Genomic DNA, 70775 nt, shown 5'->3' on the forward strand with positions numbered 1-70775 from the left:
GATATACCACGCATGGCTAGCTGATATCCCTGGAAGGTCTGCCCTTCTCTGAAAAGAAACAGAGGAGGAGTGGAGGGGAAGCTGCAGTCAGGATATAAAAAACAAAAGATTAAACAACAAAGAAACAAAAGTTGGAAAGCCATGCAAACAGGAGCAAGAACTCACCTGGAGGTTAGCTATAGCCAGATCACATGGAGCCTTGACGTCCTAAAGGGATTCTAGGTATGGAAAATAAGGTAACCGTGTATATGAAGGAACAATGAAGTGTATTGTATTCATTTAAATAATGAAGAACTGTCCATAAGTAGGTCATACTTGGAATCCACCCACGGAGGCAGGAGGAGCAGAGACTCAATGTATCTCAGCTACTTAGAAATAAGGGGAAAATATGTATGTACCTGTAATCTCAGCTCTCGGAAGGCTGAGGCAGGAGAATAACGAATTCCAGGTAGCTTAACATGACCCCATCTCAAAGAAAGCAGTAATGGGTAAAATTAATTCTTCTCAAAACTCAAGTGGACTTAAGCCCAAACCAAATGATGGTATCCATCTCCTGGACAGAACACACCTTGAGACAGTCTCACTCTGTAGTTCAGGCTGGTGTCGTTGCAGCTCCTGTGTAGAACCCTGGCTGGCCTCAAATTCATGGCAATTCTTCTGCCTCAGCCTCCTGAGTCCTGGGATTACATGCCTAAGCCCCCACACCTGGTTGTTTAGAAGGGGAACTAGAGTCAGAACATGAAAACCTTGGGCCAACTGCTGAAGGACAGACAGAAATGGATACCGATGGGCAAAGCCTATAGGGACAGAGAAACTTCTACAGCATGCAGTTTACTGGTAAGAAGCACACAACGCAAGGGTTTAGCTTATTTAGGGTTGTGCAACTATAGTAAATTTTAGAACACTTATCCTCCCATCCCCAACCCAAGAAGCCATCAGTCCCCATCTACTGTACTGGCTAGTTTTTTGTCACCTTGACCAACCAGCTGGAGTCTCTTTGGAAGAGGGAACCTCGATTGAGGAAATGCCCCCTCCAGATTACACAAGCTTGTGGTGCATTTTCTTGATTGATGTGGAAGGGACCAGGCTACTGCGGGCAGTGCCACCCTTGGGCTGTGGTCCTGGGTGCTATAAACACACATATACACACACAAAACCACAGGCTGAGCAAGACAATAAACAGCATCCCTCCATAGTCTCTGCTTCAGTTCCTGCCTCCAGGTTCCTGCCCTGACTTCTTTCGACGATGGGCTGTGATGTGGAAGTGTAAGCAAAATAAACCCCTTCTTCCTCAAGTTGCCTTTGGTCACGGTGTTTTATCACAGCAATAGAACTCCTAACCAAAACTTTGTTTATTCCGGATCCCTCCTTCTTGTCCTAAGCAACCATTAGTCTTTTTCGTCTGTTGTGTACAGGCTGCCTGTTCTGGGCATCCACATAAACTCCATGGAGCTTAGTAAGGATGAGGGCTGGCACCTTGGCTTCCCTGTCACACTGTGGGCTCATCCTACACATTCTTCAGAAGATGCTAGTGAAGGGAGCTCGACCAGCTGCCCACGAGCTGGAGGCATCTCGCTGTTCACCTGCAAAGCTTTCCTCCTTTCCCGGTACCACTTCTCCACTTCCTTCGCTTCCGGTACTTACCTCCACAGTGAGGAAATGAAGCGGAAGTCCTTGCTCGGAGTCTCAGGAGCCTGAGCTGGGGCATCCCGACAGGGGACTTCCCATTTTGACCTTTGCTTCTGAATGCATCTCATTAAGGCTTCTTTGCAGGATGCTGGATGTCCGTCCGTGTGGAGGTTACGGTCTGGCTTTATGAATCAGTCAGCCTCACCATCACTTTATGAATCAGTCAGCCTCACCATCACTTTATGAATCAGCCTCACCATCACTTTTCAGCACGTTATGAATGGAAACCCGCTATACAGCTGTCCTCTGTTTACTTTCAGGAAATTAGAAGGAAGTTGTTCTTCCCAAGAAGCCAATAGCCACATACGTCTGATTTTTTTTTTGGGGGGGGAGGTGGATAAACTAGAAAAATTGCCAACAAGCCAGAAATCTAAGGGACTTTAACAGGGTTTTCTCTTGTTTAGTTTGAAAGTGAGGAAAATCATTCAAAAATCTCACCAGTGTGCACTTGCCACATGGCGTGTTCAGCGTGTTGTCGTCAGCTGAGAGTGGAAGACACTAAGGGAAGAGTTTCCTTCCCTTGCTCCCTGTGCGAAGGGACGGCAGTGTGGCAGATGACAATACCCACAAAAAGTGTGGTTCATGGTAGACTGGATTTTTTAAATTTTTTTTGAGAGCTATCCTTATTTTATATATTTTATATTGTGAGTAATATGCCTTACAAATATGTCTTACACCATTTGTATGCCTGGTGCCCTGGAGGCCAGAAGAGGGCACTGAATCTCCTAGAACTGGATTCACAGAAGGGTGAGCTGCCAGGTAGGAGCTGAGGATTGAACCCCAGTCCTCTAGAAGAGCAGTGCTCTTAGCTTCAACCGTGCCTTCATGCCCTAAACTGGATTTTCATGGTTCTGCTGAAGTAATATTATATCTACAGAAAGTGCACAAGCCACAGTGTAGAGATAAACAGCACCCTAAATCATGGCGCCAAGCCTGACCCACACCCCAGAGTCCCTCCTTTCTTTTGCTTCTGCTTAGCTGTTCATTGCCAAGGCAACAGCCTTTCTGTTCTGACCACTCCTCTGCCTTTGTATTGTAGGGGAAACGAGTCTGCAGTAAGTACTCCTGGGAGTCTGAATCCTGTAATGCAACAATGTGGAGTCGTCCATAGTACACGTGATAACGAGGTGATTTATTCTCATCGTTCTACAGTATTGTGCATGTTCAGGCTCGGTTTCCCAATTGAAATAGAGCACCATCCACTTGACCCGCCTGCCATAAGGATATCCTGTGACCTGTGCTGACCAAGGTTGCTGTAGTCATGGTGACTATTCAGTACTGAGGGATGACCAGTATGGCTGAGGAACTGAATTTTTGTTTGTACATAAGTATCTTTGGTATAACTAGCCACCTATAGCATGGCTGCCCTATTGGCTAGTGTCTTAGCTACTTTTCTATCGCTGTGACAAAACAACATGGCCAAGGCAGCTTATAAGAGAAAGCATTTAATTAGGCTTATAGTTTCAGAGGGTTAGAGTCTATGACGGTGGAGCCAAGGCATGGCTGCAGGAACCGCTGAGAGCACACATCTTTATCCATACATAAGAGGTAGAGAGTAGCCGGGTGGTGGTGGCGCACGCCTTTAATCCCAACACTTGGGAGGCAGAGGCAGGTGGATCTCTGTGAGTTCGAGGCCAGCCTGGTCTGTAACAGCTAGTTCCAGGACAGGCTCCGAAGCTACAGAGAAACCCTGTCTCGAAAAACTAAAACAAACAAAGAGGTAGAGAGCACTCTGGGAATGACCTGGGTCTTTTGAAACCTCAAAGCACACCCCCACTGCCATCCTTTTCTGAGAAGGCAGTGCCTCCTGATCCTTCACAAACAGTTCCGCCAACTGGGCACCGAGTCCTCAAAGCTCTGAGCCACTGGAGGACATTTCCATTGAATCCACCACATCCCGCTAGTCCTCATATCTGACTGGAAGGAAACGCGGCCTCTTTGTGGGGTGTGCATCCAGAGACGGGACTGAAGTTGGGAAGTCGGCATCCATTCAGCAGTGGAAGATACCCCGGAATTTAACTTTCATTCCTTTCTCATCTGTGGGACTTGAGGAAATAAAAGTATGGCATTTACATCTCCCCAGTTTCATTATGTTTATGTGGCGGGAACTGGAGCTGTGTCATATAGACGAGCCTGCATATTCCAGACTCGCCCTCACAAGGAGGTCCAGTAAGGTAGGTGGGACTGTCGCCTCTCCAGGTGTCTCTGATGAGCGGGGTCTCCCCTTCCTGATACGCTTGGATCAGAACCGGCCCCTGATTCTGAGTGTGGCAAAATCCACCCAGGCATTTGTTTAATTGAGGGACCTGGGTGGGCCAGGGCATTAAACTGAAAATATTCCAGGCCTGCGTTTCTTTTTGCTGATGGAGTCCGCTGTTGCTGACTGGCCACTGGGTGCGCCTGTGAGCCAAGGTGCGGCCCTGGATGGCTCCTCTCTGACTGTCCCCCCCACCCCTACCCCGTGCCTGTGTGAGAAGCTAAGAGGTGCTCCATCGGTGCGGTGCGGTGCGGTGCATTAACCCCGTTCCCTCCCTGTACCAGCCCTGCAAGGGGAAACAGTGAGCAGATCTCTTTTGAGTCATTTCTTACTTTAACAGGACAACTCGAATTCGGAGGCACAGGACTTTATCCTCAGCCTTCTTTATTTCACTAATCTCACCCGGCCTCTTATCTTCACTGTGCTCCCTCCTTTAGATTCATTTTTACTTTTGTGAAGACAGGATCTGAGTATGTAGCCCAGCCTGGCCCCAACCACGTGATCCTCCCGCCTGGAGTGGAGTGCTGGGATTATAGGCTGCATCACCAGGTTGGCTCTTCTCTCATCTTTGTACACATTCCTAAATGTCAAATATGGATACCGGAACTCTATCCAGGGACACAGGTAGCTCTGCCGAACCCTTCTCCGAGAAAACCAACTCTAAATAACAGCTGGAATCACTGAGTGCTGTTGTCTTGGTTTGAAAGCTGCAGTTAACTGGAGGAAGAAATGTAGAGAATTATTTTTTAGAAAGTGTTCTTCAAAACACAAAACAAAACCAGAGCTTTTAACTTACTCTGAAAAGTTGCTGTCATCTGTCTGACTGAACTGGGGTGGCAATTTATATTTTCTTGGGTCCTGAGTGGTCATGGGATAAAAAAGTAGAATAGCTATTTCAGGGAGATAAAAGGAAGATCCCGTCCCAGCAGGTAAGATGGTTGCAGACTTCAGGCTTTACATGACACTTGACCACTATTTGTATTTTCTTGCTCTTTCTCTGCCCAACTGTCCCTATCGACTCAAATCCAGCACCATTTCAAGTAGGTTAGAACGAGAGAGCTGAGCAAATGTGGCACGGTTTTAACAACTGGCAATGTTAGCTGGCGTTCTTTTACCTTTCCTAAAGATCAGAAGGCCTGGTGTGGTGGCTGCACATCTGAAATCCCAGCACTTGGGAGGCTGAGGCAGGAAGCTCAAGTCCCTGACTCTAGAAAATGACGTCATGGAAAGAAGGATCGGAGCTATTGCTACGGAAGGCGTCTATCGGTGCCCGTGCCTCTCTAGCAGGGACGAGACCTACGGGTTGGCTGTGTGTGTGGAGGGGGTGTTTTGACCCTGCCTGGTCACAGAAGGCTGCTCGCAACCACCGCCCTTCTTCTTCAGGCTGCCCTTCTGTATGAGGTGGTCAGGAAACCCTGTGCCACGGCCCTGGGCCCTCACCGAAAGGAAAGCTGCTGCGGGAGGCCCAGGCTCTGCCCTTCCTTCTTCGCAGGACAATGCCTGCAGCTGCACCGCCACTGCCAGCAGGAAATGCCTGAGAGAAGCGAGGTGGCCCACTGCCCAGGAAGACAAGAGGTTCAGGCAGGCGCTTAGGTTTTCCTTTCAGCAGAGTCTGAACCGAGGCCCAAAAACAAGGTCTAAACTCGCGGGCAGCTGCGGGACTCCGAGTGGCCTGGTAAAGGAAACAGGAAGCGTGGGAGGAGCTTCCAGGGAGGGGTGAGGTTAGAATGGGTCTAAACAGCGGGAGGTGTTCCCCTCAGGCACAGACCCTCTCCTGGCTGTGGGCTGTCACTCTCTTGTCCCCCTGGAACCCCACGACCTCCACTGTTTGTCTTTCTCAGGAAGCCATTCTCTTCTTGTTTCTAAGGGGCCTTTATTGGGCTGGTGCTGGGACCCTGGGCCCAAAGCATGAGATGGCCGGCCTGTGTTCTTCCACTGTGGTGTTTTTACCTCAGTGGGCACCGAGTGCTGGAACTTCGGGAGGAAAAACCAAGACTTTGGCCATGACGGTTCAATTAGACCCAACTGGAAGTAGCGAGTAGAGAGCTGAGCCTGCAAATCTAAAGAATGAGAGAGAGGCCAATAACCCAGAGGAAAGAAACACACTACACAATCGCAACCTGCTAAGGTTGAGTGGGGAAGAAACAGAAAGCCTGTGCAGCAAAGAAATGAGTAAATTACAAAGCCACTCACAGAGAAAAGCACAGTGGAGTCCCAACACACGGAAGAGCCCAAAGTGGTGCCCACACCTACAATCCTAGTGGAGTTGCCGGCCAGCCTGGGCTACATAGTAAGACCTTGTCCCAAAAACAAGCGAAAAGTCAGTTTGGGCACATATCTTAAATTCTAGCACTGAGGAGGCAGAGACAGGTGCACATCTTAAATCCCAGCATTGAGGAGACAGAGCTCTGTGAGCTCAAGGCTAACCTGATCTATATAGCGAGTTCCAGGTTAGCCCGACCTACTTAGTGAGGCCCTGGCTCAAAAAACATAAATAAATAAAAATTGGGCTTGGTAGGAAGATTTGACAAGAGACAAGCTTGTAAGAGATGCAGGAACAAGGGTAATGGGGAAGAGAAAGGGCCCAAGAGCTGAGCCATTAGCAGACAGTCTTCTTCACTGTCTTTGAGCCCAGCATCCTTAGGATGACAATAAGGGATTCTTTTCCCCACTAGCATGTGTCACTGCTCGAACCTCAGCACTCTAGTGTGACGGGAACACTAAGGCAGGTGCCGCCGCCTCGCTTTTGGTTTTCTGATTTTTTTGTTTTTCAAGACAGGGTTTCTCGGTGTCACAGCCCTGGCTGTCCTGGAACTAGCTCTTGTAGATCAGGCTGGCCTCGAACTCAGAGATCCACCTGCCTCTGTCTCCCAAGTGCTGGGATTACACCTCACTTTTAAGTCGAAACCCATACGAGAGCATCCTCTGTTCCAAGTCCCCGCCGTAGGGGGCAGAGGGTAAATTCTAGTCTAAGATGTCAGGTCCACAACATGTGCTGACCGTGTGTGTGTGTGTGTGTGTGTGTGTGTGCATTCACATGCATGTGCATGTGAGCACATTCAAATGTGGAACTTAGAGGACAGCTTGCAGGGTCAGTGTCTTACTTCATTACAGTTTCTCCCGCTGTGAAGACACACCATGACCACAGCAGCTCTCATAAAAGAAAACATTTAATTGGCGCTGGCGCTGGCTTACAGCTCACAGGTTTGTTTAGTCCATCATCATCATGGCAGGAAGCATGACGACACGCAGGCAGACATGTTGGAGGAGGAGCTGAGAGTTCTACGTTTTGATCTACAGGCAGCAGAAGGAGACTGTGTGCCACACTGGGTGTAGCTTGAGCATATGAGACTCCAAAACCTGCCCCCACAGTGACACATTTCCTCCAACAAGGCCACACCTACTCCAGCAAGGTCACACACCCCCCATAGTGCCACTCTCTATGGACCATGAGTCTATGCGGGCCGTTCCTAGTAAACTCCCACAGCCAGTTCGCCCCTTTCATCGGATGGGTCGTGGGGATTGAACTCAAGTCTTCAGGCTTGGTAGCAAACTCTTTCACCCAGTGAGCTATCTCACTGGCCTGGTATACTTTTTTTTTTTTCTGACAGGCAGAATGATTCATAGTTCCCTCTCCTTTCCGCTCCCACCCCCCTCTGACAGAGTTTTGCTATATAGCCCACACTGACCGGAACTTTGTTCCTCCTGCCTCAGCCTTCTGAGTGCCAGGATCACAGCTCTGTGCAACCACACATATCAGGGTGACTCTCCTACTTTGATCTATGTACACACATATATACAATAACTAAATTAATTTTTTTTAAAGTTTGGTCCAGCCTTGGGAAGGCATGCTAAGCCTGAGGGGAAGCTGTAATAAGGAGAAAAACAGACGTGGAGCTAGATGTGATGTCGCAGGCAGGCTTGTAACCACAGCACTTGGGAGATGGAGACAGAGAGATCAAAAGTTCAAAGTTGTCTTCGACTGTTTAACAAGCGGAGGCTAACCTGTTCTGCATACGATCCTGACTCCATAGCAGAAACAGAAACGGTAGGGTGTGTAAGGATACGGCGCCATAGCATCAGGCGTCCCTACCTTGATGCTGATATGATGGCGACATGAGGACAGTTCCCACTTTAGAAAGACAGCGAATGGGGGTCTCTGGCTCCCCCAGAGAGTTAAGGGTGGAGCCCCCACCGGCCAGCACCAGACAAGGTAGAACTAGGTTGGCCTGGAATTCAGACATCCTCCTGCCTCTGCATCCCGAGTGCTGGGATTAAAGGTCTGTGCCACCACCACCACTCGTGTGCTTTGTGATTAAGTTTCAATATACGGAACTGGAGGAGACACGGAGACCCTAGCGACATCTCATTTCGGCTTAATAGTGGTCATCACTGTGGATATGCTGTAATTCCAGCATCCGGGGAGGCTGAAGCAGGAGGTCTTTGAGTTTGGTGGCCCACCTGGAGGCTACACAGTGAGCTCCAGGCTGGTCTGGGTCACGAGGCAAAATCCTGCCTCAAAAGGAACTAAAAAGTGAGGTGACAATCGTGCTTTCAGCGAACTTACCGAGGCCAGAAAAGACACTTTGAAAATATCCTAATAGTTTGCTTTAAGGAAAAATATTCGTTTACCTAATTGTGTGTGCACTGCGGCTGGATGGGAGCCGCACGTTCCCAAATTAACCCCTCCCTGGCTGGTCTAGGGAGGCTGGGTGGCGCAAGACTTGACCTTGACAGCTTCAGCAGAGAGAGGAGGAGGCGGAGGCGATCTGGGCCCCCTCGGTCCCCTACCCACCTTTCGGTATTGCACCTTTTAAACCAGTGACCTCGCGCCTCGGAGTTCCCTCTTCCCACCACCACCACCCCGAGCGCTTGGCAGCGCCAGGGTATTGTCGGGCTTGGCAACCGGGGTGACGGCGCTAAGGGACCGGTGCTGGCGGAGTTCTCCTTTGTGCGGCGGCTGCGCGCGGCTCCACCGCTAGGGGGCGACCTGCGCCCCGCAGACCCGACAATAGGCGAGGCTGGGGAGCCGCGCGGTCCCGGAACTTTCCCCGGGTCGGCGGGACGCTCGATCGGGCCATGGAGGAGGGGGCTGGCGCCGCGTCCCCGCTCTGGAACTGGGACTACCTGGACCGCTGCTTCGCCCACCGCCGTGTCTGCATCTCCTTTGGCCTGTGGATCTGCGCCGCCTGCTGCTGGATCGCCGCCCACGCGCTGTAATGGGGCTGGGACCCGCGCGAGGGGTGGCGGGCCACCCGCGGGGGAGATTGAGCGCCACTCGCCTCGGCTCCTCTAGGACTCCTAGGGGAAGGGACGCGAAGGGGGCAGTTCAGGAGGCAGCTCAAGTCCGGGGTCAGGTCTGACTTTGCTCTATGGACTCAAGTGCGGTGCCTTCTGAATTCCGAGCACGGGGAAGCTGGGCTGTGAGCCGGCGGCAGGAGGCTGGGTGGTGCAGTGGCTGCGGCTTGGATTGGCTTCTGTTGTCAGCCTTTCCCTGCTGTCCGGCGGGGAGCGAGGGCAAGGTGTGAGCCTTTAGACCTCCTGTGAATAATGAGGATATGCCTCATAGAATGGATGCGAGTATTAAATGAGGTACGGCAGGCGAAGGACTTAGTAAGTGGTCATTAAATTCCATTACCGCTCTGAATCTGCCGCCCACCCTTAGGGACTCTAGTAAGCCTCTCGATGTTTTCTAGTTTTAATTTACCCAAAGCTGGAAAGAGGTGTGGCAGTGGCGATCTGACTCCGGCCACAGTCTTTGCTTTTGTCTGCCTTGAAGTGGTTTGGCCAGGTAGTCCCTGTCCCCTGGGTTCTGAGAGTGAAGCCTCTTGGTCTTCAGCCACCCTGTCCCTTGCACGGAAATCCAGAGATAGTTTCCAGGGTGGTGCCACCCAAGTCTACCCAGGCAGAATGGAGAGGGTGTGTCATCCCTCTGTCCCCACTTCTGTCACCAGCTCACCTTAGCGCTCAGGTGACCACCACTCAGACTTTCCATGGTGGTTCACGGAATCTGCAGCGCCACCACCTAGTGGATGGAGTCCAGGAAAGACACTCTGGCCTGGGTGCATTTCTTCACCTTGCCTGCCCCAGCCCCTAAGGCAGGTTCTGTTAGCGCCCTTTCGGATGACGAGCCTGTTTACTGAGGGGGCAATAGTCCTGCCTGTCACACAGGCAGGCTTCAGGGATTGAGCTCTCTGAGTCGAGGGTGCAAAGGAAGAGGATGCAGCATGCACCATCTCCTTTGTCACACCACTATCTCCTTTGTTCCTCAGCCACCCTGTGCCACCGACACGGATAGGCACGCTTGCCTCTGGAACCAGGGCTTCTAGTAATAACACTCTGAGCTTCAGGATTGGGGCTGAAGACCCAGAAATGTTTAGGGTGTTGGGTAACAGCCTTCCTTCTGTAACTATGTTCCTTGGGACCAATGCTCAGACCCTAATCAGTTTAGTAAACACCAACCACCCTGTCTGAGTGAATGAAGCCAGAGCTGCTCTCAGCCCATTTCTCTATAAAAATAAATAAAATAAAATAAATAAAATAAAATAACCAGCAGGAAGACATCTGAACCTCCATGTGGTGGAGACGGTATTGATGATCTTGCCAGAGAAGTTTCGGCCTCTGCTAGTTTGCCCTGCCCTCTGTATGGCCCAGGTGTGAGGAAGGTGGGGAGAGGGCCAAAGGGAGAAAAGCCAGCGATTTGGAGAGCTAGGGTGAGGGGCCCAGAGCACCGTGCTGCCACTCCGATTTGTTTTCCCTGTCTTATGAATATGCACAAATTGCTCAGCTGGCAGAGCCTGCCATCCACTGCACAGATGGACTGGATAGATTTCACTCTAACTTCAAAGAAGCAAATTGCCTTTTAAATTTAGGCAATTATCGCTATAGTTAGCTGTGGCGTGTGTGTGTGTGTGTGTGTGTGTGTGTGTATGTGTGTATGTGTATTGTGGGGGTGACTTTTAGAACTTGTTTCCCTTTCAGGAAATAAAACCCAACAGCTAGCTTGTGGAGGAGGGGATCGGTCAGTTGACCCAGCCTGATTTGGAGGAGTCCCATATCTTTTCTTAAAGATAAGACCTACTATGTAGTGCAAGCTGGCCTAGAACTTGAAACCCCTTGCCTCTGCCTCCCAAGTGCCAGGACCATAGGTCCTGAGGCTTGGAAAAATCTGAGCTACATGCCCCTTGCCCAGCTGGTCTCCCACTTCTGTAGAAGAAGACATTATCTCTACAATGAGAGCTCCAGTTTCCCGGCATGGCCTTGTGGTTCTCCTTCTGGTCTTTTCTTCCCTACCTGTAGACTGAATCCAGAAACATGTGATACCCCCAGGGCATGGGGGGAACCGGTGCTTCATAGAACAGAGGTCATAGCTGCCTTTTCTAAGGTGTTGTCTCTGGCCTTGCCTCCAAATCACAACCCCTGTGTTCTGTTCACACCTCTCTCTCCCCAGGATTCTCTACCTGAGATGCACAAAAAAATGTGGCCGGGACCAGTCAACACTGTGTGCTGCCTTCTGCCTCCTGACCAGTCTGTGTGACACGGTGGGGGCCATTCTGGCCAGACAGCTCACGATCCAGGTATGTCCAGCACAAGCCTGGCTTCTGTTTCTCTGTGGCAACCACACAGGCCTTTGTCTTTCCCCTCAGCCTGCAGAGCAGTTTCCTCTCGGAACCCGTGACTTGTCTTTTCTGTTTTCTCAAGCCCCCACCCCGTGTGTGTGTCGGGGGGGAGTGGGTGCGCACACGCGTGTGTGTCCACACAGCTTATCATCACCTTCCTCAAGCACCTCAAGCATTTGTTCAAAATCACCTTCTAAAGCAAAGCTTCCTGGGGTTGCAGTGATGTCCCCGTGAGTAAGAGCACACAATGCTCTTCCAGAGGATTGGAGTTTGGTCCCCAGTACCTGTGCCAGGTAACCTATACCCGTGAGAGCTCCAGCTCCAGGGGATCCCATGGCTCCTAGTGTGCCTCTACACATGTGGCATGCACACATACACACACACACACATAAAAAATAAACTCAAAGAAGGCCTCCCCTGTTTAAAATTGTGGCACATCTCTCCCACGAGTGCTCCGAACTCCCTTCTCCTGCTGTGCTTTCTTAGTTGCATGTCTTAGCTTCCAATTGCTGCGACAAAAGGCCATGACCCAGGCCATATATGAAAGAAAGCACTTAATGGTGCTTATGGTTTTAGAGGGTGTAGGGTTCACGATAGCAGCGCAGAGGCATGGTGGCAGGAACAGCTGAGAGCTCACATCTTGATCTTCAAGTAGAAGACAGAGACAGTGGGAAGGGCATCATTCTTTTGAACTTCCCCTCCCCGTGACACACCTCCTCTAACAAGGCCACACCTCCTTAATCCTTCCCAAACAGTTCCACCAACTGGGGACCAGGGATTCAAAGATAGGAGTCTGTGGAGGTCACTCTCATTTCAGCCACCACAATGAGCTACTGTCACCAGAGCAGGGAGTGTACACAGCTCGTAGTGGATGCTCAACTAGTTCTCATTGTCACTACTGTGGGCAGGGCTGAGACCAGGCAATGGCAGCCGAGTCCTTCCCCAGGCAGTTATGTAGGATTTGGCACAGGGAAAAGCAGTTTCTGGTTTCCCCAAAGTGTAGGACCTCAGATAAAGGCTTCTAGCCCTAAACATACAACCCAAGGAATATTTTTTTTGAGCCCCACTGCAAGGAACTCAGGATTTGATCTTTGTGGCCACCCAGGCAGGGATAAAGAAGGGCCGCCTAGTGGTCAGGACACTGGCTTGGAGGTTTGAGCTGCTGAGGACAGTGCCCTGCAGGCTTTGGACCAGACTCCCTTTCCCATTGGCTTGTGGGATAGAATGAGGTTCTGCTTGTGCCCAAAAGGGATGGCTGGCTGGGGTTTGTTAAATATTTAACTGCATCTTGGTGCTAAGGTTCCCTTGTGTGTTAATTCATATAGTCCCGAAGCTGTCCAATGATATGGGTCCCGAAATCATTCATCTGCTACAGATGTGAAAACTGAGGCACAGAGAAGCTTCTGTAAGGCCACCCTTCAGTGCATACCAGGGCAGGATTCCAAAGCCACAACATACACTCTTTCCACTGGTGATGCTCTTGTCTCTGGTACTGCTGACTTTCTCTAAGTCCCGGTCCAAACACTTGCCATGAATTGTCTCCAGAAATCTACATGGCAGTCATTGAGGGAGGCCTGGTTGTATGCTGATTTTACAGATGGGGAAACTGAGGCTTAGAGAGTTTCCATGTCTGGTATATAGCTCCACAGCAAAAGCTACCCATGCCACAGACATGCCCAGTGTAACCCACGTGGTGGAGGGGATCCCAGGGTGGTCGTGCTGTGGTGTCTGCAGGATGACTCTGGATTGCCCAGACTCCATCTCCATCTGCTTCCAGGTGTTCACGGGAGCCTACCTAGCAGTTGTCGACTTTGGGAATTTTATGTCCATCCTCTTCCCAGTCTGTGGATCCAAATCCAAGTTGAAGTCTGGTGAGTGTGTGCACGCAGCCATCCCATCTGCCTACATTCTTCTTCTGTTCGTCCATTCGCTCAGTACCTGTTCCTTGCCACACCCTGAGCCAGACAGAGGAACAAGGTCCCTGACCTCGGCCAGGTGAGAAGGATGGGACCCTAAACAGTCACTGTAGCTGGCGCCTAGGGGACAGACCTATGGGAAAGCAGGTGACACCAGGACTGGTGGCAGGCACAGGCAAGCAGACCACAATGGGCCAAGGCCAGGAGCAGTGATGGCACATGGCTTCAGGGGACAATGTGCATGCCTGGCTGACCAAGCCAAGCCACACAGTTTCTGGAAATGGATGGATAACTTCGGCAAGAGCAGGGCTGGAGGGACCGAGATGGGGTGAACAGCCCTGAGTACGTAGGACTGGGGTTCCTGAGAAGAGAGAGGTGATCTTAGACTCTTGTCCAAGGGCAGGATGGTCACATCCATGGGTCAACCCAGTCCATGTAGCTCAGAAGAAAAATACTCTTGGGGGCTGGAGAGATGGCTCAGAGGTTAAGAGCATTGCCTGCTCTTCCAAAGGTCCTGAGTTCAATTCCCAGCAACCACATGGTGGCTCACAGCCATCTGTAAAGAGGTCTGGTGCCCTCTTCTGGCCTGCAGACATACGCACAGACAGAATATTGTATACATAATAAATAAATAAATATAAAAAAAAAGAAAAATACTCTTTAAAATGCCCAGAAGTGTGTGTCGCATGTTCCACGGATGTCCTCTCATTGGAGGAGGTGGCTTGACAGTCTCTTACTCACCTGAGCCAGTGACAGAGTGGTTGGGACATGGTCACTGGGATGCTGTGCTAGGAGAGGTGTGACTGTCGGGACAAGGAGAGGTGTGACTGTAGGGACATGGTCACTGGGATGCTGTTCTAGGAGGGGTGTAACTGTAGGGACCTTGTCACTGGGATGCTGTTCTAGGAGAGGTGCGATTGTAGGGACCTTGTCACTGGGATGCTGTTCTAGGAGAGGTGCGATTGTAGGGACTTTGTCACTGGGATGCTGTTCTAGGAGAGGTGTGACTGTTGGGACATGGTCACTGGGATGCTGTTCTAGAAGAGGTGCGACTCTAGGGACATGGTCACTGGGATGCTGTTCTAGGAGAGGTGTGACTGTTGGGACATGGTCACTGGGATGCTGTTCTAGGAGGGGTGTGACTGTCTGCATGGATACCAGCATTCAAAGCTTCCCTCCGAGGAAGACAAGCAGTAGGCACTCTGGGTAGAGGCAGTTTTTGAAAGAGAACTTGACTCCAGGGATTTGAAGGGGGTCATGATCTGTCATAGCAAGACACAGGAGCAGAGGTAGAGTCTACCCCAGCTCCTCCCACACCAGCCATCTGGTGAATTCAGTGGTCAGGAACATCATGGTGGGTGACAGGGTTCTGGTGTTTTCTGCAGGTCGGAGCAGCAGAGAGAGGAAAAGAAGAAGGCATCTGAGAGCCAGTGTGTTTGCCCTGGCTCTGCCTCTGTGCCTGGGTCCAGGCTGGGCGATCTGGGCTGCTGTGCCCAAGACTTCAGCCCCAGTCCGAGGGCCACAGCGGAGGCTGCTGGGAAGCCTGCTACAGGTAAGGCTGAGCATAGGAAGATGGGGGGGTACAGGTCACTTCCCTCCTTGTGCATCTACTTGGTGCCTGGGAGAGGGTAAGGGCTCTTGCCATTGGATATCATAATGGGTTTGTTGTCACTTAGGGCATAAGTATAGTCTCTACACATCCATTCTTGCAGGAAAACCCGGAAGTCTTCGGCTACCTGCTGGGTGGCATTGCTGCCTTTGGCTCCTGGGCATCCCGGATCCCACCATTCTCCAATATCGTGAGACTGGGGTGGGGCTGGGGTTATGGGTCATGTGACCAGTCTCGGGGCATCGGGAGATCCTGGGGATGTGATGTCCCTGTGTGGGGCACACTTGTGCTTATGTTTTTCTGAGGAGCTAGAGTGTGATGGCAGTGGGGTGTGTATGTGTGTGCACGTGCATGTATGTCTTTGTGTGTAGGTGTGTGTGTGTGTGCACGTGCATGTGTGTCTGTGTGTGTAGGTGTGTGTGTGCGTGCATTTGTGTCCGTGTGCGTAGGTGTGTGTGTGTGTGTGTATGCACGTGTGTCCATGTGCGTAGGTGTGCATCTGAAGGGCCATGGCTGAACAGTGGAGTCCTGGGACCCACAGAAACCTTCCAGGAAGTCTGAGTTGCTTCTCCCTACTTCTTGTAGCCCAGGAAAGTAGAGCAGGAAAAGGTCACGGGGACAGGGACAGATTAGAGTCTCAAAACAACACAAGGAAGGCACGGAAGTTCAACACAGCATTGGCAGAATTTCCAAACGTCTGGGCCATGGGAAGATTTACCGGCCAGGCCTGTGGAGGTCAAATGGGATTTGTCTTTGGGGAGCTAGCTTTCAGTCCTGTGGAGACTCAGATGGGACAGTGAGGGGTCTCCCTTATCTCCAAACAGTGGAAACAGTGTTTGGTTTGGGGAACAGACGAAGGTCCCTGTGCTGACTGAGTGCGGGTAGAAACCATTACAGTTTAGTGGTTCGCAAAGGCAAGGGCGGCCGGTGGAGGCAGACACTGAGAAACGGCTGTCTGTCCATGGCAGAGGGCATGGAAAAGCCGCCACACAGGACAGTGCCTGAGTGAGCTTTGGGACTGGTATAGAAACCACCCTGCCAGGTTTTCTCTGTGGAAGATCCTGCTGTCGTGTTCCTGCCTCTGTGGCAGGACCAGCGTGGAACCCGACACCCGAGAGTGAAATGGGCCTGTCGTTTGGCCTGACGAGAGCCACTTTGCTGGGAGCGCCATGCTTTAGTCCAGAAGAGCAGGGTGTGGGAGGCAGGCAGATTGGAACTGTGTGCCTAAAGAGTCCAGCTGTGCTTCGAGGCCTTGGAGTTCGGGAGTTCTGGCTCCAGAGCTTCCCAGACTGACTGCAGCCGCCTGTGGGAGAATCTCCAGGAAGGGGGTGGGCCATAACACGGTAGCGAGACCTTCCAGGGAACAAGGGCAGTATCATGACTACCTGTTCTAATTCCCTGGGAACTGCAGCAGGGTGGTCAGGCTGGGGACCTCACAGACCCTTAACTTTGAGAAACACCAGGGTGTTGTGGGAAGGAACCATACAAAAGGGCGTGATTACCCTTAGGCTGTGGGGCCAGTGACCCGGCCAACCCTCACACCCGGGGACTCCACAGACGCCTGCTTGGCTGGGCCTCTCTTTTCACTGGCCTTCCGCAGAGGGCAGCCAGAAGAGAGGCTGGGAAGAGAACTGGCTGAGATACAGCCTGTGTGCCCTCCTGGAAGTTTCTGTCTGTGCAGTGCTGAGCTTTTCACCCAGGACCTCACATGTTCTAGGCAATCACTGTACCACTGAGCTACCTTCCAGCTCATCTGAGCATTCTTTGGGGGATTTAAAACAAAAACGAGAGAAAAGTCAGCCAAAATACACCTTTCTCCTGAAATTTGTTCCATCCCTTAGCCGACACCTAAATAGTTCTAAATACTGCCACCTAACAAGGAAATCAGCATAGATATAAACTTTAATATATATTTGTGGTTTAATGTGTAGTCTTTTGTATGCATATATAAAATTATATGTAAAGTGACTTTTTAAGTGTTTATTTATCCTGGGGTTGGAGGTTTGGCACATGTGTACCCTGACTCAGGTGTTATGAGCACAGAACAGCTTGCCGGAGTTGCTTCTTTCTTCCTACGATGTGGGTTCCAGGGATCCAACCTAAGCTGTCAGCAGCAGGTGTCTTTACCTGCTGAGCCACTGGCTCTAAAGCGACTGTATACCTACAGAGGCTTCTTACATAAATGTCGCATATATCCCTGTTTGGTGAGCCAATATTTCCACTGTTCGTTCTCCCAGAGTGTCCCCTTGGCTTCACAACTTTCAGGATGTCATCTCTCATTCCCTTGATCCCCCTGTTTGGTGTGGTTCCCCAGGGGACAAGCTGGGCCGTGGCTCTGTTATAACTCGGGCTCCCTCATTTTCCTCAGCCGGCAGCATTCCCATGTTCCCTCACACTGGCAGGAGTTGAGCGGTGAAATGGGAGGGTCGCTGGTCTGCCCCCAGGAGCACTCTGAATGTGTAAAGTCTTGCATCCCTCCATGTTCGAGGGACTTGCCTGGTGTGACGCGGTTCAGAAGAGAACTGGTGCCCCATAGGGTAGAAACAGTAAGGAAGGTTTCCAGCGTTAGGATTAAGCCAGATTCTGAGGAAAGAGTAGGAGTTTGTCAGGCAAAGGCAGAAGCTTGGAGAGTGGCTAGATGCCAACGGGTGGAGCGCCCTTTGTGAGCGGCCGCTCGTAGAGGGCTCACCATCTGCCGTCGAGAGCGGGGGTTCTCAGGATCCAGTGTCCTCCTGCCCAGTCTCTCCTCTCTCTGCAGTGTCGGGGGAAGTCATTCTCCTATATTCACCTGTGGACTCGGTTCCTGTCAGCTCTGGCTGGCCTCCTCTATGCCTCGGCCATCGTGGCCCATGACCGGCACCCTGAGTACCTCCTCCAGGCCACACCCTGGTTCCTGATTTCCCTGGGCCGAGCTGCGCTGGACCTTGCTGTATCCACCCAGGCTCCATGGCTGTGAAGGATGGGTTGCCTACAGCCAGCGGCCTTGTCCCACCTCCCACCTTCCATGCCCTCTTTTGGTCTTGCTGGGTAGCATGCTGGCCCAGCAGTCAGGCGGACACCATTGCAGTGACCTTGACGTTCAAGAGCTCTCTCTCTCTCTCTCTCTCTCTCTCTCTCTCTCTCTCTCTCTCTCTCTCTCTCTGTTCAAAGATAATCCTCTCTTGCCCAGAGCCCTCCAAAATAGCACGGGAAGTGGGAAAGCTCTGAGTCTTGGGGTCAAAGGCCACAGCTCCAGGCTCAGTTCTGCTTTTCCCCAGCATCTCTCCAGGGATCCTGCCCTCCCAGAGAAGGAGCCTGTTTCTTCTCTCCTGTCAGGCCCTTCTGAGGGGTCCTGTGGGCTGGCCTGCTGCATGGGCTCATTCTGCTCTGTGCGCTGTTCTCTTCTGCGACTGCAGAAATCAGAGGTGACAAATGCCGCCTTCCGTCGGTGACCGCTGAGCCCACTCAGCTCCTGGGGCCCCATGAGTGCTGCGTGATGTGCTGTCACCCAGGTGACCTTGCGTGAGTGTTTTCAAGGGCAAGGGAAGCTGAGTTGGTGGCTGGAGGAGGCCATTGGAGGTGCTGACGGCTTCTGAACGGGACCCTGCCTTGGTGGCAGTGGGAGAGTGTAAATTACCCAGAAGTCCAAGATCAAAGCTGCCCTCGTCCCTTCTGACCTGTGACCTCCAGAATTCTTTAGCTGCAAATTTATATCGTTTTTCCTTTATGAGGCAAGTTCTTGGTATGTAGCTAAGGCTAGCTTTGAATTCAGATCCTCTGGCTTCAGCCTTGGAAGTGTTGCGACAGGCAGGTGTCACCACATCTGGCATTGCCTCCAGCGGCTGTCTGTCTTCAGTGGCTGTCTGTCTACGGCCTGCCTTCTTTCCCCTATCTCTGCATGTCTTCCCTTCTAAGGACTCCAGGTACCCTTGTAGGTCCACTTTGGTTCTCCTCTCAAATAAGCCTAGGTTTTTCATGTAGACCACATTGTCTTCCCCCACGGCGTGTGCTATCACTGTAAGGCAGGCCCTGAGGAAAGGTGTTCTCTGAATGTTTCTGTGTCACAAGCCTTTATCGGAGAACCGAAAGATAGAGAAAAACTAATCAGGCTCTGACTTCAAGATGTGCTCTGACTGCCTGGGACAGGATGGTTTCAGGGAGGGACCAGGGCAGGCTGCTGGGAGCAGCAGGCTGTGACAGTCTCCGCTTCTGCTTCAGTGTACCTTAACTTCCGCATCTCAGATCATCTTTCTGTCCTGTGTGATCAAGAGCAAGATGAGGCGCACCTTCGGGTTTGCTGCCGAAGCCAGAGAGGGCCCCGACACACAAGCCCTTTTGACGTGCGCAGAGAAAGAAGACAATCAGGAGGCCGGGATCGAAGACAAGGTCTCTCTGGGTAGAAATGGTTTGCTGGCTGGGTGCACAGAGGCGAGAAGTGCTGGGAACAGGGAACAGGGACCATCCATGCTAGGTTTTTGTTTTGGTTTGGTTTTTCAAGACAGGATTTCTCTGTGTTGCTTTGGAACCAGTCCTGGAACTAGCTCTTGTAGATCAGGCTGGCCTCAAACTCACAGAGATCTGCCTGCCTCTGCCTCCCAAGTCCTGGGATTAAAGGCATGTGCCACTACCACCTGGCTCTATGCTAGGTCCTTAAGAAAAGCTAGATTTTTTTTTTTTTGATTTTTCGAGACAGGGTTTCTCCGTAGCTTTTGGGAAAAGCTAGATTTTATGTTCAAAGCTCACACAATCCTGAATGCAATGGGATCCTCCATTTTCCCAGGTCCAAGAATTTTTTTGTTACACAAGGCATTCTCGCAGCTGCATAGCTGGATAATCAAAGAGTCCCTTGTGTTATTCAGTAATCCACATTCTGCCTACATCAGTGTCTTGATTTTATAACAGGGTGGGCTTTCCCACTCTTCGCCCATAAAATTACCTTCCCACTTTCCCATGTGTCTTTGACATCATCGCCACCTCCTGACAATCCTGGAGCATGGCGAATGTTCGTTCCCGCCTTTTCACATCTGTGTGGTGCTGAAAAACTGGCCCAGGGCACAAGGACTCATTTGTATTTGAGGCCACTGCAGTTTAACTGTCCCTGCTTGGAGGCTGGTTTTGCTAAATGCTCATCTGGGGAAGTGTTGCTTGTGATAATGCCCAACATTTATGCTATAATCTACCACAAGTGAGAATCGATATGTCTGAGGCACATGTTTGTCTCCTTAGTGTTGCGGTGTTAGGGCTGACCAGAGCCTTCTGCCCATTACACAGACTCTACACTGCACCCCGGCTTCCTGTCTCTTTCTACTTGATTCAGACTGGTGACTCTAACTGAGGCAATCTGCCCTCATCAAAAGACCCATTGTGGAAGCTTGTATGAAACTTAAGATAAGCAGCTCCCCTTTACTAATTTTGGGGGACTAAAGTGGTATCATGTAAATGGAGGTTTCTCTCCCACCCACCAATTCCTAAATAACCACTCAGAGGCTTACAAACTGGCCTTTTTTAGCTCAGGCTTATTACTAGATAGCTCTTACATTTAACCCATTTCTATTAATCTGTGTATCACCACATGCCCCGTGGCTTACCAGTAATGCTGTGGCATGTTGTTCCTTGGGTGACCCCAGGACTTTTCCCCAACCCCACCTTCTTTTTCCCTGTATCTCTGCTTGGATTTCCTGCCTGGCTCTATTCTGCCTGGCTGTTGGTCAAACCAGCTTCTTTATTAACCAATGGTAATAAGACATATTCACAGCATACAGAAGGGCATCCCACATCAGTCTCACCTGCTGCATGGCTCCTCAGCACTTCAGGTCCCTTTTACAGAGCACAGACATGAAGGAGGCTGGGATTCCTTTACCAAAAAGACTAGGAAATGGGGAAAGAGGGGGTGAGTGAAAAATTAAAAAGTAAAACTGCTCCCTGGAACATTCTAGGCTCAACAGTGTAGCATGAACTGACAAAATAGAAGGGACTGGTATGCGTATAACAAAGAGTGGGGGGGGGGGCTGGAGAGATGGCTTAGTGGTTAAGAGCATTGCTTGCTCTTCCAAAGGTCCTGAGTTCAATTCCCAGCCACCACATGGTGGCTCACAACCATCTGTAATGAGGTCTGGTGCCCTCTTATGGCCTTCAGGCATACATGCAGAAAGAATATTGTATACATAATAAATAAATAAATATTTAAAAACAAAAACAAAAACAAACAAACAAAAAAAAAACAAAGAGTGAGGGGGGTGTTTGGGCTCTGAGTTTGCAGGAGGGCCCAGGGGACACTTATTTCCTTCACTCTGGTAACTGTGCTAAAGTTGTTCCTCTGCAGGGAGCTCGCAGTACAGAGGTCTATGTGACTCCGAGCAGACAAGGAGAACCCTTTGGGTATCTGCCATGGTCTCTGTAGGTGTAGCCAATGTTTGTACATTGTCACCCACTGTTGTCGTCCACACAGTTCATGCCTGACAGCCGGGCGGTGGTGGCGCACGCCTTTAATCCCAGCAGCACTTGGGAGGCAGAGGCAGGCGGATCTCTGTGAGTTCGAGGCCAGCCTGGTCTACAAGAGCTAATTCCAGGACAGGCTCCAAAGCTACAGAGAAACCCTGTCTTGAAAAAACAAAAACAAACAAAAAACAAAACAAACAAACAAAAAAGCTCATGCCTGAGAATCACACAATCAAGTTACCAAAAAAAGCAAAAATAAATCTAGTAATGTTTAAAGTAAGGCCATGATCTTGGGTCAGACTACGTTCATTCATAGTTGTTGTGGCTGGCGAGCTGTGGCTTAGACACACCTGCTGCAGTAAAAGTTCTCAAAGTGTGAGCTCTGGACCAGATGTCCTTACTCTAAACCCCAGGTGGCCTCTAGCAAGCTTTCCCAAGGTCACATCAAGTCAGAACCACTGCTTTGAATCAGACTGTACTCAGTACCTGCTGTGGTGGCTCCCGGATTCTGAGCACACAAAGATCTTCAGGAAGCCGCTTTTTTCTGAGACAGGTTTTTACCTGACCTCGAACTCACAGACATTCACCTGCCCCTGCCTCCTGAGTTCAGAATCAAGGCCTTGCACCACCAAGTCTGGCCCTTTTGAATAAAATGGGACCATCATTTTAGTAAGTACCTCCTGGCTTTACAGTTTCTCTTTGTTACCCCTCTGTTTCTGTTTCCAAGAACTCAGATTGGGTGCCTCTCACCAGCCTGGGGCACCGCAAGCCACTGAGGACAATGATGGCCATCAGTCGCTACATGGAGCTGACCATTGAGCCCGTGCAGCAGGTGAGTGGTGCTGAGTATCCAGGTGGAGCGGAGAGAGCAGCCCTGGAGGGCTTCCTGGGCGAGGGGCACTTCAGCTGCTGGGATCCATCTAGAGTTCTCCAGAATGGCAGAGGAGGGGAGCCCATGGGAGAAAAAGTCCTTTTCCCTTTACTCTCTTGGGTACCATGGCTGAGGACTGGAAATCGAACAGATGAAAGAAAAAGAAACCTATTCGTTACCTCTACACGGGTGTTTACAAAGGAAAATGGGGCTCAAGGAAGTCTCCAGATGGTTGTGGTTTCTAACCCATGTCAAGCTCAGGAAAAAGGCCTAGGGTTGTAGGGTCAGCAGGTGGGTTAGGGAAGGAGAGGGAGAGGAGTGTGGAACTCAGTCTTGTCTTCTTGTGCGGTGAGAGTCTCAGGTGGCAGACGGCAGCTGTGCCTGGAAGTAGTTTACCTGGGGGTGGGGGTGGGAATGGGTGTTTCCTTTACAAACATGAATGGCTATACAGAAAGGAAAATGTACAGCTGGCCTCTCTTGAAGACTGCAGTTTTTATTTACTTAAGTGGTTTTTCATTGAATCTATCCATCACAGATGGCTCCTTATTACCCAAAGTTATTTTCACACCAGTGCACACTGTATGTGTGCTGATGCATGTTATATGTATGCATGTTCCCCACTCGTACATTAGTACTTGATACATTGCTGAGACAAAGACAAACAACTTCAGGGAGCTGGGGTGACTTGGGCTCACAGTCGTGGGGCGACTCAGGCGACTGGTCACATGGCATCCGTGGGCAGGAAGCAGGAAAAGATGGTTGCTGTGGGCAGCTTCAGGACCCGGTCCCGGGACTAGTGCTGTCCGCTCCCAGGATGGATGTGGGGCTGGTATCCAGGTCCTGTCAAGCTCACACTCAATATCAGCCATCATGCCATGCCCCTGCTTCCAGACTCTTCTTTCTGCCTCCTCCCCTCTCCCCCTTCCCTTTAGTTCTCTCTGTTTTCCTGGGCAGTGTCGTAGTTAGGGTTTCTGTTGCTGTGAAGAGACACCATGACCACGGCAACTCTTACAAATGAAAAGATTTAACTGGGTGGCTTATAGTTCCGAGGTTCATTCCATTATCACCATGGTGGGGCGTGGCTGTGTGCAGGCAGACATGCAGCTGGAGAAGGAGTTGAGAGTTCTACATCTTGGTCCAAAGGCAGCAAGAGTCTCTGTCCTACTGGCCAGACTTGACGTTATAAGATCTCAAAGCCCTCTTCCACAGTGGCACACTTCCTCCAACAACACTACCCCATTCCACAAGGCCACACCTCCTAATAGTGCCACTCCCTGTGGGCCAAGCATTCAAACACATGAGTCTCTGAGGACCATGCCTATCAAACCACCACAGTCAGCTTTACTTCTGTGCCCATGTCGGAGACACTTACATAACCATGTCTGATATAAAATAAGGAACCACCCATGAGAGAAAGCATGTAATAATTTACCTTCCTGAGACTGATTTAATTCTCTTAGTGTGACTCTCTGGAGTCAAATCTACTTTCTTGCAAATGACCTGGCAGTGTTTTTCATTAAGCCCACTCCACTGCGTATGTAAGCTACACTGTCTTTATTCTTCCGTTGGATACCTGGGTTGGTCCCATAGCTTAGGTACTGCACATAGTGTCACAGTAAGAACCAGTGCGTGGGTGTTTCTGTGACACCTTCACTAGGAGAAGTCCCTCAGGCTCGTACCCAGGAATGCTAGCTGGGCCCTGTGCTGGATCCGTGTTTAGATTTGTGAGACTTCGCCGTACTGACTTCCCAACGGCTCGGCTAGTTCGTATTGCCACCAGTAAATGTGGAAGGGTCCCTATGTCTGTGTCTTTGTCAGTGTTTGTTGTTTCTCTTTTCATTCTCTCTCTCTGTGTCTCTCTGTCTCTGTGTGTGTGTGTGTGTGTGCGTGCGCGCGCGCGCATGTGTATAGGCCAGAACAGGACATTGGAACTGGAGTTACAGGCAGTTGTGAGCCATGTAATGTGAGGAGGGGCTGGGATCTGAACTCGCGTCCTCCAGAAGGCAGCATGTGCTCTTAGCCCCTGATCATCTCCCCAGACTTGTTGTTTGTTTTCTTAATGACTGCCGTTCTGACTAGGGTGAGATACAATTTCAATGTATTTTTAAATTAAGAATTCTCTGGTGGTTAGTGAGCTTGAATACTTTTTTGTATGTTTGTGATCACTTATATTTCATCTTTTGTGGACTGTACATTTCATTAGAATATTTATTGACTGAGTTGATTGGTTTCGTATTGTTTAGTTTTTCCAGTCCTTTGTATACTCCGGATGTTAATGCCTGATGTATAGATTGTCAGCATTATTATTATGTAGTCCAGAAAGTAATGTCCATTGGCAAAGATTTTTCTCCCCTCCAGTAGGCTGTCTCTTTATTTGATGAACTATTTCCATTGCAGTTCAAAAGCTTTTTAATTTCATAAGGTTCCATTTATCACCTCCTCAGCGACTGGAATCCTATTCAGAATATCCGTGCTTATGCGTGGATCCTAAAGTCTTTGCCCACTTTTCCTCTAAGGATTTCAGAGCTTTAGGTCTTATGTTAAGGGCTTTGGCTCATTTGGAGCTGTTGGTCTTCATCTTGTTGTTTTGCTTTTGTGTTAGGTTTTTGTTGTCGTTGTTATTTTGATTCTTTCCTCCCCCTTGAGATGGGTTCTTAGCTTATGATGAAGCTACATAGACCAGACTGACCTTGAACTGACAGAGCTCTTGCAAATCCAGCACCATCCACATAAGGGACTTGAGCACCCCGAGTTTCAGTGTCCATGACAGTCCTGGAAGGAGTCACCATTTTGAGGGATGACTGTGTTTTCTAGGCAATTATGAGATGGCAAAGACTTTCTCCTGGTTTTTACTTGCCCTTAATTTAAAATAATCCATATGCCTAAGAGACAGGTTTTGGTCCCTCCCAGAATGCATTGTATATGAACGCCGGAGAGGAGATGGGAGTCAGATCACCAGGTATGGTGTCCAGATGTCATTCTAAGAGTAAGTGACACCTGGGAAGGCTGTGGGTCTAAGATCAAGGTCACCTGTGCCTCTGAACCATCTTTACGTGGCAGATAGGCAGAGGTGGCAACAGCGGCTGGTCCACTGTGGTCGCTGTGAGTCTCGAGAAGAGTGGTGAGACTTTGGCTAAGGCTGGAGTCCATGGAAAAGCAGAGGGTCGAAAGTACGGTTGGGGAAGGGGCTGCAGGGCTCTGGCCTGTCTTCTGGGTCTTCAAGAGGGAGAGGGCTGGGAAAGGGGTGACAGAAAGTTCACCCCCTCATCCCATTCTTCTCAGATTCCTTGGCCCTCTCAGACTTCTGAGCTGCTGAGACCTGTTTCTGTCTGAGACTCAGTTGCCTCTGCTGCTGACTCTCTGGCCCCAACCCCGTTTTCTGCTGCCTTCGCACCCACTCATGGTTAGCTTGCCCCTAGAGTGGGACTGTCTCAACCCTGTCGGGGAGTGCTCCCCCTGGCAGACCCCAGTTCCACTGCCCACTCCTATAGCTCATGTTGACTCCCAGGATGCATCTGTTCCTCTCCCCTTACTTCCGGTCCCAGATGCCTGTTCTGGTCACAGCCCCACACGGCATCTCACACTTACTACATCCACACGGGGCTCAGGCCTTCCCTGCCCAGATGGGCTCCTTCTGCATCACAGGAGGTAGTGTCCCCATCTGTGCGGTGGCTCAAGCCCCAGAGTCCCCTCTCTCTTCCCCTCGCTCCATCCCCTTCCTGCCCAGCTCATTTGACAGTCCTGCAAATGCTTCTTTTAGAATAGCTAATGACACCTGTAGTCCTGTAGTGGAGAGGTGAGGCAGGGGATTGCTCTGAGTTCAGAGTCAACCTGGGCACACAGCGAGTTCAACACCCAGGATATAATGAAAGTCTACAACAAACAAAACAAAACAATGCCTGGGCTGTGTGTCAGCAACCCGGGCCGCACACAGGGAGTGTCTCAGAAAAGGGAGGGGCTTCTTATGGCAAACAGCTGTCCACTGGCTCTCCTCTGTTGCCACGCCTGTCCCACCCTGCCATCTACACCAACAACCATAAGGTTGTTTTTGCTTTGCTTTTGGTTTGCTTGGGTTTTTGGTGGTTGTTGTTGGTTTGGTTTGATTGTTGTTTATTTATTTGTGACAGCTCTGTAGGGAAGCTGTCCCGAAAGTCAGCTTCTCCTACCTCAGGCACTGTGATTGTAGGTGTGTGCCCACATACCAGGCAGGAAAGTTCTTTTACAAATGTAACTTACATCTTTTAAGATGTATTCATTATTTTGTGTGTGTGTGTGTGTGTGTGTGCGCGTGCGTGCACGCATCTGAGGTACGTATGCGCATCACATGTGTGCAGGAGCCCATGAGGTCAGAAGAGAGTGTCAGATCCCCTGGAGCTGGAGTTATGGGGTAGTGGTGAGCCCCATGTAGGTGTTGGGATCCGAACTTGAGTCCCCTGCAAGGGCAACAAGTGGTCTAAACCACGGAGCCCTCTCTCCAGCCTTAACTGACATCTTAACCTGCCTTGCTTTAAAACACTTCTCTGGCTTTCTCTTTCACACAGAGTCCTTCCAGGGACTCCAGGCCTCCTAGGTCCTGGCGCGTTCCTTCCATGGCTATGCCCCCACTCAGCACCTGCTCAGTGCTCCCCGCCCTCCAGTCTCCCCCACCAACACCACCCCACCCCTCCCCCGCCCCCCATCCCCCGCTGTGCTGGCCTCTTCTCACACTCCTCGCCCCCACTGTTCTGCCCTCTCCCTGGATCATCTTAGCTCTAAGGCAAAAGCCCTGGTCACCTTTTTTACTTTTCTGCACTGGCCCTCTCCCGCCTGACTTTCTCCTGGAGCCTAGAACTTGCAGGTCATGGACCCTCACTCAGTACAGGTGCATTTTGACCACACAGCTCATGGTGTGGCTCCTGTGCCACTAGGTGGTGGACACTGGTGCCCGGAGGACAGCTAGGCTTGACCCTTTGCCGGGTTACTTATTGTGATTTCCTCTGCCCCGGCGAAGTTCAGAGAGAATCAAAGCAGGAATTTATAGAGAAGAGCCCGCTTCAGCCGAATCCACTTCAGCCATGAAAGCTTCTTTTAACCAGAGGGAAAGAAGAGTAGGTGGGGGAAGGACTCGGAAATGATTTATTTATTTGTTTGTTTGTTTGTTTGTTTAGGTTTTTCAAGACAGGGTTTCTCCGAAGCTTTGGAGCCTGTCCTGAAACTAGCTCTTGTAGGCCAAGCTGGCCTTGAACTCTGAGAGATCCACCCGCCTCTGCCTCCTGAGTACTGGGATTAAAGGCGTGCATCACCAGCTTGATTTTTAAATCACAGCACTTAGAAAAAAAAGCGTCAAAAGCTTTTCTGGGGTGGGACCTGGGCTGTGACTTGTACCTTGAAGCCCTGGGTTCCATCGCCAGCACTGTAGAAAAGAGAATAGTGTGAAATTGTGTTCCCCTTCAGCCACCTCACGCCTCGGTGTCCTATGGCCATGGCCGATACTAGGGAACTGCGCTGTGCGCCTCCCCCTTTCTCCCACACCAAAGCCCCATCATCAGGGCGCTTTACCCAGCCTCTTCCACCTATGTCCACCAGAGGGCGAGAAGGGCCGAGGCCATGCGGACCAACAGCTCCACAGTCAACAGGGAAGTTTGAAACCCTCGTTCATTTGTTGATTTGGGTGTACATCTGCCCACCCCCCGAAATTATAGAAATTATTCTGTTGCCTAGGAGCCAGCCGCTTCCCCGCCCCACCCACAGGTTTCTATTTCAGCTCCCGTCTTCCGAGGGCAGCAGGGTGGAGCCCTACCTGTGTTCAGAGAGGGGCCGCGCATAGCGCAGGGCCGTCGTTCCCGTGCCGACTCTCTCCACCTGGCGCACTGACTCACAGGCAGTGGTGCATGCAGTCCTCCTAGGACTGAGCCCTCATTATCGGGGCCAGAGCGTTTCCATCGGGCCCCTTTGTCATGGCTGAGATAACCACCCTCGTATACTGGCTGGCAAAAGAGACCCAAAGAGGACAGATTTCCTCTGGAGGTGACACAGCCTTCAGAAAGCTCTGGTGGAGGCTGCACGTGTTGTGCCATGTTCACGCACACAGCATACAGGAGTCAGTTCTGCCCTCTCCACCATGTGGGTTGTGGGGGGTCAAGCTCAGGTCACCAGGCTTGGTGGCTAGCACCTTTACCTGTTGAGTCACATGACCAGACCAATGTACAGCCCAAGCTAGCCTTGAATTTATAATCCTCCTGCCACTTCCTCTTCAGTAGATCCTACCAGCTGGGCCACCACACACCCTCTCCTTTTCGGTACTGTTGTTCGAAGAGACCATCGTAAGCCTGGAACTTGCCGTGCAACTGAGTATTGCCTGAAACTCCTGGGCTCTTGCCTCCCTCTTATGTGCCGGGATTAAGGACACACGCCGTACCCTGGCCGAAACCCGGAATGTTGCACGGCTCTGAACGTCCTGCAGGGGGAGCTTTTCTGCTCGCCTAGGAGACTGTCTTCCACGGGCCCTGTGCTCTGTAGAGAACAGAGGGGTTAGGGAGGTTGAAGATAGATGACAGATAGATCCCAACTCTCCCACCACACCTCACATGCTGCTCTGGTGTGAGCTGAGAAAGCCTCAGTGGAATGTGTTTTAGCTGTCCGGGTTACAAATGGACACCCCCTTTCATCCGGAAATTCCTAGCAATTCTCTGAGTCCCCGGAAATCTTAAATGTCTGCCTGTGTTCGTTATTTTTCTATTGCTTCGAGGAAACACCGTGACCAAGGCAACTTATAGAATGAAGGGTGTTATCTGAGCTCCCACTTCTAGAGAGAAGGCGTCCAGAATGGTGAGGGCAGCAGTCAGGGCAGCTGTAGCTGGCCACCGGAAACGGGGAGCTCAGCTCATCCCTGGAACTGCAGACACGAAGTAGAGAGAACTCAGTGGCGCGAATCTAAAGTATCAAACGTCACCCCACTGGTGTACTTCCTCCAACAATTCCACACCTCCTAAATTGCCCAAACTGTCACCAACTAGGGACCTAGTACTCAAAAGCCTGAGGCTACAAGGGCCACTGCCCTGGTGTTACTTACTGTATGTAGTCAGCGCGGACTGAAAAAGCAAGAGAATTCAAAGCCCTGAGTGCACATTAGTAAGGGACTGGTTCAGTGGACTCCAAAAATCTAAAATGCTGCTCTCTGTGGGATAAGGGTCCGGGGACCCTACGCCACACACATTCCCGCCTTGGGAACCCCGAAGTGTATGCTCGCTTTGAACGCTGAAAGGTGAAGTAAGTCAAGTGTCCCCACCCTCCCTTTCCTTCGCTTCTTGCAGGCTGGCTGTGGTGCCACCAGACTGCCTGGTGATGGACAGACGGTGACTGGAGATGCCACCTTGCAGGAGCCGCCCTCATACCCTCCCATTCAGGTCATCCAGGCCAGAGTGTCTTCCGGCAGCTCCTCCGAGGTCTCCTCCATCAACTCCGACCTGGAGGTACAGGGCCTGCCGGGTGGGCGGGTTCGCGGGTGTGTCATCTACCAACCTTTGCTGGGGCCTCCTTGAGATTGACATGCTTTCTAACCCTGCCTTCCTAACCTCAAAGCTGCTAATCACGAATGAAGCTCTGCATGGCTCCCACCGTCTAAGAAGAAGCCTCTCAAACTGGGAGGGCTACTCCATGGTTGGGCTGGTCAAGGGAATACTGAAATGTTGGGGTCCATTTCTCCTAGATGCATATCCAGGTCCTTCCTACAGGAAAAAAAAAAAAAAAAGCAAGGGTAATCTCTTAAAAGCCTCCATGGTTTAGGATGGATGGCTTAGGTTGTAACCCCAGAGCTCAGGCAGCTGTGGCATGAGGATCATGAGTTCAAATCCATCCTGGGCTACATATGAACCTGTTAGAAGGAAAGGAAAGAGGGAAAGAGAAAGGAAGGTGAGAAGGTTGGTGCCAGTGTTTCCCGGTCCATCTGACCATAGAAGAGCTTCTTTACCCCAAAGGAACGGGAACCCGTGATGCCGGTGCTGACCCACATGGCAGGACTTATGGGAAGCGGCATGCCTAGCCCCCATCTCACTTTGTGTCTGAACGGGATGCATGTCACACCAGGGATGCAGAGAGGTGTAGCTCCCACATGTCCTGTCGCCCTGGATTCTGGTTCTGTAAATCCCAACCGCATTCAACAAGGGGTTTCCATTCTCACCAGAGGAGAGCAAGGACGGCGTAGGGGTCACGTGTATGTTGAAGAGGGTTGCCATCTGGCATTTTTGGTGGAGGAATGACTGAATTTTGCATCCTAGCCTTTTGGGTGTTGGATGCCCCTTTGTGGGGTGATGGCAGTCAGCAGTAAGCATGCTGAGTCATGGCTTGGGTTTGGTTTGATTTTTAACGCCCTTGTTTGGCAAAATAATCATAATTTGCTCAGAATCTGAAAATTAGTCAGACTTATGCTGTACCCTGAAATCCAAAACTCAAGACCTTCTGGCTGTGATGTAAACCAGCTTCCTTAGTGTGATATTCCAGCCCTTTTTAGCCTGTGCACAATGCTGTCTCTGCTCGAAACTAGCATTCTGTCCTGGCCATTCTGTTCCCTGTCCCAGGCCTCTGGACCATTCTTCCTGGGTTCCCTCTAGCCCCATTTCCATGGGTCAGAATTCTACCCAGAGGCCTGCTTCTGTAAACTGTTACCCCAGGGCCAATGGCTCCCTCCATTGGCTGCCCAGAGCCCGTATTCCTGCCCACAGGTGGCCACGGCCTGATGAGTGTGGGTGACTCTCGGTCCCTCACTCCTAGAACAGCTGGTGGCTGAGAGCTGGGTTGTGCACCCATTGGGGCCATATTCCTAAACTGAGTCTAGTAATGGTTGTGACCCCAAGAAGCCTGGAGCTGGCAGTCTCCACAGACGCCTGCGGCAGAAGGAACTGCAGAGCGAGCCCAGGGCAGAGCAGGGACAGGAAGGCCCATAGGGGAGTAGGAAAATACTTACTCTGTGGAAATGAGGGCATTTCTCCCCAGCCCGCAAAAGCACTTGTTATCCGTCTTGGAACCCGCCCTTGTCGCTGGTCCGGGCTGTTTCTCTGCCTCTTCTTTCCCTCCTTTACAGTCTCACAGTCTTTAGAAGTCCATTGTTTAAAAGCTGGCACATCCTTGCTGTGTTGGTGTCTCATGCCCGCAATCCCAGCACTCAGGCAACTAAAGCTGGAGGACCACTGAAGGTTCGAGACCAGCCTGGACTACACAGGGAGACCCTGACTCAACACAAAACAGGAAGTGAAATATATGTTAATTCTTAGAGTCCACACTAAGCAAGTGGCTCTGGCTGTGTCTGCCTACATTAAGTGATTAATTTGTAAATCGGGTGGTAGTGGTGAACACCTTTAATCCCAGCACTCGGGGGGGGGCAGAAGCAGGTGGATCTCTGTGAGTTTCAGGCCAGCCTGGTACAGAGTGAGTTTCAGGACAGCCAGGACTTACACAGAGAAACCCTATCTCTCAAAAAAACAAACAACAAACAAAATTCTCATTCCTTCTATTTCCCCATTGCTTTGTTTATTGCTGGGGACTGAACCCACGGAATTTTGAAGCCTACAGGAGCGCCCTGCTGTTGAGCCATTATCAGACTTGCGTCTTCTAAAAACTCATTCAGTACTCATGACTATACTGCTCCGAATGAGTGTGGCCCCCATAGGTTCATAGATTTAAATGCTTGCTTCCCAGTTGGTGGCTCTATTTGGAAAGGGTTAAGAGTGTGACCTTGTTGGAGGAGGCGTGTCACTGGTGTGGGCTTGTGTCTCCCTCTGCCTCATGCTTGTGCCTCAAGATGTGGGCTCTCAGCTGCTAGCCTGTCTGTGTGATGAGATGCCGTGTAATACACATTTGGGGGGCAGAAAATGTGGAGAGTAAAGAAGAAAATTAAAATCAAGCACCTGGCTCACTAACCTAACCAACGATCACCTCCTCCATGCCGTTGGTTTGGGGGCTGTGTTCCTTAAAGAGCTTGGCTTGTTGGCTACTAAGTGAGATCAGAAAGGCGTCTGTTAGCAGATGATGTAACCGTACACTTCACCTCGGCTTCTGGTCAGTCAGTCATTCAGTAAACATTTTCTGAGCGTGGGCATTTGAAGGAAAAATACATGAGGCCAGAGGGACTGGCCTGAACCTGCCCATAGGCAGGTAACTGCAGTGCCTCTTGGCCACAGTGACTCAGAGCCTCTGCACATGCCCTCAGATGGAAGCAGGGCTCAGAGTCAGGTCTCACCTCTCTCATGCCTAAGCTGGTATCATTCATACTCGATAGCATGCAGCTCGGACATCCAGGGCAGCTCTCCTCCTTCTTGGGAAGCCTCTTCCCCTGCCCTGCCCCTCGCCTCTGAATGCTGCTGAGTGTCCTTCCCCCATCTCCCTGGCTTGAATCTGTCACTGGTCACCCAGGCTTCAGCTCGATTCCATTTAATGCAATCTAGGAGAATCATACCATTTGTCTCTCTCTGGCCAATGTGAAAATGTGAACCCTGCCAAGTCTGGTACCATCTTACTTCCCTGGCCTTAGGGACAGTCACTTCTCCTCAAATACAGGAGGAAGAAGTTGGACAGATGGTCTCCAAGAGTGAACCACAGTTCCCACAGTCTGTACCTTAGACCTAGAAGGTGGCCTTATTTCCTCAACACTTTTAGCGTCCCCTTCATCCTCGGGAATAGAAGAAATGATACCACCTGCTGTGTAGACAAGAGCTAGCACATGCTTCTTGGATTCAGAAACACGAGAAAGCATGTTTTAGGAAGTTCGTGAATTGAAACACTGTGTGCTATGGTCACAAGATCATGGCCCTAAAAATTAGTCGAGAATGCATGGAGCCAGGTATGGTGGCCACACCTGGAGGTCTAGTCCTTAGGTGTTGGACACTGGTTGAGTGACATGTCAAGCTCCTGTCCCAAAGGATAAAGACTGTGGACATGTTTATTGTGTACAAAAGGGAAAAATATTCCTCACAATTTGATCTTACTGCAGTGTACCTAGAATACACAAATGTCATCATTATACGTACAGCATGACTGTGATAATTGTTCTCAGAAGGTTATTCAATAACTGTTCAGAGAGAAAATCTCCCAAGGATAGAATATGGACAGCGCTTGCATGCACATGTGGCTCTGTGTGTGTGAACTTTTAAACATTTATTTCTATTTTTATGTGTATGAACATTTTCCTGCATGTGTCTTTGTACCACATGCATGCAGTGCCTGAAGAGGCCAGTAGAGGGCACTGTATCCCCTGGAGTTAAGTGAAGCACCATGTTGGTGTTGGGAATCAAACCTGGGTCTTCTAGAAGAGGTGTTGTTACTCTTAACTGCTGAGCCATCTTTCCAGTCCCTGGTGTGTATATATTTTGAGGAGTCTTTTTTTTTTTTTTTTTTTGAGTCTTATGTAGCCTAGGCCAACTTCAAATCAGTATGTAACTGAGGGTGGCCTTGAAGACTTCAGATCCTCCTACTTCACCTCCCACTGCCAGCTGGGATGTTTTGTTTTGTTTTATTTTTTCTGTGAGAAAAAAAAGCATCTTTTTCTTTTCTTTTGTTGTTATTCTTGAAATAGGGGAAAGGCCTAAAACATTTTATTTATTGTTAGTCTTTTGGGAGGAGAGACTTCTGTTACAAAGATTTGAGTTAACTGGGCTTAGAATGCTGTCATCATTGGCTTAGAATGATGATTTATAAGCCAGGTGTGGTGTTGCATGCTTGTAATCCCAGCACTACAGGCAGAGGCGGGAGGGGTGCCTGTTTGAGGTTAGTTTGAGCTACATTATTTTGTCTTAAAAACAAAACAAAAAAACCCACTAACTACTCCTTCCAGCAGAGGGCGCTCTTCTTAAATCTCATGCTGTCCCTGGTGTTGGTCGCTTGGAATGACTTTCAAAGTTTCATTTCCACCCAGCTGGGAGACCCAAGCCTACTTATTGGTTTGCTTGGCTTTAAATAAACTTTTTATTCTGGAATAATTTTGGATGTACAGAATTTTTTTTTCAAAATTAGCACAAATTTCCCGTTTGCCCTTTTTCGCCCAGCTGCCTCTCTTAGCATCTTACACAACATGCTACATTTAGCAAAGCTAAGAAATGAACTCAGTACGTTTCTACCAGGCTCTGCTTGGATCTCAGCAGTTTCCCACCGGCTGGATTTGGTCCAGGACAGCACACAGCACTCTGAGACATTCATTAAAGAACCGAGCGCACGTTACCTGTAACACCACAAACGGCCGTTTACATTTTGTGGGATGTCTGTATTTATCTAAGGAAAAGTAAAGCGCTTTTGAATTTGACTTCTCTTCTCATTCCCATCATACCTTCAAGTTATGGAGCTTTCTCGGCGCCTGCTTTATGTCAGTTTAGTAATCTGTACCTCTTCCAATGCACGTTTTCCACTTGTTACCCCAGAAGAATGTCATTTAAAGATGGGTGGAGCTCGGTGTCCTCATCCCAGAAGCCCCCCCCGCCCCCCCCCCCCCGCCTCCCCCGCCTCACTGGCTGCAGCGTGTCTGTGCTGTTGATTTGTTTCTGAATGTTTCCTCTCCCTTAGGGAGAAAGAAAGGTGACCGTCGGCGGGGAGGAGGCAGGGAGGATAGGAAGGGACAAGGATGAGCAGCAATGATATATGTGTATTCCAGTTTAGAAAGGAAGGTGCGTGCCAGCCAATCATAGCGATACAAGCCTGTAATCCCAGCGCTGGGGAGGCTGAGGCAGGAGGATGACATGTTTCATGCCAGCCTCTGCTACACCCTGAGAGCCAGTTACACAGAATGGACTAATTGATGGAAAATAAATAAAAAAAAAAAAAAAAAACGAATGGCAGCTAGGGGTGCAGCTTTGGGAGAGTTAATGCATAGGCCAGGTTTGGTGTGTCACCTAACATCCCAGCTCTTGAGGCTGCCACATGTTCAAGGCCAACCCGAGCTATACTATGAGACCTTATCTCATTAAAAAAAAAAAAAAAAAAAAAAAGGAAAGAAAAGAAAACTCAGGTTTAACATGCAAGAGGCCCTGTGTTTCAGGATAAGTACCCCCTCTCTGCAAAATGAGATGATTGCTAAGGATTCTGCACTGAGGTTAGCTGGGGCTACATGGAGATTGTATTAGGTTTAGTCATGACATTGGAATAAGGATTTATCTACGGAAGCATTTTAAGTTATTTGCAAATAAAAATGATTTACTTTAAGACACCAAATTAGAAGCTGGGGAACAGCCTGTCTCACTGGCATTCATTATTCTTTTACTTTTGTGTATGACTAAAAACCCTATCATTAAAGCATTTAAAATGTAGAGTTGGACAAGCCAGATCTGTCATCGCATGCTGGTGACCCAGCATTTGGGAGGTGAAGGGAGGAGGATGGAGGCCAGCCTCCGCTACACAGCGAGTTTGAGGCCAGCCTCACCGATGGCAGACCCTGTCTCAAACAAACAAACAAAACCAAAAACCAAAACTAAACAAAACAAAAGACTCGAACAGAAGAAGCTTTGTTTCTGAAGTCCATCGCCTGCAGCGTTGTCTACTAGACACCATGAACAGCCTGTCAGCTTGGACTCCCAGCACTAGGGTCGGAAACGCAGGCCTTTGGGAACCGAACGGAGAGCTGAGGAGCGAGGCATACAGTCTGCACTTGCTCCTCCAGGATCCTGAGTCAGGCATATTTGAGGCTTGGAGTGGAACCAGCCATGCAGCAGATGCCAAGTAAGGGAGAGTGTAAGCTGCTTGGCAAAGCCCAGAGTCGGAGCTTTTATTTGCGCCTCTTTCTTAAGAGGTTTATGAGTTTGCATTGGATCATCTCTGCTATGTGGTTAATAAATAGATTTACTGTTATTATTACTATTATTAGAACCTCCACCACTACCACTCAAAATTTCTAATTATAGTAATTGTGTAGTGTCTGGGAGTCGTTTCTTCCAGAACCCCAGCCCTGCATAACCATGGTGGGCTTATTTTATTTGATCATTTAACTAACTTACTAAATTAATTACTCTGCTAATAGTGACCGCCTTCCTGCTTTCTGGAACCTTGTCTTTCCCCCACCCCCACCCCGCAGTCATCCAAGGCTCTGACTCCAGGCTCTGAGCACAGGGGCTGACTCTGGGCTCTGCTCTGTGGCCCAGGATGGGATCTGTTCAACACTCTGTCTCTCTTTTTATCCTACAGCAGAAGTATTGGGAAGCCCTAAACTCGGAGCAGGTATGGACAAGCACTTGGTCTTCTTCGGGAGGGACTCCCTCTTGGATGGAGGACATGATAGGTTTTTTGTTTTGTTTTGTTTTGTTTCTTAAAGGGACTGTGGGCTGGAGATGCAATTCAAAAGAGGGCCTGCTTGGTACAGCCTACTCCCAGCACTGCAAAGTGAATGCATGAGAAATAAGAAAGCTCACGAGGAAAGTCTGGCAACCCGTGGGGTTCTGGGACTCTCTTTACAAGGTCTTTTCTGCACTGGGAAGTATTCAGAACCAACTGGCTCAACTTGGGAAGAATTCAGTATAACCCAGTGAGGAAACGCAGTCTGTCGGGGTCTGTGAACTGTGGAGTAGCTGCAGGTCACGTGTGGTATTTGGGGTGTGGCTGCAGCGGTTATGAGAAACTGCCTCACACCACACGTTGGCCGTTGTCTTTCTGAGACCGCATGCAGCTGGCAGTCTCCTCGCTTGCAATAACAGATAAGCATTTTTGGTGACAGCTACCTGTGCCTGTCATCACCCAGGACTGTTCGTGACACAAATTCATGCTCTGGCTTTTTTTAATTTTCCTTTTTTTTTTTTTTTTTTTTTTGGCCTTTTGTTTTATTTTTTGAGACAGGTTTTTTTTCTGCAGTCCTGGCTGGCCTGGAACTCACCTTGTAGACCAGGCTGGCCTCGAACTCACAGAGCTCCACCTGTCTCTGCCTCCCGAGTGCTAGGATTAAAAGTGTGAGCCACCACCGCTCTGGCTTTATGCCTTCTTCCTAATTATGTTTTATTGCTCAAAGCAGCTCCACACATTGTCCTACAAAAAGCAGACTTTAAATGCCTTCTAAGATATAATCTACATTAAAGGGTTCACCCGCTCAGAGCGCCAGACTTTCTGTTCATGGGCAGGTGAGTCCATCAAGGTTAGCAAGAATAACTTAAGCAGTATTCAGAGATGGAATGGCGGTGTTCAAACATCTAGGAAGCACTGCAGTGACTTGTTAAGAGGTTAACTCGTGAGTCTCAGCCCACCAACCGTGGCTACAGAGCCCACAGTGTCCGTTCAATGACTCCTGGAGCATTGTCAGTCCAGAGCGTGTTCTGAGATGTCAGATCTAGGACCGAGGTCTGTGCTTGCCCACTGTGTTCATCAAAAGAGGCCTGGCCATCCTTAGAGGACAGAACAGGCCCCTGCTGCTGAGCACGTCACTCTGAGGCTAAGAGCAACTGAGTTATTTTATGTAGAATCTTTGGTGTCTGGAAAGGGTTTGGTTAGAGGTGCCACGTCTGCACTCACAACTACACAAGAAGTTTGCACAAGCCCAGATGGGGACAGAGGGTGCGTGTGTGTGCGCGCGCATGCGTGTGTGTTTGTGTGTGTATGTCTGTGTGTGCATGCATGTGTTTGTGTGTGTGTATGAGAGAGAGAGAGAGAGAGAGAGAGAGAGAGAGAGAGAGAGAGAGAGAGAGAGAGAAGGTGGTACAGAACATCATGCACTCACGGAGGTCAACAGAGAGCCTCCTCATTTTTTCCTCTCCACCTTACTCTTTTAAATGAGCTGGAGAGAGTCTGGATAAGGAGGCGGGGTCTCTCTGTAAACCTAAACCTTGTCATTTTCAGTTAGGCTGAAAATGTGTCTGGGTCCATCACCCTGCCCAACGAGGTCTTTCGCCCAAGCTGACATGGCTCCCATGGCCAATGCTTGTTTCTGGGTTTTGTTGTTTTGTTTTTTATTTCTTTGGTTTGGTTTGCTATTTTTGGTTTTTGTTTTGTTTTTGTTTGTTTTTTGAGACAGGGTTTCTCTGTGTGGCCCTGGCTGTCCAGGAACTCACTATATACACCAGGCTGGCCTCAAACTAGAGGGCCACCTGCCTCTGCCTTACAAGTGCTGGGGTTAAAGGTGTGCACAACCAACCACTGCCTGGCTTTGTTTTGTATTTTCATATTTTTTAAATTTTCCTGAATAGGTTTTCACTGTCTAGTCCCGATTGTCCTGGAATTCTCCATGTAAACATCTATGTAGGCTGGCCTCGAACTCACAGAAATTTGCCTGCCTCTGCCTCTTCCTCTGCCATGCTGGAATAAAAGGGGTGCACCACCATGTCCAGCGATGGAGTTCTTAATCTTAAATCACATGCAAGTCTCACTCTCTGCTTTGTCATCTTCGGAGAGTATTTTGCAGATAATACCACCTACACTTCCAGGTCATTTCTAATCCCTCCTCTCAAGCCTTTGCAGATTTCAAATTGCCATTCTTATTGGAACCAGTGATGGTAATATCCATCATGCTGAATCGGCTTTTTAAAAATTATGTGTGCGGCCGGGCAGTGGTGGCGCACGCCTTTAATCCCAGCACTCGGGAGGCAGAGACAGGCGGATCTCTGTGAGTTCGAGGCCAGCCTGGTCTACAAGAGCTAGTTCCAGGACAGGCTCCAAAACCACAAAGAAACCCTGTCTCGAAAAACCAAAAAAAAAAAAATGTGTGCGTCTCTCTGTGTGCGTGCATGTGTGTGTGTGAGAGACAGCTCACATGTGGCGATCAGAGAACAACATACTTGAATCAGTCCTTTCCCTTCACATGCTCTCAGGGATCAGACCCGTACTGTCAGACTTGGCAGCATGCACCTTTTACCAACACCCACTAAGCCACCTCACTGGGCCTCAAGTGGTGAAGTGGCTTTCTAAAAAAATATATATTTCTGGGTGGTGGTGACACAGACCTTTAATCCCAGCACTCGAGAGGCAGAAGCAGGCGGATCTCTGTGCATTCAAAGATAACCTGGCCTACAGAGTGCATTCCAGGATAACTAGGACTATATAACACAGTGAAACTCTGTCTCGAAGAAAAAAAATTACGTGTGTGGAAATTTTTTGCCTGCATGTATGTCTGTGTACCACATGCATGCAGTGCCGAAAGAGCCAGAAAGGGGGATGGAATCCTCTGGAATTAGAGTTACAGACGGTTGTGAGTAGCAGTGTAGGTGCTAGGAATGGAACCTGAGTCCTCTGGAAGAGCAGCAAGAGCTCTTACCGCTAAGCCATCTCCGGCCCGGAGCTGACCTTTAAGAGGTGACTATAGCTTTTAATTCCAGCACTCCGGAGGCAGAGGCAGTTCGAGACCAGCCAGGTCTACAAAATGAGTTCCAGGACAGGCTCCAAAGCTACACAGAGAAACCCTGTCTTGAAAGAAAAAAAGTTTACTTTAGACATGTCCGCTCAGCCTCAAGCCAAGAGGAAAGACTTCATGGGGCAAAGGTGCAGCTCTGCTCGGCTCCTCAGGAACTCAGCATCTCCAGCAGGGCCAGGCAGATGTTCAAGGAGAGACTAGAGCTGCCCATGAGCAGATATGAATGAGTGGTGGAACGATGCCCAGTAGGGCTGAGAGCTCCCCATAGAGTTTCAGAGAGTAACACTTGCTCCAGAGGAGCTGCTTCCGTGGGCTGGAAAGGGAGTCTCTCTGCTCTTTTCTAGTAGTGTTCCAAGGGCACTTGGGGGCAAGGCTTGGTGAGGGAAGTAATGGGGGAGATGGCAAGGGATGTGGGGTTAGTCTGCCCAGGGTGAGCGTGGCTGTTCTTTCATTCCTTGATTTAATGCTACACTGTGTGGGGGTCGTAATGCCAGTGTGAGGACAGGAGACATAACAGGTAGAACACTTGCCTGGCATGCTCAAGACCCTGAGTTCCATCTCAAGACCACCAAAATTAGTAAAGCTATACTCTCTCTAATTGTAGAACACAGGCCGGGCTAGCTTGTGCTTACTGACTTCCCCTTGTCTTTGCTTGGGTCATGAGACCCAGGGTTGGGCTGTCATCTGGGGGTGGCCGGGCTGGAATAGTTGGAAAGGATCTGTCACACCAAGATACCTTTTGTGTCTCTTCTCTACAGTGGGACCCTGAAGATGTCAACCTTGAAAGGAACAAGGACAACATGGAGTTCGTTAGCTCACAGATGCACAGGGGCTCTTTGACTCCAGTGGACTTGACCTCTGACGACTGACCTCTCCAGAGCCAGTTCACCAGCTCAGAACTCGAGGTCAGGCATCTGCCAGTGGGACAACCTACAGTGCCACCCCTGGCAGAAGCGGAAGCTGCTGCAGAAGCTTTCTAAGGAGTGAGGACCCCCAAGCTGTCACTTGGCTCATGGTTCAAGTCTACCCCATGGCTCAGAATGGAGCTAAGGCTGTGGGGCCACTAGACAGAGCTTCACAGGCCACGATTACTCTGATGATGAGAAGTTCGCAGATGAATCCTGTTTGTAAAGATAAGCTTCCACCCAAAGGACATGGGGTCTATTGCCATGAGAGTCAAGCGTAAATACTGTTTGCTTAATAAGAGGGTCGGACTCACCAAGTGCTACTGTTTGGGCCTCAAAAGAATGCATTCGAGATTCAACTAAGCTCCCATGAGAGACTGGGCCCACAAGCTAGGGGACCTGGGCACATGCACAGGGACTGGCTTCTGCTGTCCAGTCCCATACATAGCTGCCACCACACGTTATAGAGGACTGTCTGGTCAACCGAGTATTTGAAAGACATTGGCAAGGCAAGGGCAGCTGCTACCTGATCTTGGCAACAGGACCCCCTCCAGCTTGGCCAAGTATGGGCTGGGTTCGCACAGTATGGGGTCTTATGTGCACGCAGGGGATACGGATACAAAGCAAAGAGCGGTTTCAAGTATGGCGAGGCCATCTAAGGGTGGTTTTGATACCGTGACCATGAGTGAGGGGAAGAATGAAGGGAATGGGGCCAGGTGGGAGCGAACACTGGATTGAGTGGATTAAAATATCTCAAGGTGGAGTACAGGAATAAGTCTGAATCCTAGCACAGAAGTCTGCCACAAGGGGAACTGGGAGAAATGTCAAGAAACACAGCTCTGCTCACAGCTGGCCCGTGACCGCCTGTGACTCAGCTGCAGCTGCCCAGTGTCTCCTAAGGGGTGGTGCAAATCCCCACGGTGTGAAGAACGGGGTGCTGGTGGAAGGGGTTGATTGTGTAGGTTTCTGCATAGTGCCTAATGCCTTGTGACCTCTAAGCCAGAATTCAAAGCTGCTTTATCTGCTTTGAGCCCTTGGTTTTCTTGTGAGGGAGCTTGCCGAAGTCAGTGTTGCTTTGTAGTCTTCAGTACTGAAGCTACTTTGAGGAAAGAGGATCATTGGGGCACGGGGTGAAATGGAACATTCCAGCGCAGATCATAGCAAACTAGAGGCAGTGAAGGGTGCGATCTAGTCAAGGAAGAAGCCTGGCATGCCCAGGATGGCTGGAGCCATATAATTTTGAAAAGAGAGAGCTGGGAAAGCATCAGGCTATGGAGACTAGGGTGTTAGTACCGAACGCTGTAACCATGCAAGAAACCAAAAGAGGAAGGTGACCGACTTGCTCAAGTAGACTACAATTAGTGAGTTTCTCATCCTTGAATTTTCATAAAGCAGAAATGTAATCATGGGTGCAGAGTAAACGTGAGTCACACGATTAAAGTATATTTCTTTAAAAAGGGGAGGGGGACTATAAGAGGCCAAGATAACCTCCAGATCATGACCCTCCTCCTGCCCCTGCTTTCCCAGTGCTGGGATTCCAGGCCTGAGTCACCATACCGCCTTGCACTTTATAGATGAGGAAACAAGTTTAGAAACCAACCAGAGCATCCGCCCACAGGTAGAAGTGGCCGTAATAATGACAGTGCAGGCCCTGCTTGAACTCCTGGAGTCTGGGGCACGCTATCTGTCCTGACGTCTGTATGATTTAGGGAGTGTTCTGATTACTACATTCTCTTAAAAGCTTGCCTGGGGGCTGGGGCTCAGTTGGGTGAAGGCTTTCCTAACATGCACGAGGCTCTGGCTTCTGTCTTCAGTACAGCATGAAGGAAGTATAATGATGCACACCTGGAATTGGGAGGCAGTGCAGCAGGGTTAGAAGTTGAAGACTATCTTTACACAGCAAAGGTCAGTATGGATGTCTGAGACCCTGTCTCAAGGGAGGAAGAGAAAATACAATAGTATAGATCTTGAAGAACTAATCACTTTCAACCCATCCAATAGTCACTGCAGAGAGAGGTTTAATGAGGACAAGGACCATCTGATGATGTATGCACATCTGTTTCCATGAGAAATGAGTTTCTAGCTTAAGGAGGCTCTGGGCCCAAGAGCACACACAACCAGTCTCCCATTCCCAGGGCTGCGACAGTATGCTGTCATCCCTCTTTCTGGGTCACAGTTTCCCCATCTAACAAGAAAGGCCAAGCGTGGTGGCTCACACTTGGGAAGCTGGGACAGGAGGACTTCCACACGTTCAAGGTCAGCCTGGTTATCAAGGCCAGGTCTCAAAAGACCAACAAACCAGATGGAATGTGGTGGTACACGCCTTTAATCCCAGTATCCAGGGGACAGAGGCAGGAGAGTCTCTCTGAGTCCAAGGCCAGCTTGGTCCAGACATCCAGTTCCCTGATGGCCAGGGCAATATAGTGAGACCCTACCTGAAACAAAACAACCAACCACCACTGACCTGGGGCTACGGCTACAGCTCAACGCTGGAGTACTTGCCTAGCATGCATGGGCCCTTGGGTTTTATCCCCTTCCTTTTTCCTTTCATGAATATGCCAGTTAGCATTTCATACATAAGACTGACTTTATAAACAGAAAGAGATGTTATATGAAGGGAGATTTCATATACACCTTGGAAATAGGTATCACTATATAGTATATACTTTTGCTTCAATTTATTTATTATTTTTTGTGTATGTTGCAGCTGCACCAAGGAGCATGTATGGAGGTCAGAGTGACAACCTGCAGGTGTCAGTCCTCTCTCTCCATGTGGGTTCTGGGAATCAAATTAGGTTTCAGTTTTAGCAGCAAGCAGCTTTACCAGCTATACCCCACCCCCACCCCCTTATTTTTCACTACCCATTTAAGATAAGTACTAAAGCTAAGATATAGCTGAGTGGGATAGTAAGTGCTTGGCACGCCAGGCGGTGGTGGCGCTCGCCTTTAATCCCAGCATTTAGGAGGCAAAGGCAGGCGGATATCAGTGAGTTTGAATGGTCTACAATGCGAGTTCCAGGTCAGTCAGGGCTACACAGAGAAACTCTTGTCTCGAAAAACCAAAAAGGGAAGATGCGTGGCATGCGCAAGACCCTGAGTTCAATTTCTAGCATCAAAAAAATCAAAACCTTCTCAGTACTTTCAAAGTTCTCTGCGATTCCCTCCTGTTCCTTGACGTTCTGCAACTTGAGCAGACATTAATCATCTATATTCTTCCGCGCTCTCATCCTTTCTGAAGTTAAAAGGCCCATGCATGGGAACTTCTGCTTCCGAGCAGGGTAGGTCGTTAAACTCCTAGGTTCCTGCTCCAGTCGCACTGGAACCCTGCCGGTCGCGGTCAGTGTTGGTGGCGGAGGCCCGCCCGTTTCTTCGTATTCCCCGGGGTCTTCAAGGCTCACTCTCGAGGCCGTCGCAGCAGTGTCCTCTGGCAGCAGGGCTGCAATGGGCGGAACTGAACCGAAATAACAACTCCACTTGGGGCCATTTGCTCCACCGTGGGGCACTTCCGGAAAGAAAGGAAACCCGCAAGGCTGGCGCATGCGCATACCCTGCAGCCACCTCCTTGGCGAGCCACGCAGACTAATGTACTCTGCCTGGGTGTCTCTGGCGTCTCCCACTAGGTTTTTAAAAAGATAGTTACAAGGCTATTTTTGTCGTGCATTTGCGACTCACCAATAGCCTAAAGCTGTACTGCAAACCATTCTACCTAAATACATTAACTTTAAAAAAAAAAGCGCAAGTGCATGATTTAACAAAAGAAAATCAAATCGTGCCAAAGTTTTATTAGGAAAACAACAGTGCTCTGCCCACTTCCAACAGCCCCACTTTCATCTTCCATTTGGGTGTTTTGTTTTGCCGCCAGAAATAGACACTCGTGTCTTTGCACAATGTCAAAATGTATTTAGTAACAGTAAATTCAAAACCTACTTGGAAGTCTAGATTTCCCTTGGTAGCAGATACCTGGTAAACACAAGTTTGTTTGTTTTATTTTGACCTTAATTGCTAATACTAACTCTCAGATCACACATTGCCCATCACCATGTAATGGTATATCTGCTGTATATGTGAGATATAGAATAGCTACAAGGATGGCAGAGTCAGGCTTCGCTGGAGGCAGAGGGGGACAGCTGGTACCAATGCAACGTTATGGCAGATAGATAGATTGATGGATGGATGGATGGATGGATGGATGGATGGATGGAGAGAGAAAGAGAGACCAACAAACACAGTCTGAACATTGTGCTAAAGGCAAAGAACCAAGTCACAGGGTCATGAGGGTCGAGCCTCACTTCAGAGGCTTAGAACTATGGAGGCAAGGTGCAGGACCTGATTTGGACAGATGGATGGACAAGGGCAACTCTAGTAGTGGAGACTCAGCTAAGCTGAAACCCGGGGGACAGCAGAAAAGTGGGTGGATCATGGACATTGACCTTTTAGTTGTCCTTTTCATGTGGTCTAGGCGGCGGTTCTGCTGGTCTAGTGAGTTTGATAAGTTATTGGGTCTGGTTTTACTGATAAGATTTAATTACACCCATGTGCTCTTATATTCCTAACTTACTTTGAAAAACGTGGAAGTGAGGCGTTTTTACTTTTAGGCATAAGTTCTTGACAAGTCTGTGGCTCGTTGGTGTTACCGGACTCAAGATGGTGTCCTCATGTACAACAAGGTACAGAGTCTCCCTCCTCTGCACACACACTTACATAATGGAGCCAAAGGTCACTTGAAAAATGGAGTTACCCAAGGCAAGGCAGAGCCTGAAAGCTGCTGTTTCTCACACTGTGGAGTGACCTGGAGCAAGGCGCAGTATGATCTCCACTCTTGTGCCTTGTAAGCCTTGTAAGCAAGCCCACCACCGCTTAGCTCCATCCCCAGACTCCAACCTGCTTTCCAGCTGCAAGTGCCAAGATTGTAACTTTCTTACCTAGATCACCTCCAGCTCCCAGTGAGCACCAGTTAGACAGGGACACTGGCAGATTGAGAACTGGAAACACCTGACTACACATCCAAGTCGGTGTGGAAGCTTCCTACCGGGATCTGCTGGTTATTCCCTAGCTAGAAGCTGGCTTTTGAGTTCTCAAGTCATGTGGATTTGAGCCCTCTCCAACTACAGGCAAACAAAACACTCATACACATAAAATAAAAGTAAATAAATCTTTTCAAAAAATAAAATAAGAAAACAGAAGCAAAAACTGTTCAATACGATGCCAAGTGACAGAAATCGAATATGAGAGAGCATGCAGCATCACTAGCAATTACGAGCATGGATTCTTGTAGTTGTGGTTTCTAGACTGTGGGAGCACCTAAATACATCGTAATTGCAAATATAGCTCCCCAGGCTGTGGGTGTAGCTCAGTGATTGCCTTAGCCTGTGTGCTGCCCTGGATTCCACCCACCCTTGCCACAAAATATCTCCCAGGGAAATTCCTTGTTCTTCAAAGCTTGTAGCACAAATATCTTCCATTACATTTCAAGAGAAGCCCCTGGGCTCAAGCAGATGCAGTAGTTCAGTTTGATGCCCATCAAGTCTCCTGAGACTCAGGAAAGATAATAGAAGATCAGATAAAAACTATTCCCAAACTGGAGAAAACCTGCCAGAGAGAGCCCCTGGGAAATCACAGTCAAATTGCTAGTTAAAAGCACGGCTGGAGGGAGAGGAACAATGGGGGGGGGGGGAAGAGAAACATTCTATTGTCTTTTTTTGTGTGTGTTTGTTTGTTTTGCATTTTCAAACAGGGTCTCTCTACAAAGCCCTTGCTGTCCTAATCTGGCTGCAGTGACCAGGCTGGCCTCAAACTCACAAAGGGACCCCCACCTTCTTCTGCCTCCCGAGTGCTGGGATTGAAGGTGCACGCCACCACGCCTGGCTCTTCCTATAGAATGACTATTTGTCTAAGGAAGTTGTAGGAGAAAGTAAAGATTTGAAGAAAGGCCCTCGGTGTTGGTCCCATCTGAGAAGACTCTCCCAGGGCATCAATCACACTTGCCAGCAAGTCCCTAAAGTCCTCAGGCTCCATGAAAGGAATAAATGTCAGAGACCACTTTTTAGTGATTTCCCATGTGTGGCTGGGTGCCAAGCAAAGCAATACTGTGAGGCCGGGATGGGTAGAGAGATTCCAGTTGGCCTGGCCCAGAGAAAAATACCAGGACCTATGACTTAGATGAGGTGCCTGATGCGAGGCTGATAAGGTGTCTCTGGGGCTGGAGCAATGGGAATACACTGGCCTAGGAAGGCAGGACGAGCGGAAAGCCTAGAGCGTCCAGACAAGGAAATTCTCTGGCTGAATTGCCTTTTCCTATTGAGATAAGATAATACACAATAAAACACTGGGCTACAAAGGGCTGCCTCCAAGCCTGGCAGAGCAGCCAGCACTCAGGCAGGCCTGGCTGAGGCGTGTGATAGTCGTGGGGGTCTCCTGCTGGCTCTGGCCGGCTACACATAAAACAGAGTCATTGATGTTATACCCAGAAAGCATGTTCTGACTCCTACCACTCATCAGTTGTGGGATTCCCATTTCCTTTTTTTTAATTTTTATTTTTTTGAGGCAGAGTCTTACTGTGTAGTCCAGACTGACTTCAAACTTACTATGTATATCATGCTGGTCTTGAACTCTTGATCCTCCTGTCTCAGTCTTCCCATTACTTGGATTATAGGTGCGAGCCACTGGACTGTCGTTATTATTAATCTCACATATCTGTCCACCTCTTCAGCCTGCTAGGAAATGCAACAGTTCCTAAGGAGCCATTAGAGAGCTCTCTAAACCCCAACATGTCAAGAAGAGATCAGTTGTCATGGTCTGATGGCACAAGGGTTTCATTTGTATAGGTTTTCCATTTTCAGGAGCAGATCCACTTAAAACTCACCTAGCTGTCTTTCAACGCCTGGGCACATTTTTATTATCCGGCTGTGCGTGCGATTACAGTCATGATCAGGAGACTCTGAAATGCGTGCGTGCAGCGGCAGAGTAAGCCACCCTGTTCGCCTTAGGCAGGAAATAGATCCCCGTAGGCAATCTAGTGACTCACCTATTGTCCCCAGTGAGTCAGTGTCCTAGGAGAGCCAGGGCAGGCAGCTGACAGAGAAGATGGAAGGCAGGATCTAGGTCTGGACTGGATCAGTGACTTTTCTTGTCACTATGACCAAATAACCAGCAAGAAGCAACCTGAAGGAAGTAGAAGGGAAGGCGCGGGAGCAGGAGTATGTGGCCGCTGTTCACATTACAGCCACAGTCAGGGAGCCCAGAGACATAAATGCTGGGCTCAGCTCAGTTTTTCCTTTTTGTTTAGTCCAAGACTCCAGCCCACAGGGATTGGAGTCAACCAATTCGGGGCAGTTCTTCCCAACTCAGCTAGATTTTTCTAGAAAACACCCTCCCAGACTCTCCCTGAGGTGTGTTGCCACAGCGATTCTAAATCCAGTCAAGCTGCCAATGAAGCCTAGTCCCTGGTCTGAGCTGTTGGTCTTAATGGCTGCATCAGAGAGGTGAACAGAACCCACTGAACAGAAAGAGACCCAACGCCTCGTGAATGCTCGGCGAGTGTCCTACCCCCTGAGCTGCACCCCAGCTCTGTGTATGACCTGCCTTAGTTTCCTCGGCTGTGAAATGAGATAATTAATATCTTCCCCTCACAGAGTTGTGAGGCTACAAGCATTTCTTGGTACAACGGTAATTTCACCTCTCTCTGTACTCAGGTCCTGGGAGATAGGCCAGTGCTCCAACTGTCAGGGTACCGAACAAAGGTCACATTCTCACAAGGGGCCAGCATTAAATCAGGTTCCACTAGCTATCCTTTGAATGGGGCCACATTTCTGCAGCCCTCCCCTGCCTTCCCTGCCCCTCCATCTTTGGTCTCCCCTTCCTTTATATCCAGCTAATATAGTCAGCTAATGCCTTCTGAGGGGTTAGTGTTTGCAAGTCACGCTGCTGGGCCGGGGAAGAGTAGAAAAAAAAACACCCAGTCTTGGCCTGTGTTGACTGGAGAGGCGAGCACAGTGCCCCCAGGGGTGGGGGAGTTTGGGAGGTATTTCTACTGCTGGAACTTTTTCTAATGCCAGAGCAGGGAGACATTTACCTAGGATGTGACCTTTGGGTCTGGCTTGGAAGAGCAGATCATGATCTTCCAGGTGGAGGAAGGGCAAGAGCCAAGAGCACATGGGTGCCTACCTGTCTGGCCCATGAATGAGTACGGTCACCTGTGCCTTTATGACAGAAAGGCAGTTTTGGCCACGCAACTCCTCTCTAAGCAAGAGGACTTCAAAGCTAGACAGTTTCTGGAAACAGGACTGCCTGTTCTTTCTGGGTTGTGACCATGACTAAATGCAAGGCAGCAATCCCGCGCCCTGCCTGTGCTCCAGAGTTACCTGTGGTTTGTTCGAGGTTCGGATTTCATCCGCATTTCCTGGCTCCACCTTTCATGTACCCTGATTTAGTGACTGGGCTTGGGGCCCCATAACTGCATTCAACATTTGCAAATTTTGAGGGCAGAAACACTGTGTGGTACTTGTTTTTCTGGTTCCATACTGGAGGCTGAACAGGGGCCAGTGTAGCGGTGCTTGCCTATAATCCCAGCACTGGGTAGATAGAAACAGGAGGGTCAGGGGTTCAAGGCCAGATGGCCACAGAGCAAGCCCCGCACAAATAGTTCTAGTAAATGAATATATTTCATATAAAATATATCTATTGACGAGTATGTGTATTCCTCCAAATACAATGGCGCAATAAATAAGTCCAAACAACCAAAAGACACATAGTAAGCATTAGTAAGAACTTTGTAGTAAGTTCTTTGTGGTAAGAAGAGACCAGTGCTGGGTAAGTAAGACCAAGAAACCCTAGCCATTACCTCTGCTGTGACATCTTACTGCCTCCTGGTGTCACTGTCGGACACTGGTCCTACTGTGTCTGCAGCTGGCTCCACCAAAGGCTTTTCACAGCAGGCAGGCTGTCAGGGCGGCTTTCACCTTTGCTGACCTTGGCTCACTTCCAGAGGTACAACGGTTCACCTGCAGAGGCTCCTCCCCATTCCTTAAATCAGGCCAGACCTAGTTTGAGCCCTATCCTGCTCCCAGAGCCGCACCTCCCCTCTCCATCCCTCTCCTCCACAGAGGTCCATCTGAAGGGCTTTTCTGTGATTACCTTGGAGCCTTAGGATGGGAATACATCTATTTTCTCAGATAGTGAGATTGTCCTTTTAAGGAAAATGACCAGTCCTTTCTGCCCGCTATTCAGAAGGCTGTACTTAGTGGCCCCTATTATCTTCTAGAGTGGTTCTCAACCTTCCTAATGCTGTGGCCCTTTAATACAGCTCCTCACCGGTTGTGACCCCCAACCATAACATTATGTTCATTGCTACTTCATAACTGTAATTTTGTCACTATTGTGAAATGTAACCTAAGTATCTGTGTTTTCCAATGGCCTTAGGTGACCCCTGTGACATGGCTCCCCCTACACGCAAAGGGGTTGCAACCGCTGCTCTAAAGGGCACGCTGTTCAAGACTACCGACATCTGTACTCCCCGTGAAGCCGACATCTGGGATTCCAAGGCAGGTGTTTGCTTCTTTAAGGAAAGAGAAAAATATCCCACAAGCCTAATCTCAGGTTGGAAACCACATGATGTGTGAATTGTTCAAAACCCAGCAAAAACCTCTATGCAGTCAAGACAAAGGACCGGTGGGTCAGGAAGCTTTACCTGTATTGGTTATTGAAGGTCCCCGGAGAGTGGGGAGGTCATGTCCTTGTCCGTCTGAGGCTGCAGATGTCTGCAGTGTGCTCCACAGTGGAACTAAAAAGACTGGTGCTAAGTCAGTCCTCAGACCTCCTGCTACACCCCCCAGCTGCAGAGTCTCTGTGGATTCTGGGGTCTAGACTTCTCACCGGTAACACCGATTCAGTGACATGCGGGGGGAGGTGTAGGGGAGTGAGGAGGAACCCCACATCCTAGTAAGAAGTCATGGAGAGGCAGAGAGGGCTAGGGCAAGGCCGAGGGCTGCCCATGGTGTCGCGCCTAGTTAGGGGCTTCTGCGGCAGGAAGAGCACCGCACGCACATAAGAGTCAGGGCTATGGGCAAGGCTGGGAACGAGTTGCAGCTTCCAGATAAATCTCAAATCTCTTGACAAATAATATATTGCCTATCTGACTGTCAGGTCAGCGTTTGAGATGGAAGAAAATGTGTGTATTCAAAAAGCATCCGTGGGAGCCGAGGTAAAGCCCCTGGGAACCCAAGCAGGAAGACAATTGTGACCAGTGGTCAGCGAGGAAAGCCTGGTGCTCCGATGACCTCATTGCTCTTTTCTAGACACTCCCTTCCCTCCTGCCCACCTCCACCCACGGGCATATCAGACAGATGACCGCATGACAGGGGAAAACGGCCCCCATCGATAACGCACGTTCTCACGTGTGGCTGCCCACCCCCAGCCTTGTCCCCCGAATGTCCCCTGACCGCATGCTGAGCAAGGCTCAGTGAGGTCACTGGGAATTCATGCTCCCTCTCAGCAGACCCAGGAGCGTTTGAAGATTGCATAAGGGCAAATGCCTGGTCATGCCTTGGATCCTTTGTGTGGGTTTCCAGCTCTGACAACGCAGGTCACATTTTGTTCCCTGGCTCAATACACATGATTTTGTCTTCTGAGCCGTTTTGGTCACGAGGATAGTTTCATTTTTCTTCAGAGGGGTCAGCAAGGGACCCGAACTGATGCTGATAAAGAGACAAGCTGAAGCACACTTTGGCTCCAGCGCTCCAGTCTCCAGAGTTCACACCTCAGACAAAAAGGTGGTGTGGGCCCCTAACAGTCTGCTTCCAGTGCTTCAGAGTTAGTGGTGGATCAGTGACAGCAGAAGTCCTGGAGCCAGAGCCTCCCTGGTGTCGCCACAGGCAGAGAAAATGCAAAGGGGTCATCAGACCTCGGTGCTGTCCCGCGCTCTCAGGCCTCCTGCTTGGCTAAATATTTGGGAACTGACACAATAGCTTTACAGAAGCTGGGGTGGGCAATTAATGTGGTGGGAAGTCATGTGATTGTCGGAGTTGAACCAATTTGTCTAAGACCATTTTCCTTCACCCCCCGCCACACCCCATGATAAGATACGGTCCCCAGAGCACAGTAATCTTTTCCTGAGATACAATTTAGAGGCTCCCGAGAGAAGAAACAACAGTGAGGCTAAATTTGGCTTTTCTGAGACTAAAGAAAAACACACAGGCAGGCCCTGTCCTGCCCCAGGAAGCCAGGGTGGGCCCCGTTTTGTCTCTCCAGGGTCTCTGCTCAAATCACTAGAGGTTTGGGGTAACAATACTGGTGTGGGGGGAGGGTAAGATGGGAATGGAGTCTGGCCCTTGCAGCAATGACCATGATCGTCGTCATGGTCTCTGTGCAGACACCTGTATTTCTGGAACTCCTGCAGACGCTTACCATCCCCCACTTCCCAACTAAACTGCTAATAAGCTAAGAGCTGGGGGATTCCTTGAGACCCAGCTGTGCCCCGATGCCCTTCTGTGGATCCCCTTCAGATGTTACTGTGCTGGTACACAGATACACTCTTTGTTCCCCCTACTGTAACATTTGACTTCCCTCTGATTCTTAGAGGGATCTGTGGTTAAAAAAAAATGAAAATCCCAGTGAACTCTGACAATGCTGGTCAGATTTTAGGGTAGCTGAGAGTTTGGAGAGTCTCCCGTTCCTTTTACAGTAGTCTGGGCGAGGCTCGCACTTCTGCCTGAGCTCAGGGTGACACCCAGGCTGCTGTTCTGCAGACCACATTTGTGTAGCAAGTCTAGGAGGCAAGTGGTAATTTGCTCCCCCTGAGCCTATGCCATAACCACGGCCTCCCAACTGACCTCCAGCCCTTCAGGTCCACTCCAGCCCACTCCCGTTGCCACCCAAGGGGTCTCAGAGCACAACGTCAATGCCTTTCCCTCCTTGCTTACAAACCTCTGTGATAGGGCTGGAGAGAGGGCTCAGCCACAGACCGCATATATTGTTCTTCCCGAGGACCCAAGTTCAATTCCCAGCACTCACATCTAGTCGCTTATAACCATCTGTAACTCCAGCTTCATGGAATCTGATTCCTCCAGTCTCTGAGGTCACCTGCACAATACCTACACACACACACTTTCACATACACACACTCACAAACACACACACACACGATTAAGAGTAAAGTAAGTTGGGCAGTGGTGGCTCACTTCTTTAGTCCCAGTGATTGGGAGGCAGAGGCAGGCAGATTAGAGTAAGTTCTAGTATAGCAAGGGCTACACAGAGATACCCTGTCTCAAAAAACCAAAATAATAATAATAATAATATAGATAAATAAATATTTTTAGAAGTCTGTGCTACATTAGCAAAATATGTAATAGCTGGTCTCCATTCCATTTTCCCCGCTCTATAGGAACGGGAAGAACATCACGGACAATAAGGAGCAACCGAGACAAGGGCGCGTCTGCAGGCTTTCGGCAGCAGGCTTCCTGCACTCAGGAAGCAGGGACAAGTGTGACTCATTCAGACATGTTCACCGTGTCTGCTCAGACCATGCTCTCCCAGGACGCTTTGTTCTTTCTGTGGGGAGCAGTGTTTCTTGGTAGAAGTGACTTTTGTTGGCCATTTCCTGTCAGTTGTCCCTTGGTTTTCAGCAAAGGTGTATTTAGTTGAGAGTTAAGAACTCTCTGACCCAAAAAACCAAAAAATCCTCTCCAGGGCTGGGGAGCTGACTCAATCAATCAGTGATTGCCATGAGTGCATGAAGGACCTGAATTCAGATCCTCAGATTAGGGCAAAGCCCGACACAGAAGCACACCCTGTAACTCCAGCGCTGGCAGGGTGCACAGACAAGTCAGTCTGTAAAGAGTTTGTTGGCTACAACAAGGCTAACTAACCTTGTTGAAGTGATGAGTTCCAGGTTCAGGGAGAGACCTTGTTCCCAAAAAGAGATGGAAAACAATTAAGAGAAACACCTAACACTGACTTTTGGCATTCACCTGCATGAACACACACACACACACACACACACACGTACATGTTGTCCGATCCAAAAGGAACTCAGGGCAGATGGCCAGCTATTGTCCCTATTACCATACCAAGGCTCACTCTGTACCTGAGGCTTCTCTTAGCTCTCTCTTCTCACCTGCCCCTATGCTAAACCTTGTCCAGCTCATGGTTCTCATTCCTGTATAACCCTGCCATTTCAGCCATGCACCCTCTTGGCGCTCTCTCTCCTCTCTCTCTCTCTCTCTCTCTCTCTCTCTCTCTCTCTCTCTCTCTCTCTCTCTCTTCTTTTCCTGTCTTCTTTTTCTTCCTCACTCCCCTCACCCCATCTCATGGCCCCATTTAGTCTGCTAGCCATGTTTAGTCTATTACTTTCTCTCCCTGCTGTGGACTCTTCCAGATGCCTCTGGCTCTCCTCTCCCTCTTACCTACAATAAAAACCTTCTTTTTGACCATACCTTAGCACAGCCAGGTCCTCAGTTTATACAACCCCCACTTTATATACATTCACACTTACGAGCATGTACACACCACACACACACACACACAGAGTATATACGTACCACATATGCAGACCAGCATATACTTACCACAAACACGAGCATGTAAATACAACACACATACACACACATGCTTAGCATGCACACACAATTTTTTAAAATATTTATTCTTAATATTCTATTCTGCTTCATAGTGCCTCATCCTAAAGCTATTTTCTGCGGTGAAGTCAAAAGTCCTGGCTCCCTCAGCACAGAGATCTCTGACAGTAACTCTGCAGTCTACTGCAGGCGCTTCCCGGAGCTCTCTACCCAGCTCATGCCGCTCTGCCGACTGACACAGCAGCTATGGGTAAGAAGGTTGAGGCTTGACCAGGCTGTGCGCTCAAAAACAGCAGAAGCTGCGCCCTGGAAACCAAGGCCCTTGTTCTCCTGAACTAAAAGTCCCTTCGTTTCTGCAGTGACTTAAATGTCCTGATGTGGCCTGTCTCAGCTGCAGGGTTCCATTTAGCACAGGGTCACAGCTGCCTAAGGTGGCTCCTGCCCTCTCACTACCCGCGGAAGAGTGGACGCTTTAGGCAACATTTCCTGCCTCGCGAGGCAGGTCTGGACTTGTGTGTCCACCCCAGGCTCCCACATGTGTTTACCAAGCTCTTTCACATTGGGCTCGTTGGCTTGCCCAGCTTTTATGTCCTGGCTTCAGCTATCACTAGTGTCCCGGCTCCACCATCCCATCCGGAATGCAGGAACAGCAGGAAAGCTCCCAGCAGGGAGTGGAGGAGGTGATGAGAAGGAAAAATGTTTGGCTTCCATTTGTCCCATGGGTGAGCGGAATAGCTGCAGAGGTGTTCCAGCTGGGAGCCTGCGTGTCACAGTGGAAAGTCCTGCTGCTCCCAGGACTGGCTGGGTCACCACACAGGTTCGCTTCGGCCTTTCTGTTTACAAAGGGGACGAAGACCTTTAACAGGCTGGCGAGAGAGCTCAGAGGGCAAAAGCCCTTGCTGTGTACCAGTGACCAGAGTTCAATTCCTGGAACCCACGGCAGTAGGAAAGTACCGACTCCCAAATTTGGCCTTGGAGCCCTGTGCGAGAAGTCACAGACAGAAAAATCACACATTAAAAAAAACAACTCATAATTTTAAAGTAAGCTTATAATTTATACTTGAGCAACATTATGTCTTTCCTTGACTGCATATGGCCCATGGGTCAAAGTTTGGGCATGTTTTCTTTCTTTTTTTTTTTTTTTTTTTTTTGGTTTTTCGAGACAGGGTTTCTCTGTAGCTTTGGAGCCTGTCCTGGAACTAGCTCTGTAGACCAGGCTGGTCTCGTGGGCATGTTTTCTTTAGGAGGAAAAATATGCAGGTATAATTAAAGATATCTTATTATTTTATTTATTTATTTATCTATTTGAGACAGGGTCTCATTATATAGTCCTGATGTGATGGTTTGAATGAAAATGGCCTCCATAGGGATTATATATTTGAATGTTTGGTCCCCAGTTGATGTAGTTGTTTGGGAAAGATTAGGTGTGGCCTTGTTAGAGGAAGTGTGTTATTGGCAGTGGATTTTGAAATTTCAAAAACCCACTCCATTCCCAGTCTCTCTCTGTCTCTCGTCTCTCTCTCTGCTTCATGCTTGTGGATCAGATGTAAGCTCTCAGTTACTGCCCAGTGACTTACCTGCCTGCTGCTGCCATGCTTCCTGCTGTAATAATAATGGTCATAGACTTTAAAGCCCTGGACTCGTGAACCCCAAATTAAATACATTCTTTTATAAGTTGCCTTGGTCCTGATATTTTGTCATGACAATAGAAAAGTAATCAATACACCTGCCTATTCTGGAATCTGAAATAGACTTACAGCAATCCCCCTCCCTCTGCCTTCCAGGTACTGTCATCACAGGTGTGAGCCATTACTCCTAGCATGACCACAGTTTATCCTGATTTGTGCAAGGAGGCCTTAAATGCAATCACACCCATCCCTAGAAGAGAGACAAAAAGTGATTTGGTCTACGCAGAGAAGGCAACACGGGGTAAATAGATTCAAACGTGCTGGCCTTAGCAATGGATATGGTGGAGCTGGAGAGGGCCTCTAAGGTTAAGAGCATTGACTGCTCTTCCAGAGATCTGGACTTCAATCCCCAGCAACCGCATGGTGGCTCACAACCATCTATAATGAGACCAATGCCTTCTTCTGACATGCAGGCAAACATGCTGTCTACATTATGAATAAATGAATCACAAAAAAAATCAATGGATATGGTCACAAGCCAGGGAAAACTGGCAGCCAGCAGAGCAGGAAGAGGTAAGGAATGGTTTATCCTCCTGAGCCTGTACTCTACTTCCACCAGAGCGGGAAGAGGCGAGGAATGGTTTATCCTCCTGAGACTGGACTCTACTTCCACCAGAGAGGGAAGAGGCGAGGAATGGTTTATCCTCCTGAGCCTGGACTCTACTTCCACTAGAGCGGGAAGAGGTGAGGAATGATTTATCCTCATGAGCCTGGAAATAGAAAACAAGATCATATATGTCAGGGTGCATGATCACACATTCCCAGGGCGTCTGAGGGGAGATGACGTTCTCTGCGCATTAACTCGGCTGAGCTACACTCACCAGCTATTTAGTCCGACAGGAATCTGAGTCGCTCTGAACATACTGTATCTGTTGGCATAAAGTTCCTCTCTGGCAGATCATTGGCTCAGTTAGGGGATCTTACGAGCAGAGGAGAGATTTCCCTAAAGAAAAGTCCCCACCTGAGGGTCTGACTCAGTAAATTCCCTAACAGTTATAGAGAAATTAAATCTTGTGAACACACACACACATGCACATACACTCATGCACACACACCCATGCACGCACACACATACACACACATACATGTACACACATGCACACATATCTGCATACACACACAAACACATATGTGCACGCACGCACGCACACACACCTGCTCAAAGTAACACAGCTAATGTGCAAGATCCAGCCTCGAACATGCAGCTTGCAGATACGCTCCATGTTCTTGGCTTGATTCATTAACAAACCTGCCTGGTGCTATCTGGAAAGTTCCCCGCTTGGGGAGGCGGATAATGGAAACAATTAAACTTTGACGAATGGCTGCTTCTTCAGATATGATTTAAACACAAAGCGCCATAAGGAACTCAAGTACTGAACCCCCTGATAAGATCAGGGGAAGGAGTCATTTCACATAAATCTCGGGGATGATGTCATATAAACACGCGAGTGCTTAGTAGAAGCTCCAGCTCATCATGGAGGAAATGATTCTTATAAATAGTTTTGATGCGGAGATAGCGTTTGGCGTCTTAAGAATTGACTCTCGAAATAGGAAGAGCCACCATGGAAGTCATCTGACCCAGGGTACACTGACCCTGCTAATCTCAGGCAGGGCAGTCTCGCTCTCAGTTGTGTTTTCCCTGGATCTGGGACTGGCCACCGCTCCAGCGTTTCGTTTGTTCAATGAGAGTTTATTACTGCAAGATGAAGGAAGCTTTTTCAAGTGACTGAACACACACGTGCTCATGGTAACCCTTTGGGCAATGCTGTGGGACACGAAAGGGCTCCTCAGAGATCCTCCACCCAGGGATAACTGTTGTTAGCATGTGGGGGAATCTCATTCAATCAATTCTCCACACTTATAGTCTATAGTCTCACAGCTATGATTTGACAAAACTGGGGCAAGATTAAAAATGGGGTTTCCTCGTCTCCTTTTAACTAAACTCTTTGTAGAGCTTAGATTTTTCCAGTTGAATGGCTCCATATTGTCCCATTGTCTGACTGACCCTTAATTTCAGTTGGGCTGTGCCAAATGGACCGGGTTGTTCCTGTTTTCTCCTTCATTACCAAGAATGTCACCTTGATGATCCTTGGCAGGATGAGTTCTCCTTGCCTCCTCCAGGGTAGTTCAGGAGGTGATTGTGTTGCTGGGATACCCTGGAGAATGAACGGGTAGTGGGAAGGTCCATCTCTAGGAGAGGGAAACAAACGGAGTATCAGAGATCACGTAGCTGCCATACCAGGGTAAGGCTGCAAGCGTGTGGCCGTGTGGCTCCTCTCCTGACCTCGTGTGATTTCCAAGTCTGTTTGCAAGCTTGCCTTTACGGTTTTACCCCCAGCAAAAGCAAGGCAGAACAGGACCAGCCCCCCCCCGGTCCAGGGCTGAGTCACCCAGGCAGCCTGCTGTTCTGCAGTCAGGCCCCCATTTGTGTCCCCAGCATGGCTGTCTAATCATTTGGTCACTGCCTAAAGCCACTGGGTCACTCACGTCTGTGCTTGGCAGATTACCTAAGCAACTGGGATCCCATCACCAACCCTCCCCCTTACCATTCTAGTAAGAGATTCAGTTTCCATCGGTGCTGCCTGAGCTGAGCTAGAGAGGCTCTGGAATTCACCCAAATTCCGGGGACAGCCTGTGAGGTAAAATTACCACTGCCACGGCCTCCAGATGAAAAGGGGGAGAAGACACAAATGACTGGGGTGAGTGTCTTTGTACCCATGAACTTATGCATTTGTTCAGCGATCTCCTGTGAGTGACATTGTTGTGTCTAGAGGAATGTCAACGCTTGAAGAGACACTGAGGTGCCTGGAAAGGACCAGCTTCTCGGCTCCGAGAGCAGTCGCTTGCACAGCCACTTGATGTCAAAGCACCCAGGTCCAGAGCCCAGAGTCAAAGGCTCTCAGAAATTTGATCCTGTGCATGCCTCAAGGTTAACAGGGCTCTGAAAGCTGACGCAGGCAGAGGAGACAGAAACAGGAAGCCATGGAAGGAAGCTACATGACCATCAGGAGGCAACGGTGGCCCTAGCCTCAAGCAAGGGGCGTTAACTTGGTGATCGGGAAGATGATGGTGAGCTGGTCCCCCTTATCGAGGAAGCTATACCTCTCAGGTGACGGTGACCGCAAAGGAGACAAGTGAGCTAGAAGTATAGAGCCTGCCTTGTGGCTGAAGTGAACGTCTAGTCGACAGTGTCCATGGCTCTGGATCTGAGCACGCCAGCAACGCACTTTCCACTGCATTGCCACCAATGGCACCCGTGCCACTATACACCAACAGACACTGCCTGAGCTCTCAGCTCAGGTCTGAGACACGTGTGTGTTTTGAATTGCAGTGTTTTAACTGGGCACAGTTTTCTGGCCATTGTGAAATATCCATGGTTTAATTATGAAGAAGATCTGTGCTGGTTAGTTGGCCAACTTGACACAAGCTAGGGTTATTTGGGAAGAGGAAACCTCAACCAAGGAATTGCTCCCATTAGACTGACCCGCAGGCCAGTCTGTGTGGTTGTCCTCTGGATTAATGATTGACGTGGGAGGACCTAGCTCACTGTGGGACGTGCCACCCCTGGTCAGTTGGTCCTGCACTGTATAAGAAAGACTGAGCAAGACACAAGAAGCCAGCCAGTAAGCAGAGCAGCTCTGTGGCTTCTGCCTCAATTCCTGCCACTCAATTCCTGCCACTCTCTTTATGATGGATTGCCAGCTAGAAATTGAAACAAACTTCCGGAGCTGCTTTGGTCATGGTGTTTATTTCAGCAGTCGAGACCTAGTTAGAACAACGAACTCAACATCTAAGTATGGTTGGGAATTTTGTTGTGTTAGAATGTCTGATTTCAAAACTTGGTAGTTGAGTGCTGGGTATGGAACTCTCTTGCTTAATCCTGGTGCTCCAAAAGCAGAGGCAGGTGGATCTCTGTGAGATGGAGGTTGGGTTAATTTACATAGCAAACTCCAGTACAGCCTGGGCTACATAGAGAAACAGTCTTTAAACAAACAAGTCATAAATACCACTATTTGACTCACTGACTTGAGGTCCTAAACAAAGATGATTAAAAGAATATCAGCTAGGGAACAGGGCAGAGTTTCTAGAACTTTCTACAGTGACCTAAACATACTTTTGCTAATGCACACTACCTATTTATGCAAAATGGATATCTCAATATTGACAACTACAAAATAAAACATCATGCACAGAAAAATGATGGGGGAGAGTCATCTGTTTTGTGTTGATTTCATTGGTTAAATAAAGAGACTGCCTTGACCCTTTAATAGGACAGAAAATTAGGTAGGCGGAGTAGACAGAACAGAATGCTGGGAGAAAGAAGCCGAGTCAGGCAGTCGCCAAGATTCTCCCACTCCAGACAGACGCAGGTTAAGATCTTTTCTGGTAAGCCAGCTTGTGGTGCTACACAGAATATTAGAAATGGGTTAGATCAATATGTAAGAGCTAGCCAATACGAGGCTAAAACTAATGGGCCAGGCAGTGTTTAAAAGAATACAGTTTCTGTGTAATTATTTCTGGGCATAAGCTAGCCAGGCAGCCGGGCGGCAGGAACGTGGCCTGCCGCTCCATACAACAGAAAAAGTTGAAGGTTCTGAATGTTTTGCATTGTTCTAGAGAGTCTGATGTTGAGTGGCAAATGCGCTGTTTATTCCATAGTGTTTAGAATTATTGATCATTAGGTCAGGGACATTAGAAATAATGTGACCCCCACTATTCAAAGTATGGTCATGGACCAGAGACTTGTCATTCTTGGAGCTTGTTAGACACAAAGAATCTTTGTTCCCTGCCTTAGATTGCCTGAGTCAGAATTTTTTTTAATATAAAATTTATTTTTATTTCATGTGCATTGGTGTTTTGTCTGCATGCATGTCTATGTGAGGGTGTCAGAGCCCTGGAACTGGAGTTATGGATAGATATGAGCTGCCATATGGGTGTTGGGAATTGAAGTCATGTCCTCTTGAAGAGCAGCCAGTACTCTTAACTGCTGAGCCATCTCTCCAGCCTTGAGTCAAAATTTTCACTGAACAAGCCCAAACCCAATCCCCCAACAATCTCATCCCCTTTGCTTTGACTTGAATGTGTCCCCCAAAGGTTCACACATTAGATTTGATCAAGTGCATATTAATGGTGTTGGAAGGAGATTAGAACTAAGAAGTCATGAGTGTGGCAACCCATGCCAGCCATACTGACCTCCTAAGCACAGGCAGAGAGAGGTTCTTTTTTTTTTTTTTTTTTTTTTTTTTTTGGTTTTTTCGAGACAGGGTTTCTCTGTGGGTTCTTGAGTTGGCACATTCACCCTGAACTGGCATTTGATGTCCTCCACCATGTTACGATACAGCCAGGGCCTCGCCAGATGCCAGTACAATACTCACGGACTTTGCAGTCTTCAGAGGCAGGAGTTAAATGTACCCAAGCTTAGGTATTTAGTTACACACAGAAACTACGCTAAACCGCCCCTCATTCTATAAGTAATGAAACCAAATGTTAGTCTTCAGAAGCAGCTCGTTTATAAACATGCTGAGTCCACACCAGTGCCTTACAGTGACTGCTCTCATTAGCGTGACAAGAAGAAACTCCCGAGAAAAAGGACTAACTTTGGCTCACAATTTAAGTTCATCATGATGGGGAGGGCACGGCAGAATCATGGAGGCAGGACCTTGAAGCTAGCATTCCTTACAGTTGGATGGATCAGGAAGCACGGATTGAGGAACGCTGGTACTCAACTAGTTTTCTTCTTTTTCCCTTTATATTCAGTCTGAGATCCTAGCTCATGGGAAAGATGGTGTCGCCTACATTCAGGGTAGGTCTTCCCTTCTCACTTAAGCCTCTCTGCAAACACCATCAAAGACATACCCAGAAGTGTGTCTCCTAGGAGGTTCAAATTCACAGTGAAGATCAAGCATCACAGCGATCCTGCGCTCGCTCTGGAGAGCTGATTTTCCATTGCACGACATTATCTCCCACAGTGATGAGGACCATAGACTGTAATAGCCATGGCTTCTGTCCATCACATCAGCACTCAGCCAGTCGCTCCTCACTAGGGTACCATCCACGGCAGCATCCGTCTCATTAGAGACTTCATACTCCAGGAGAGCGAGACCAAGTCCACACAGGCTACTCTAGTTTCAAACAGCTGCAGTTATCTCCTCCTCTGTCTCTCGTCAATGCTGAGGTTTCTCTGCACACACACACCCAGGATGTTTAGGTGTCCCCTGACATGTTTCTTCCTCCTGGAGGATGGGAAAGAATGTGAATGTCATTGTCTTGGCAGAAAAGTCTCCCATAACCTGAAATAATTAGGGAAACAAAAGAAGTCTGTGTGATGTACCATCCCAGGAGCTTGGGTATTAGACACAGAAACCCAGGTCATGTCCCAGAAGAGAAGAGTTCAGAGAGCAAAGACTATTTTCAGGGTCGGGAGGGTGAATGACTGGAAGTTTCTACAATGGAAAAAAGGCTGGGTTATCATTGCCGACCTTGCTATTATTGTTGTTATCAAAACATGTAAATAGTGCTCTTAAATGATTGTCCCTCCAGAACAATAAAGGTGATAACAGACTTCTTTGGACATTGCAAATCCAAGGAAAATGTCATTGCTCAGCAGGAGCTTGGCTCTGAGAAAGCACTGAGCACTGCCGTTGGGATCCCAGCCATTGCAGGGCCAGGGCTGAGGCCAGGGTTAGACTCTGTCTTCTGAGAGATGAAGATGGTCAGAGCGTTCTTTAAAGAAATGGTCCAGCACAATGGATGGGCACTTGCAAGGGAAGAATCCTGCTATTTCAGGAGTCAGATGACATGTGGGGATGGGGGACCCTGCAAATAAAAATTGTGGTGACCAGCTCGGTAGGAGAAGGGGAGAGAAAGGAGGGCTGGGAGTGTCTGTGTACTAAATTAAACCCAAATGGCATTATTTGGGCAATGCGAGCTTTGTGAAAAGTTACTAAGTTTCTTCATTGACCAGGACTTTTAGTTCTAGTGGATGCTCATTCTCCTTCATCTCACGAGAGCGCACAGCAATAGAAGCTCTTACTTAGGCTTCTGTTGCTGGGATAAAACAACGTGACCAAGAGCAGCCGAGGGAGGAAAGGAGTTATTTGACATATATATATATATATATATATATATATATATATATATATATATATAGTTGGACACTGGGGAAACCAAGGCAGGAGTCTAGAGGCAGGTACTGAGAGCAGAAAGCATGGACAATGCTGCTTGTCCCCCTGACTTGCTCAGCCTGCTCTTATACCACCCAGGATATATCTACCCATGGTGGCATCACCCAGTGTTCCGGGTTCTTCAATATCGATCATTAATCAAGAAAATGCCTGGTGGGGGTAGCGGGAAAGAAACTGCTACGGATAATCTGGTGGAGACATTTTCTCGAGTGAGGTTCCTCATCCCTGATGGTTCTAGTGATTGTCAAGTCAAGAAAACACCAACCAGAACAACTGGCCCCTTGTCCACCTGCCACACAAGCTAGAATCACTACAGAAGAGGGAACCCCATCTGAGAAAATGTCCCCATCAGAGCGACTTGTAGGCAAGCCTGTGGGGTATGTTCTTGATTAAAGACTCCTGTGGAAGGGCCCAGCCAACTGTGGCCAGTGCCACACCTGGGCTGGTGGTCCTGGGATGTATAAGAAAGCAAGCTGAGAAAGCCGTGGAGAAAGCAAGCCAGTAAGCAGCATCCCTTCAAGGCTTCTGCTTCAGTTCCTGCCTCCAGGTTCCTGTCTTGAGTTCCTGTCCTGACTTCCTGTAGTGATAAAGAGTGACCTGAGGGTTGTAACATGAAATAAACCTTTCCACCCCAAGTGTTATTGATTACGGTGTTTATCGCAGCAATGGAAATCTTCTCTCAGACTTATTTATCTGAACTCTTTAAAGGGAGGATGTGGATAGAGGTGGCGTTTCTGTGTGGATATCCTTCGAGCTTCATCATTGCAGAATCCTTTGTTCCCAGCCTGAGGGGGAGGAGAGGAAGCACAACTCTTAATTTACTCTCCTGCTCACTTCTTATAGATGCAGATGAGTTCCACGGCCCTTGCAGAGAACCCCACCTCTGCCATGGGGTTCAAATAGATGCGGCTGAGACCTTGAGTACATGCTGGGGGTAGGGGGAGAGCTTTTGGCAGGGTGAGCAGAAGGTAGCTTTCCTTGGTGCTGCCTCATTCCTGCTCACATGAAGCTATGCTGGGTTATAGTACAAAGGGCACCAGTGCCCACGGTGTCTTGTCATCCAAAGTTGAGTCCTCCACGTTCCTTTGTTGCTCGTGGTGGTCCTATTGTGTAGCATCTAATGCTCCTCCAACATGGAACTTTGATGATGAACTTTCAGCTTTCGATTCCCACGGCTCTACCCTGACTTGACCTGCTGACTTCCACCCCCTCCTCCGGTGCAAAGCAGTGGACTGGTCTGCATGACCTTTAGTGTCCCCTTAAGGCCGGAGAATCATTTCTTTTTCGAGACAAACTCAAACCTTCCCAATTCTGCCTCCAACCCCTGAGAAAACAGCAAGGCTTGGCAAATCTGGTTGGGCTGAGTTGTTGACTCATGCCTATAAGTTATCCCAGTGTTTGGGAGTGTGGTGGGAGGATTGTTGCAAGTCTAAAGTCAGTCTGGACTACACAGTGAGTTCCAGGCCAGCCTGGGTTACAGAGTATCTTTAAACAACCTGTCTCAAAACAGCAGCAGTGGCAGCAACAGCAATAACAAAATCCTTTTGAAGTTACTCTGGTGAGTTTCCCTAGCTAATCTGGTCTAAAATTGCAGCCACAAACCCAGAGACTCCTTCCCGGAAGCTGTAGGCTTTCCTCAGTTAGCTAATACCTTAACAAAGCAGACCTTGAACGGAAGACCGGCGGCGAAGACTTAGGCACTGTATGGTGGTTTAAGTATAACTGCGCCCCCAACCGTAATCTCAGGGAGTGACACAATTAGGAGGTGTGGCCTTGTTAGAGTAGGTGTGGTCTTGTTGGAGGAAGTGTGTCACTGTGGGGGCGGGCTTTGAGGTCTCTTCTCAAGCTTCACTCAGCTTGACAGTTGACTTCCTGCTAACTACAAGATGTAGGGCTCTCTGCTATTCCAGCACCACATCTGTCTGCACGCCACTAAGCTCTCCTGTAGTGATATTTCATTTATATTTTAATAAATAAGGCTTGCCTGCAGTTCAGAGAGTAAAACAGCTCACTGATCAGCCCTACAGACCAGGCTGTGGTGATACACACCTTTAATCCCAGTAGCCACGCTAGTTTGCCATAGAAACCAGGCAGTAGTGGTGTACACCTTTAATCCCAGCACTGGAGAGGAATGTAAGACAGGAGAAGACAGCTCTCACACACGGTCTCATTCTGAGATTCCTGGAGGCAGGATCGCCATTTCGAACTGAGATAGAGGTAAGAGCCAGTGGCTGACTGCTTTTCTTTTCTTTCTTTCTTTTTCTTTCTTTCTTTCTTTCTTTCTTTCTTTCTTTCTTTCTTTCTTTCTTTTTGAGAAAAGCCAGCATAAAGCACTTTTATTGCAATAATAAAACTTGAAACGCATATGTGGTGCAGAGGGCAAGGGACAAAAGCATACTTTCTCTCACCAAATCACTTACACAGAACAGCAGAGGGTGAGAAGGAACTGAGGGAGGAAAAGCCAGGAAGCCGAGATTAGCAGAGAGAGCCAAGCATCAGAACCCAGGAGATGCTGAAGCTGTGATGACCAGCATCATCTTCTTAGAGAACACTCAAGGATTTGTAGTGACAACTGAGCGTCCATTGGGTGGAGAGTCTACAAACAGCACCTTCAATTTAAACTTTCCATTAAAGTTCTTAAAATTTAGGAAGTGGAGCTTGGATAGTTACAAGATTACAAAAGTCCTGAAAATCCATTAGAAAAACCATAGGATGAAAAACAAATTAAGCCAGGTCACAAAGAAGGCTTCAGAGGTCCCTGCCGACCCAGGGACAGGGACTGTAGTGTCTAACACAGCAGTAAAGTGACCTGCTTTACAAGGCAGACGGTTTCAGAAGGTGGGAGGGCTGTCAAAGGCTCGCTCCCTCACTTCCCACTTCAGTTTGGGTAGGGCTTTCAATTTAACAGGACTTCCCTCACTGGAGAAAAATCCAGCCCTCAACAGCATCTCGAATCTGCTATGGCTTTGCAGCACAGCAGCAAGAATGTCTTAATATATAATAGATAAATTTTTCATCCAAAAAATTAAAATAAAATAAAAATTCTTGCAAATCCCACCCCCAACACCAATTCCTATTCTAAAGTTAACCCATCGCTTGTGCTGTTAATACTTGACAATATACTTCATTGGAAACTTAGATCTGAAAGACTGAAATTGAATCTTCCCCCCAAGACAAAATAACTTGAGGTTTATGGCATATAGTTTAGGTCAACACACATACAGAGAAGGAAGAGGACTTGGAGGTGTCCGAAGCAAAGCCGAGTGACAGAACACATTCAGTCGGGTAGGTGTCTATACAAAGAGTGGTGGGCATCAGGAAAAGCTCCATATGGATTCATGTGCACCCGTCTGGAGGTACCAGATCCCTCCATGGCAGATCCATGTGCAAGGAGCTAAAGGAGGAGGCCACTTCTGTCATTCCAGTTTTAGAAGCTCCACACAAAGACCAAAGTGGCATGTGGTGGGATGATGCCTGGGTGCCCATAGGCATAATTTGGGGAGATTGTCAGTTTGGCTCTCTGACCGACACTCATCTGGGCTACCCCTTCTTCCCAGCCTCGGATCACCTCCTGCTTGCCTAGCATAAACTTAAAAGGCTTGTTTCTGTCCCGAGAGGAATCAAATTTCTTTCCATTTTCAAGCATACCCGTGTAGTGCACCACGCAGGTCTGGCCGCGCTTCGGGAAGGTGCGCCCGTCTCTAGGAGAGATGGTCTCCACCTGCACTCCCATGGCGGCAGCGGCAGGCGTTGGGCGTTGGTGGAGGAGGAGGAGGGCGGGCGGCGTGCAGCCGGAGCAGACCTGGCGGCGATTCAGCCCTGCTTTGCTTTTCTGACCTTCAGATTGAACCCCAGTTTCTGTCTCTGGTTTTTGATTAATCGTGCTATACTCCCTGTCATGGTGCTGATGGACTGAACCTCTGAAACTGTAAGGGAGCCCCTTCGGTGAAATAATTTCCTTACAAAATTTGTTGTGGTCATGGTGTCTCTTCACAGCATTAGAGATCCTAACTAAGACACCCTGCAGGGTTAGATTTCATAGCAGATCACTGAGAGATCAAGGTGTGAGCAAGGTCTGCATGCTCTAGAAACAAGACCAAGTTTCATCAGTCAGGACCCCAGCGGGCAGGTTAATTGCTTTTGTATCACACTGCCCAAGTGTCTGACAGAAACAAATGGACAGGAGGGAAGACTGACTCAGCTTGAGAGGATGAGGTCTTTCTTCCATCCTTCCTTGCCGTCATCATGGGGCACATGAATGTCCTTGGCAGGTGGTCTCGAGAGCATCGACAATGCAGAGAAAAGAGGCAGGTGCCACGTCGTCGTCAACAGTGCTCCAAAGTCTCCGTTCAGTTCCCAACTGGTGATGAAACCTGGTTCCATTGGAGAATCTGAAACCATCGATGACCACAGACCTGGGGAAATCATTCTGAACCTCACAGGCAGATTGTATAAGTGTGGAGGGATTAACTCTTGATTTCATGGGCGACTCAAAGATGTAGAAAATGGCAGAATAATTGGCTCCCATTCTGTCATTTTGTCATAAAACTGAGATGTAAAACACATTTTAAAAAACCACCGGAGTGTTGTTGGGAGAGTGTTGCCCTCCCTCACACCCATGTAGAGCATCATGGTCGGGGGATGTGGTAGAGGACAGCTACTCACATCATGGCAGAAGGAAACACTGTGACAGGACGCGGATATGGATAATATATTCCCAACAACCTACCTCACTGACCTACTTCCTCAGGGTACTCCATCAACTCCACCACCTCCCCAAATAGAGTCAGCAGTTAATAACCAAAGTCTCACTTCATATCCAAACCGTACTGTTGTACCAGTGGCCTCTAAAAGACCGTGACTTTCTCAAAATTCAAAAATGCATTCAGTTCATATCAAAAAAATCTCAAAGTCTTAATAGTTATGACTGTTCAAACCTTTAAGTCCTTAGTTTTTTGGCTGTTGAACGCCTATAAAAATAAGAAAATAAATTACATACCTCACAAATACATGGCACAAAAACTAAACATTCCTAGCTTAAAAGGGAGGAATGGGGCATAGTAAGGAAGGATGGGACCAAAGTAAGATTGAAACTTAGCAGGGCAAACATTAACCCTATAGCCTGATGTCAAGTCATGCGGCGTCCTGATGGACTCGCTGTCCTGGACTAGCTGTCTGTATGGTCTTGCCACCGGCAGTCCTCATGGCTTCTTTCTTGGGATGGCTCCATTGATGGCCTTTAATGTTCCCACAACAAACATTCTACATTTCTGGCATCTCTAGCACCTGGGATTGCCACTGAAGCCTAAGATTATCCTCAGAGTTTAATACATCGTCCTCGGAGGGTCTTGTCACAGGGACTTGGACCTTCTAGGCCTTCCTCAAAGATCTTGGTGGAAACCTCCCTCTTTGACACCATAACTCTGCACATCGTATACCTGCAAAAGCCAGGAACGTAGGGACATATGGACAATATCAAGGTTTGCCATCAGCTTGAGCAGTACCTACACCCATCTGGACCACAGCTATAGCAGCACAGAGAGTGTCTGGGTAGCTGAACCTGGGAAATAGTTCCCCAGATGGATATATGCAAGCAAAGTACCCTGGTAGTTATTTCTTCTCAAGGGGAAAATTTCAAATGAGTTTATAGTTTTCGACCCTGGAGCCCGTGAATGATCTGGCCTGTTCCTGAAGTGACCTCTAGGTGTTGTTCCTATTGTCCCATTCAAAGGTGACCAACTTCTCTTTAAATTGTTTATCTTTTTTATTTTCAAATAAATGGACAAATTTTAAGACTTGATTAACAATTGTTTTTGCCTGCATGTATCCATGTGCACCACATGCATGCCTGTGCCCTCGAAATTTAAAAGAGGACTTGGGGAACCTGACTTGGGGAACCTGACACTGGAGTTCCAGAAAGTTGTGAGTCACCATGGGGTGCTGGAAACCAAACACTGGTCCTCTTCAAGAACAAGTGCTCTTAACCCCTGAGCTATCTCTCCAGCCTCGTGTGTGTGTGTGTGTGTGTGTGTGTGTGTGTGTGTGTGTGTGTGACAGACAGAGGGGGGAGAGAGAGAGAGAGAGAGAGAGAGAGAGAGAGAGAGAGAGAGAGAGAGAATACATGTGGAAGTCAGAAAGCCACTTTCAGGAATCAGTTCTCCTCCACCATGGGTTCTGAACCCAGGTCACCAGGCTTGCACATCGAGTGCTTTTACACGCTGGAGCATCCTGCTGGTCCTTGGTTTCTCTACAACGTTATTAATCCATTAATCATACCCTCTTTATCTACCACTTTCAACTCATGTTTTTCTGCTCTGCTCTTTGCTCCTGATTCTCACTATGAATCTAGCTAAAAGCAGCCAACAATAGCCACGGCAGAGCCTCAGTCCTGTGCTGTCTTGACATTTCCTCCACCATATTAACTAATCCGTCACCTTAGCTTCCCACAGTTTTTGGACATGGGCCAGGTACAGATCAGCTCTTTGACAGAATGGGACAGAAATGGCCTCTAGTCCGATTTCCAGCACAGCTCTCGTCCCCACCTGCAACCTCACAAGCAAAGGCTTCATTCATTGTCCACATTTCTATAACGATTCTCAACTTGCGAGTTCCCACCAGAATATCCCTGAGTTTTGTTGATAGAATTCTAGAACATTCTAACCCAAACTCCAAACTCTTCCAAATTCTTCCCATAAACCACTTACTTCCAAAGGCCTAAGAACAGCATGGTCAGGTTTAATCACAATTTGGACACTTCCAAGAGTATCAACTTCTTATATTGCATTTCATTTATATTTTAATAAATAAAGCTTGTCTGAGGATCAGAAAAGTAAAACAGCTACCCTGGCCAGCCTTACAGCCCAGGCAGCAATGATGCACACCTTTAATCCCAGTAGCTACACTAACTTGCCATAGAAACCAGGCGGTGCGCACCTTTAATCCCGGTGGTGCATGCCTTTAATCTCAGCCCTAGAGAGGATTATAAAATGAGAGGAGACAGTTCTCAGACACAGTCTCATTCTGAGATTCCTGGAGGCAGGATCGCCATTTCGGACTGAGGTAGAGGTAAGAGCCAGTGACTGGCTGTTTTGCTTTTCTGACCTCCAGGTTGAACCCCAATATCTGACTCTGAGTTTTTTTATTAATCATGCTTCAATTTCTAGTGCCAGTGTTTTGTGTGTTAGTTACCTTTGTCATTGTGTGACAGCTGAGAAAAACTGTAACTCAGAATAGTATTGCGTACGTGTAACCCAGCGTGCGGAAGGTGGACCTAGGGAGGTCAGAGGTTTTGGGAAACTGTTGTGGAATGTTAATTTACATTTATTTATGCTATGGAACATTTGTTTAATGAGGCAAAGATGTGTTGCATTCTTTTATGTTGCATTTGTTTAACTCTGTGAAGCTGTGTTACTGTGCCTGTCTAAAACATCTAATTGGTCTAATAAAGAGCTGAATGGCCAATAGGCAAGGCAGGAGAAAGGAATAGGGAGGGTGGCAGGCAGAGAGGATAAATAGGAGGAGAAATCTGGGAGGAGGGTGAAGGATAGAAAAAAGATGGGGCCGACCACCCAGCCACACAGCTAGACACGGATAAGAAGAAAAGATATACAGAAATAGAGAAAGGTAAAAGCCCAGAGGCAAAAGGTAGATAGGCTAATTTTAAAAAGCCGGCTAGAAATAAACCAAGCCAAGGCCAGGCATTTTTATGAAAGAATAAGCCTCAGTGTGGTTTATTTGGGGGCTGGGTGGCGGTCCCCAAAAGAGTCAAGAATAA

The 70775-nt window shown here is 48.8% G+C and overlaps 2 protein-coding genes across 3 annotated transcripts; one reads left to right on the top strand and one right to left on the bottom strand.

Moving 5' to 3' along the window:
- Positions 1-8966: 8966 nt before the first annotated feature.
- Positions 8967-41956, top strand: Tmem44 (transmembrane protein 44). 2 transcript variants are annotated; one of them, XM_057765829.1, is made up of 11 exons: positions 8967-9162; positions 11397-11523; positions 13343-13436; positions 14867-15033; positions 15194-15280; positions 17849-18019; positions 19312-19455; positions 22235-22339; positions 29671-29829; positions 36515-36547; positions 40415-41956. In XM_057765829.1, the coding sequence occupies exons 1-11, from the start codon at positions 9026-9028 to the stop codon at positions 40523-40525; spliced, it is 1335 nt and encodes a 444-aa protein (XP_057621812.1). In that variant the 5' UTR covers positions 8967-9025; the 3' UTR covers positions 40526-41956. The 2 variants fall into 2 exon arrangements, with proteins under 2 accessions (XP_057621812.1, XP_057621813.1); XM_057765830.1 differs by lacking the exon at positions 36515-36547.
- A 24472-nt stretch (positions 41957-66428) lies between these two features.
- On the bottom strand, positions 66429-66740 carry LOC130871290 (peptidyl-prolyl cis-trans isomerase FKBP1A-like). Its single transcript, XM_057764651.1, has one exon. It carries the CDS (start codon positions 66732-66734, stop codon positions 66429-66431), a length of 306 nt encoding a protein of 101 aa, XP_057620634.1. The 5' UTR covers positions 66735-66740.
- Positions 66741-70775: the final 4035 nt, after the last annotated feature.

Source organism: Chionomys nivalis, chromosome 3 (assembly GCF_950005125.1).
Source record: "Chionomys nivalis chromosome 3, mChiNiv1.1, whole genome shotgun sequence".
Taxonomy (NCBI): Eukaryota; Metazoa; Chordata; class Mammalia; order Rodentia; family Cricetidae; genus Chionomys; species Chionomys nivalis.

What these genes read in the sequence shown, in the direction of transcription:
- Tmem44 (XM_057765829.1), top strand. Translation starts at nt 9,026, where the DNA reads ATGGAGGAGGGGGCTGGCGCCGCGTCCCCGCTCTGGAACTGGGACTAC. An exon ending in CAAATCCAAGTTGAAGTCTG is followed by an intron (nt 13,437 to 14,866) that starts GTGAGTGTGTGC and finishes TGTTTTCTGCAG; the next exon opens with GTCGGAGCAGCAGAGAGAGG. An exon ending in CCATTGAGCCCGTGCAGCAG is followed by an intron (nt 22,340 to 29,670) that starts GTGAGTGGTGCT and finishes CGCTTCTTGCAG; the next exon opens with GCTGGCTGTGGTGCCACCAG.
- LOC130871290 (XM_057764651.1), bottom strand. Translation starts at nt 66,734, where the DNA reads ATGGGAGTGCAGGTGGAGACCATCTCTCCTAGAGACGGGCGCACCTTC.